Source organism: Pempheris klunzingeri, chromosome 2, assembly GCF_042242105.1.
Source record: "Pempheris klunzingeri isolate RE-2024b chromosome 2, fPemKlu1.hap1, whole genome shotgun sequence".
Taxonomy (NCBI): domain Eukaryota; kingdom Metazoa; phylum Chordata; class Actinopteri; order Acropomatiformes; family Pempheridae; genus Pempheris; species Pempheris klunzingeri.
The window spans coordinates 6236732-6300874 of NC_092013.1; the positions used below are offsets into that span (position 1 = coordinate 6236732).

General features: G+C 41.7%; 4 protein-coding genes across 5 annotated transcripts; 1 reads left to right on the top strand and 3 right to left on the bottom strand.

Moving 5' to 3' along the window:
* Nucleotides 1-9376: 9376 nt before the first annotated feature.
* myorg (myogenesis regulating glycosidase) lies at nt 9377-11997 on the bottom strand. Its single transcript, XM_070838784.1, has 2 exons — nt 11699-11997; nt 9377-11190 (listed from the first exon to the last, which is right to left on the bottom strand). Exons 1-2 carry the CDS (start codon nt 11959-11961, stop codon nt 9399-9401), a joined length of 2055 nt encoding a protein of 684 aa, XP_070694885.1. The 5' UTR covers nt 11962-11997; the 3' UTR covers nt 9377-9398.
* A 6219-nt stretch (nt 11998-18216) lies between these two features.
* Nucleotides 18217-22532, bottom strand: LOC139218560 (BOS complex subunit ncln). The gene is made up of 15 exons (XM_070850174.1): nt 22394-22532; nt 21749-21939; nt 21320-21464; nt 21106-21203; nt 20903-20980; nt 20682-20785; nt 20071-20159; nt 19826-19965; nt 19563-19741; nt 19379-19466; nt 19231-19269; nt 18715-18887; nt 18551-18604; nt 18388-18466; nt 18217-18273 (listed from the first exon to the last, which is right to left on the bottom strand). Exons 1-15 carry the CDS (start codon nt 22530-22532, stop codon nt 18217-18219), a joined length of 1653 nt encoding a protein of 550 aa, XP_070706275.1.
* A 3875-nt stretch (nt 22533-26407) lies between these two features.
* On the bottom strand, nt 26408-35552 carry fam219aa (family with sequence similarity 219 member Aa). 2 transcript variants are annotated; one of them, XM_070842757.1, is made up of 6 exons: nt 35344-35552; nt 30657-30753; nt 29671-29764; nt 28921-29001; nt 27078-27132; nt 26408-26585 (listed from the first exon to the last, which is right to left on the bottom strand). In XM_070842757.1, exons 1-6 carry the CDS (start codon nt 35401-35403, stop codon nt 26427-26429), a joined length of 546 nt encoding a protein of 181 aa, XP_070698858.1. In that variant the 5' UTR covers nt 35404-35552; the 3' UTR covers nt 26408-26426. The 2 variants fall into 2 exon arrangements, with proteins under 2 accessions (XP_070698858.1, XP_070698851.1); XM_070842750.1 differs by having other exon boundaries at nt 27057-27132.
* A 1445-nt stretch (nt 35553-36997) lies between these two features.
* On the top strand, nt 36998-60504 carry dnai1.2 (dynein, axonemal, intermediate chain 1, paralog 2). The gene is made up of 19 exons (XM_070849653.1): nt 36998-37039; nt 37234-37293; nt 39563-39661; nt 39878-39958; nt 40257-40386; nt 40687-40739; nt 40872-41018; nt 41417-41545; nt 41841-41925; nt 42051-42168; nt 42345-42388; nt 42491-42738; nt 43619-43708; nt 43962-44049; nt 44242-44321; nt 47939-48087; nt 50585-50684; nt 55154-55339; nt 60294-60504. Exons 1-19 carry the CDS (start codon nt 36998-37000, stop codon nt 60393-60395), a joined length of 2031 nt encoding a protein of 676 aa, XP_070705754.1. The 3' UTR covers nt 60396-60504.
* The last annotated feature ends 3639 nt before the right edge of the window (nt 60505-64143 follow it).

Sequence of the window (64143 nt, forward strand, 5' to 3'; positions counted from 1 at the left end):
TTTGTTAACATCGATGCGATTGGTGGCAGCAGCAGATCCATCTCATCTGCTCCCCACAGAAAAAGAAAAAAAAAACAATTCAACACCGATGTGATGACATGAATTGCAATTTAGAGGTAGCTTTGCCCCCTGACTCAAGAAAGCAGAGGAAAATTAAATCCTGTAACTCAGGGGTTCTTTTTCAGCGCAGAACCCAAATTAGAAATTTAGTCTCTCATCCTAGGATACAGACTCATTAATATTTATTGGTACTTTTACTTTGTGGGACGACACTAAAAGTAGAGCCATGACCCACTTTGGGTCTGATCCATAGTTTAAGAATACACATTATGCTCCATTTCACATGAAAATATCCTCGTAGTAAAAATAAGACGTAAACTGTAAAAAAAAAAAAAAAAATCTCAGTGACATTAAATCCCTGTTACTGGACATGACACACAGAATATGAAAGTCAGGAGAGTGAGAGATGAAGGGAGGCAGAGATAAACAGAGAAGAGAAGATGTGTTATCAAACTTGCCAGAAGGGGAATTAACTCCCCTGTCCCTATCCATATGTTACTAAGGTGATGTTCCATGACATCCATCCTGACTCAGACACCTGCCAGCCGGAGGTTCTAGCACTGTTCCCCTGCATGTCCATCTGGACCTCTACTACCAGTGGCAGCTGGAAAACAGGACAGAAAGAAGAAGTAAAAGTAAAGGATGCCAAACATGAGGAGAAAATAAAGAATAGCGTGCACTCGTTGGATCTTTTTCCCTTTGAGCCTCCAACAGCATTGTTACAGCCGTCATATCGCGAGCTATGTGGTTGTTATGAGGCATGCAAGGTGTTCTTTTTGAAGCGAGGTTTAATGGTGTATTCATTCATCCCAGCCAGAATAGAGTGTGTGGCTCTACTCTAAGCAGCTCCCTGTCTGTTAAAGATAGATCAGCAGGCAAGACAAGGAGAGGAATAACAGAGGAAACGAAGAAGAAAGAGAAAAGCCGTTTTGTCCCTGTCGCCCTATTAATTTAAGGAGAACCAGGAAATGCCAGCAGGATTAAATGTGTTACTCCCACGGCTTTTTTTCCCCCCTTTCTCATTCTTTCTCTCGCCGAGTTCAAATTAAAGGATGGGGTGGAGGGGCAGGGGAGGGCTTGGGTGGGGCAAGGAGGAGGGTGGAAAAAGAGAAGAAAGGTGTTAATTGCTTGCCAATCGATAATTCTATAATTACTTTGTGACAAATGGCTGGCTTGCGGTGCTAGGGTAGGTTCAGAGGAGGGTGGGGAGGAGGGTGGTCAGTGGGTGGGGATGTTAAAAGGGATTGGCCATGATCAGGAACGGAAATATTTGCTTTTGTGCCTACAAGCCTGGCTGCCCCAGGGATTTGTGACAAGGAATTTATGTCTGGTTTAAACGTGAAACCGAGCCTCCCTTGGGGTGGATGGGAGGCTGTGGGGGGGGGGCGTTTCTTATACACACATGCACATAATGACACTCCGACTACACAAAGTAGTTTTTGCCTCAGCATACTTCAGCTGATATTTCTCCTCAGGTTGAACAAGTTACAAAAAAAAAAAAAACCCTTTCTCTGCAGTACATGAGACAATAGCCACACGGAGTCTGAAAGCATATTAAAGGCAGAGTGGCAGATTATCATTTTTGCACCATTAAATTGTCAGACCGATTCCAGAGAAAAGCGGGCTGTAAAAGGAAACCTGGAGCGAGCGGTTTGAATTTGGCTAGAAGACTTTGAGTCTGCAACTGCCTGTCACAGTTCACTATCTTCCAATCACAGTTTCATTATGCCAGCCAAGTGTGAAGTGATGGGAGTCTCTTCTAGCCGTAGGGGGAGCTTTAGGCAGACAGCAGGTGGGCTATCTGGAGACCTGTACAGGTCAGGGCACCATGACACTTGGCGCCCCCTAGCTGCAACGGCTGGGCGGGGGAGGGTCATAGGGGCCAACAGGAGATTGATGGCCCACCTTCACTCATGTCAAATCACCTGTCAGCACGCCCCTGGCACTGAATCCATTTTGTTCCAAGCCACCATTAACCTTGTACCAGTTGGATTCATTCCCCCTCTCCATAGACCAGGCCCCTGCAACCTTTGTCTACTACAGCTGCCAAACTAGTTACTGGGCTCAACTTTTATCATGTTCCCTGAGCTTCCATCAACATGGCCGACTTTTTAACAGTAAACAAGAAAATAGTTGAGCGGACTTGTGCTTTCTCGCCCAAGTCTTTTGCGCAGACCAAAACAAGACAGCATGTGATTATTGGGAAATAATAAGATGGTGAACAGCTTCATGTGCCATCCATTTCACTCTTATTGATCTGAAGTATTTGATGAGCCTTAAAAAGGCCACTGATCCTGTTATTGATGAAATCTGCCTCAGGGCTACTTATACCCCCCGCCCCGGGCAGCAACTGCGCACACGTTTAGATAAATGTTTTCTACTGCCATTGTTACATCCTGTTGTGGAGCACAATAGCATGCAGGCTTTGATATTGTATGTATGATCCATCTATATATGAAGCATGGTTATGAGCAGATGTTTGATCATTTCACAGGCCTATAAAAGGGCGATTGGGCTGCCAGTGGCCGCTGTAATATTGATTGATGGTTTGCAGGTGGGGGCCACAGTGTTGCCCTCAGACAGACTCTGTTTATTTATACAGTCTGCCGTCTGCCCACCTTACCCACCACAGGGCTACATTCGCTGAATTTACAGTCGTCAGGAGAGAAAAAATATGCTAATGATGCTGTGCAGCCCTGAGGAGAAACAAAAACATTTTCAATCCAAACTTTCCACACTCGTATCAGTTATATCAGGCTGGATCTCATGCACGTTCGCCACCAATACTGCGCGTACAGTATCTCGGCTCTCCACAGCACCAATCCATTATTTGCAACTCCATCCCCTGGGGCATACATAAATTGGATCCAATAATGAGAGGCAGTAATGATTGTCTTTGCATATTTGGTCTTGATTTTCAATTATGTATCGCTGATATTATTGTTCTGAATGCTGTGTGTTGTGGTATTAAATTGAACTCCTCCGTAAAAAATGGACTCAGTGTCTTATTGAACATGCAAAGGAAGCATTGTTTTCAGGCAAGGTTTTATTATGGCCAGCCTTCCAACAGGCTTATTCAAATCAGGAATCTGTGTGACCACTGCTCATTCAAATTGTCGCCATAAACTTCTGCTTCTCACCTTGATCAGATACTGAGTGCACTGTAAAATCTTGATAAAAAATCTAAAGTCGCACATTGTGAAAATAAGGATAAGTGTACGTTCTGTTGCTGTGACACACACGGAGACAGGACAAATGAGAGAGGGGAGATAGTCCTCTCCACACCATTAAGGATGCTGAATAGTGAAGTCCTTATTCCATTCCAATTTTCTAAGCTTTGAAGGAGTCACTGGTTGGATGTGGGCTGCCTCACAGAGCATGTCTTCTGTTCCACTGAGCACACAGTAGCTTAGGGATCAGCCTGTGTCCCTGACAGGAATGTGTGCCACTGAGTGTTGGCCTGTCCACTGAACAGAGCTGCGAGCCTCAGATCAGTGGCATTGGCTGGCCTACGGGTTGTTCTTTATGGCTGTGTCGCTGAGTGGCTGGCTCTCCGCTATGCACACGGCAGCCCTCCAGATGGATGCTGGGACAGCGGAGGCCACAGGGCTGAAAATCCCATCAAGCAGCAGTTCCAGGCCCTTGCACTGAGAAGATGAAGCGCACCGGCACGCCAGGGGACACGGGCCAAACCCCTCTGCACCTCCATCACCCCCCAACCTCAATCCCTTCATGCCCCTCTTTCCTTCCTCCCTTCATCCCTCTCTTCCCCTTTTTTCTTCCTTTTACAGGAGAAGACTGCAAACCCAACCAGCCAGAATATGGAGTGTGGCCCTCGGGGTCTGTGGCCCTCGCTTGTTAAATAAAGGAGCTGACTGGTTGATTGATAGACCCTCAGCAGTCCCTGCACCTCACATGTTTCCCGGTTCGCTGCCTTATATACGAATCCTTTGTTGGCCAGGCCTGCGTTAGCGTTTGTTAAATGCAGTGTTTGATGGATGGCACCAATTTTCCTCCAAAACCCAGATGAGCCACCTAAGCACCTTTCCCCCTCCCCTGGTTTCTCCCCAGGTAAACCCCATGAGCATGAGGGGACAGGAGTGTTCTGAAATGGTATCAATCAAAGAACCTTGTGCACGGCTGCAGCAGCAACGCAATGTTTCAATTATGCATCTGTTCCTCAGCGTCTGACATTTCGTTCAACCTCTTACCCCCACCAGGGCACAGAGGAAGTGCCCTACCTGTTGTCCTCACCTAACTCCTTAATTTTACTATTCAAATGTGTCTGCATGTCTGTCGCCATTTTCTTTAATTGTATACAGTAAATACCATCTACACAGACTCAAGATTCAAGCTTCATGGCTATATTACAGTTGTAGTCAGGTGCTACGTCCAGGGTGAAGACTAACTATGGCCGCTACTGATTTTCATCATGAAATCATTTGACACATTTTGTCAATTAATTGATGATTCATTTGGTCTATAAGATGTTGGAATATTGTGAGAAATCCACATAATAATAACTAAAGTTCAAGGTGATGGTCATCGAATTGTTGCTGTCTAAAGTTGGTCGGTTTAGAAATGAAAGACAAAGGAAAAGCAGCAAATCTTCAAATTTCTTTTGCATTTTTGGCTAAAAAAAGGACTTGATGGCTTGAAAGATGACGTGTTGATTCGGTCATCAAAATAAGTTTTTAAAAACTGTTGTACAAAAATACAACAATAAAATAGACACCATACCTTACTCTGACACCCAGTCATGAAATAAATGGTGCTACCAGCCAACACTGACTATCTCTGCCCTGTAATGCCAGAGGCATGCTCTGAAATCCACAAAGACTGCAGAGGAGTGTAAGCCTGATGCAGTGCAGCGAACCGACAGGTGAAAAAGATAAACAGATGCGAGACCAGTCTCTGGGGTGTTGGGTTCATTTGTTACCTAGCGAGGACAGACATATTCCTGTCAGACAAGCCATGACAGCACCAGATGCGAGGTCATTCTAGTTACGGAGTGAAAATCTTGGGTTAAGGACAAAGATTCTCACTTCACACAAGAGACGGCCACGGGGTTTTATTTCCCCTGTGGTCCTCTACAATAAACGCTCATTCCACACTTAGCTCCAAGAAGCCAGAAAGCTTTTTTTAATAAAAGTGAAGCTTATTCATCATAGTTTGTCTCTCGTTCATTTTGGTTTATAATTATGATCGAACAACAGTCTTTTAAGATGGATTCAGTGCATTTAATGTTGATCTTCAGTTATTTTAGTCTTTTTTCTACACATTATCTCTTACTCTATAAGCCACAGAGACATACACTACAATACTGTGCTTAAATAATTATTTTTCTTACTACTTATTGATCATGAGTATTGTCAGATCATTCTTACAACCTAGAACGTTAATCATAGTTCTGATTAGAATATTTTAAATGTATTATTATTAATATTACTGATATTTTTTTTTGTTGTAAGGCAGCAGAATTGTTATGGTTGTTGTTCCAACTACCACTTCTCTCTCTCTCTCTCTCTCTCTCTCTCTCTCTCCCTCTGTCTGTGTGTGTGTGTGTGTGTGTGTGTATAATATATTTGCTTTACTGGGGAGGACAGACAGCAGACAGGCTCATACTGTAGAAGAAGGATATGGGATGGTACTTGAGACACACTGGCTTCTAACCAGAACAACTGGCGTCGCTCCTCTGCAGATGGACACACAGGTGGGCTCACAGGTGGGGAGGGAAGGGGGGGGATCGCTCTGCCAGTTTTGTGTCCTGCTTGGTGTGGTGTGTGTGTGTGTGTGGTGTGTGCATGCACGCAACATCTGGACCATGGTCCACTGACATGTCAGAGAGAGTTTATCAATGAAGCTACACTGCACCCTTCTGGACGTCTGCAGCACCACATGGCCAAAAAAAAAAAAACAGATTTCACATTTCATTTGTTCAGTTTGTCAGCACTCTCATAAATAACCTCTGAATTTCAATCTATTTAAACACTTCTAGCGTTTTTGCCCTTATTTAAAACATACTGTCATTATAGTTTCATCCTGTTGTGTTCAACTCTTAGTGCTATCAACAACAGGTAAACATGCATTTTATCCTTCATTTAAATAGACAAATTATTGACATAGTGAAACCAGTAAAGCATGTGCTTCCACACATGGATCTAGGCACAAATATAATGAATAAAGCCTTTATCGTTTTGGTATAAAATAGTCTTTTTTCTTATATTTTCTTTTACAACCCTCCTCCTCGAAAATCTCCATGTTCCCCCTAAAGCTCCTACATAAATGATTTGTCCAGTGTATGCAGAGATGGGCAGAGCCAAACAATATGATTGCAGAAAGCAAACTGACAAATAATATTGATCCCTGCAACACAGAGACAGCTAATCAATGAATGTATGTCCTCCTCGCACAGGCTGCAAGTCGAGATCAATTTTGAAGAGAGATGAGGCTTTGGCAAATAAAGTGGAGTAGTTCTGAAGCATATCCCGCTGTTGTGAAATTGAATAAATTCCTCAAACATATGAAAGATCGACTATAGCTGTAAGAAGTGGTCCAGCCAGGCTGTTTGTACTCACGAAGACCAATCATGCTTAATATGGTAATTCAAATGAACACTGCTGCTATTGTACTAAGTTTATCTTCTTTTATTCGTGGTGTCTGGTCGCATTCTTTCATACCACTTGCTCCCTGGTCTCACATCATGGACCACCAGATGATTTATTGATCTGAACACAGCCTCCAAATAACCCGAACAATTGTTTCATCACCTTGTCATTACTGCCCCATGATGAGGTGGACGGCAAAAGTTGGAAAGTCCCTCCAGGGTGTCTCTTTCAATATCGGATTGATAGGCACATTAGTTTTCATGCATTGCAGACTCATAAAAGAGGTTACAGGTTGTTAATGGCTCACTGGTCTGCTTACTGACCTGCATTTCATGTTTCAGGTCCATGTGCCTTTTCTTCTTGGATTTTATTTCTAGGTGTGGGTAAAAAAAAATAAAAATCAGGCATACATTGAACACTTTTGAGGATTTAGAATCAGTCATGATAGCAAAATGTCGCATTGGGCTTCATGCTGGATGAGATGTTTATTTTTTTAAACACAGATTATTGTGTTCCATGCAAATCAAGCACGACAAAAACGCTCAGACAATGAAACGTCATACTTCATTTTTTTTAATACATTCATCCAAAATGACTTCAAACGTACACTCTTGCTGAAATCAGTGCTGGCTTTTAGTCACATGCAAATGTTGGCAATGTTCGGTAGCAATAACTCGAGGCAAGCAGCACAGACTGGGTCAAAAGAGCCAAAGGCAAAGAAGCATTCGGTCCAAGATACAGCCTCTCAGTCTTGTCATAAAGCAAGACAGTCTGAGACAGAAATAGCCTCAGAGGTTGGCCTGGCCCAGATGCTGAGTGAGAAATGCTATAAATAGGTGGTGTTGTTATGAAGGCACATATAAAATCCACTGAGGTCAACATAGACGCCACATGTCAGAGCACAGAGAGTCAACACGGGGCTGCGTGACGGGGGAAAGGGTTACACAGCATTTTCAAAGCGGAAACAAATATTACCTAGCTATGATTACAATTTTTAAGACAAGCTAACACAGGTGTCACAGCGAGTTATTTTCATATTGGAATTAAAGGGTCTGGGCTTCAGCACACTTTATTTGTGCAGCTGGACCGTGTTAGCAACATTATTCTTTATTCCTTTTACTTTGTGAAAAGTCACTTGAGGGAATTTGCTTTTCTGCTTTATGATGACACAATCAATACCCTCCCCTCTCTAGATAACAAGATGCATGATTTTACATCATGTACTTCGATCTAGAACCAGTAAAAAAAAAAACATAAGAAATGAAGCTACAAGATGGAAAATGTAGTCGTGTTACACACTCTGTTAAAGGGTTAACTCACCCAATAAAGGGTTAAATCAACAAAAACATTACACAATAAATGCAGAATATGTAACAGTGTAATAGTAAGAAATGTATGGCATGACAAAGCACATATGTGGCAGTAATTATTAACATGTGGCACTTAGAGATATAACTGCAGTTATAAAATATTCACATTAACAAAACACAAGGTAACAAAATAAATTGTACCATTTCATTAGATAGCTAAATGTTGTGTTGCATCTAAAGACTTCCACACTCCATAACAAGTAAGTATACAGTAACCAGACCATTATTGTTCAGGTTATATTGATTCAGAATTAGAAATATCAAAAAAATCTCCCAAAAGAGAGGTTCATTATTTTGGATGCAGAGGTCAGTGTACGTTATAGCTGTTTGGCTGCATTCTGAGCCAGCAAAAACACAATAAAGACAATTACCTGACACTTTAAAACACAGCCAGAAAAAGCTGTTACCTGAGGAAGAGCATAAAATATTTAATGTCTAATAAAAGGCATCTTCTTCTGGGCTAAAAGTGGTTACATGAGTGTTACACAAAATGAGAGCACATGCAGTTTGTAATGATTAACCTTCAAGCATTCATTCTGGTAAGTGAGGCATAAAACCGACTTGCTGAAACGTATCTCTGAGCAGAGGAGTAGAGGAGTCATTAGTGTCGTAGAAAAGTAGGATATCTCAGTCAAACTGAGATTTTTTTTTATCAATATGGAAGGTTTTATGTAGCCTACCATCTGCTTAACGACGGTAAAGACGCCTCTTCAATTGTCCTCACATGAGCCAATCTGTGTGGCTTAAATTTAAGTCCAAAGTGCGGTGACACAAAACATATAACATTATGGCATGCAATGGCAGTTATGCCTTGCACAGTTCACAGTTTGCATATTCCCTTTTTGACAGATGTTTCATATATGCGACTTTGTATGTCCTTTAAAGCGAGATAACTTCTGAAAAATGAAAAAACAGATTCTCCATTGTACGGATAAAAAAAACTGAATTCATAAACATGAAAACACCCCTTACATGGTCTGGTCTGACCAGTAAGGAACTAATGGCTGCAGTGGGTGCCAGTCAGCAAGATTTACAGTCTCACTTTAAAGGACACAACTTAGCTATTACAGACATCAACAACACAAATGCAAAATAAAATAAAATACTGCATTAATTTGCTTGAGTAAAGTTAAAAAATTAAGATGAGGTTTTGAGCATTTTGAGTGAAGCAGTTTCACATTTGTCCTGTAACGCCGTGTTAAATTGTTAAATTCTTGCCTCATATTTTGTTGCAGAAAAGCTTTTCCTTAACAAACAGCCTTTTCATGCAGCGTCCCTCCAATTAATTCATGAAGCTTGTCTTACAAGCAAATTGGAGCACAGGCTAATCGTGTTTGTTTAGCTTTACATTTCCTTCTTGCTACACCCAAACAAAGTAGGCAATTTCATCCAGATCTACAGGATAGTCTGTGAGGTGCAGCGGCTCCTTGATATCAAATCTCTCCCCCTTGTAGCTTCTCCAATGGCCAGCAGGGAGGTAGATGTCGCGCTCTTGCTTTCCAGGCTCTAATACTGGGGCTACCATGAGGTCATCCCCAATCAGAAACTGGGAGTCGATTTTATAGGCTGTCTCGTCACCTGTGGCAATCCACCACAGGGGCCGTATGATTGGGTCCCCGGTGTCCAGCACCTCGCCAGCCAGCTCCAGGACCCGTGGCGCCACAATGCTCACATGGAGGGCTGTGTATTTCCGAGCAATTTCAACCACCTCGTTGTCGTATTCCCACGGTGGAATAGAAAACTGCATGGAGGGCATGAAGGCTGACAGCTCCAGCCAGCGGATATAGAGTTCTCGATCGGGTAATACACGATTTCCATCTGTGCGGTTCAGATAGGCATTCCCTCCGATCATGTCTGGTAAGATGAACTGATAGCCGAGGATGCTGATGGTGAGCACTGTGGGAATAAGAGATTTGAGACCCAACTCGTAGCCCCACACAGAGTCTCTGTCAATTGGTCTGAAGAAGCAGGATATGTTCTGGGACTGGTAGCCACTGCGCAGCTCAGCTCTATCATTGTAGGGAATGGCCATTTCTGTGTAACGTCTCGTGAAAAAACTTGGGTCCCGAATGGGGGTTCTGGTGCTAAATTTCCATGGTAAGTAGTTGGTCTCCCCTGCATCAAATTTAAAAGATGACACTCCGTACCTGGTGCGCAGCGAACGAAGCTGGGCGGAAAACCAATCACGGGCTTCTGGATTGGTGAAGTCCAAAATGCCGCCAATGCCGTTCCACCAGCGCACCAAGGCCGGCAGCCGGCCCGTGGGCTCCCGGACAAACAGCCCCCTCTCTACACAAGTATGGAAGTTTTCCGAGTCGTAGTTAACAAAAGGGTGAATCCAGAGTGACACCAGAAATCCATCTGATTTTAGCTTTTGGAACATGGCCGAGGCGTTGGGGAACTTTGCTGTGTCAAACTCAAATTCTCCGTAGCGGCGGGTGTAGCGGTCATCGAGTTCCAGGTGGCTACAATTAAACTTATACTTGTGGATGTTGGCGGCATAGGTCAGGAGTTTCTCTTGGTCAATGTCAGTCTTGTGTAGCGCCCAAGTCGACCATATGGGATGGCGAAACATGACTTTGGCAGGCACTTTGTTCGGCTTGTTGAAGTATCTGCGGACCATGTACTTGTGGATGGATGTCACGTCCGAGCCCACGCACACTCGGTAGCTAAGCTCGGCACACGGTACCTCTCCTGGGTTTGGCTTGAAGGGGCTGTCATTGTATCTTGCCTGGAAGGACATGGTCTTCTCTGTGTCATTCCAGCCCAGGTGGAAGGGCACAGAATTATTTATCTTAATGGCCGTGGCGTTAGATGAAAGCCAATAACTCTCCAAAATCCCACCGAATTCATTGCGGTTTGAGTAGATATCACTAGTAACAAAGGGTTTGGGAGCTTGTTGGCCACTAATAGAAATAGGCCAGTGCTGAATTGCTGACACTGCACCGCCATACCAGTGAGCAAACTTATATGTCATTGCATGCTCAACAGGAATGTCAGGAACCAGTTCCTCCCAGCGCACACGGTAGCACTGTACCGTGTCTTTGGGTCGCACGGTCTCAATGAAGAAGTTCAGGTTTCTGTCAGTGGTGCGTCCACAACTCAGCAACTCCCCTTCTTTGGAGCATGAATCCAAATCCAGCGTACCGGACCTGCCAAGATTTAAACACAGTTACAGTCTCAAGCAGAGTCTCAGCAGATTCCTCACATATCTGTTAAATAACTCAAATGACATCAATTTAATTATTTTTTTTCTCCTTGTGATTATGTGTGTGTATTGTCTGAACTCTAAGTAAGTGGAGTGTGTACTCCTTGTCTGCTAATGATAGTGTTTCTGTATACTTGGGCTGCATTGTTGTCAAGTGCTGTGCTCTGTTTTTTTTTTTTAACATCTTGTTTTGTTTTTCATCTGAACTTATTCAAAGTTATATTCACATTGTAAAGTTTACACTGCTGTAATTATTTCCTGTAATATGCTGCCAGGAGAACGCCACTCTTCAAGCCCCTGGAGGGTTTTCAGCCAATTATTCTTCACATTCACTTGCAAATTATATATTGTATCTTTTTAAATTTTTTCATATGTGAAAATAAAGGGAGAGAAAAAAAAGAATGTATCCGACATAAAATTATAAAGACAAAAGTAAAGAAAAAAATACTGACCTGAAGTCCATTCTGAAAACAATAGAGCCTCCCTGGTTGCGGATAATGTAGCCATCTTTATTCAGATCCAGCAGCTGAGTCTTAAGCAGCTCAGCTTTGCGCAGAGAGGCTATGTAATAACACCACGCAGTCACTGCTGCAATCACCAGCACCAGGCCGATTACTCCAGCTCCGACTAAGGGTCGAGTGTCTTTGCTGTGTTTCTGCTTGGGGATAACATCTGTAATTGTGCCTCCCGCTCCTCCCGGTACGACTTGGTACATGACTTGTGCTGTTCAGCGGGCAAATCTGAGAGTCGCTGCTCTAAAGATGACAGAAATGTTTTCCAGGGAATCCTGTTTGTTGCACTCTGGCCTCGTCGTTATGTCTGTCTGCCTGCCTGCCTGTCATGAGAGAGAGATAACAGACTTTAATAAAAAAAAAAGTTAGAGCCACATTATTTACTCTTCTCATATCAGCACTGGTTTAAAGGGAATAAGATGTGCTCTGAATAAAATGATGACTACAAAAGGGCTACGTGTACAGTACCTTCCCATTTCTGGTTAGTCACGTAATATAGACCCAAAAATCACTTGACTATCTGAGGAATCCTGGGAAATAGCCCCAACCAGATCAGCAGTTCAAAGCCTCCAGTTCAAAGCCTTCTTTACATTTAAAGCATTGTCTTACATGTGCTGCATTGCTGCACAAAGTGATTTCACAGCACTTAGAGGTATTACGCTGTCAGGATGTAAACTTTAAAGATGTGTCTGAGATTTAACTAAACAAATCTACTGCCAATTATCCGTAAGAGGATAAAGTGGATGTTCCCAGCAGTGATTCTAACATATGAGTTCGATTGCGAGAAGACTCATTTGTATGTGAGGAAGTAGTGGAGCAGAAAAGGGGGATTTTGGCCTCAGAGCTCTGCCAACGCCACGAAGGAGAGGAAAGAATACTAAACTTTGTGCTCCCTTGGGCCAGTCTCACCAAAACTGGAGGTGACCTGGTTCATTTGAGCCAAAAATTGGACATTTTGTCAACTGTGCACAAAACACGTGTGTGTATTCCTATCGCATTTAGACCAAACTGTCCCTCCCAGCAGGGATACAGCAGAAAAACGTACGGGTAATTAACGGGTTGATGTTGGTTATTGTGGCTTTATCTAATCAGAATAGATTAGATTAAGGTGCACAGCAGATCCTCTCCAGATTCCCCGTTTGCTGACTAGTCCAAACTGCAATTGACCCTCGAGGTCTGACTTGACAGCAAGGGTCGATTAAAAAAAATGCTTGCTATTAATTAGCAATCTAATTGACTAATTCTGTGTTCAACCACCCTTGGTATAGATTTCCCCGTACAACAGGAGTGATAACATAAGCCCATCATTAATTAACAGAGAACTAACCGTTGGTTCCTTGGAGATCCACTCCAAGGAAGGCTGCTGAAGGGAAACTGACCCCGAAAGTCAGGAGAGGATTTACTGTACATCAGGCCGGCTCTATAAATATTTATATTTGTCTTTTTTAATGGAAAAATGCAAGGACAGGTGTAAGAACTTAACCTATGACAATCTACGATCACATCAGGCTGCAACAACAACAGTTATTTACATTATTGATCAATCTTGATGATTATTTTCTTGATTCATAGACAGAAAAGTGTAGCGAAAAAGTGAAAAACGCAAATTTCCCACAGCCCAAAGTAATCTGTTTAGATGTTTGGATCTTATCCATCCAACCAAAACCCAAAGATACACAGTTTACTATCACACGTGACAAAAAACATCAAATCCTGACACCTGAGGAGCTGCAGCCTGAGAGTGTTTGACATTTTTGCTTGAAAAATGACTTAAAATGATTAATCTACTATCAAAACAACTGCAAATTAATTTACTGTGGATTGACAAATCAATTAATCATTGCAGCTCTAAGGCAAATATTTACATATTTCTTATCTGGAACCAGAGTGGACATTTTTTCTAAACTCGCTTTAACATAAACTTTTCTAATTCTTACGACTACAACATACACAAACACTTTTTTTTTTACACAAACATGTTTTTCACTCATGTTCTGGCTTTTCTGAGCAACAAACCTTGAGCTCTTTAAATCTTTAAACACGTTTTGTTTGTTTTTTCTCATTGAAACAGCTTGAAAAGACAGAAACTCTTCAGACAGTTGAGTTTCTCAGTGTGTGAGTGATATTGTGACCAGAGGGCTTCACCTCTGCCATTTCAGCCGATTCACTATCTCCTATCTACTGACATGAGGAAAAATAAACACACAAGAGCTGAATCAGCCAGAAATGAAGTGTGAGAAAGACTCACTAACCCCAAAGTGTGTGGGTGTGTGTGTGTGTGTGACAAACTGAACTTCCCAAAACTTAATTAGTTAGTTTAATAGAACTCCCTACATGTACATTTTATTTCATTAAAGATAAACACACGTCTACAGGACAATAATCGTGCAGGAAACACTGTGGTCTTAGCTGACATGCCCTCAGCCTGTACATACAGTAGCCTACAGTCGGAGAGCTGCTGCTGTGAGTGGTGCAAGAAAGTTAACGGAGGGAGAATAACACGGAGGGAAGAAAAACAGCTTGGAATTATCATTTAAAGTGAGTCCTGCTTTATTGTCGGCTGAGGGTTTAAAATAGTTTTTGCCTACCGAGCAGTGGCAGCCCCCTCTGAAGCTCCGGGCGCAACTTGTTTGTCACAGAAGAGGACCGAGAGGCATCAGATCAGGGCATGTTGCTGCGTATCCGCCTTGTCGGCGCGCACTGCACCATGGGAAATGTAGTCCAGTCGGAGGGAGCAGAACTCCTTTTTTTTCTTTTTTTTTATTTACTCAGTTATTTTTCTCACGCTTACACAGTTTTTGATGCACGATTTGACCAAATCACACCGATTGAAAAACTTTACACAGCACACAGGTCGTATTAAGAAAGAGACAAATAAGAAGTAAATACAGGAATCAGCAAAGTTGGGGGAAAAAAATATTAATATTATAAAGGGGAAGTGAGATCTTCCTGAGTTTTGCAATCAGCTAGCATGCTGGTATATTTTTCCATTTTATGGTATCACTAGAAAGCACTTATAATAAGTCTGTAATGGCTCTAATTAAAGTTTTGATTATTTCCTCCAAACATGCAAGAATTCCTGCATCACATGTAGAAAGTGATCTCTCTAATAGCAGGGAATCATTGTGAGGTCTTAGACTGACACAGATGTGGACACATGTTGCCTCGTGCCCTTCCTGTAAGAAGATCTTTGCTCCTGATTTAGTGGTCGTGGTGAGAGTGCAGCCAACAGTTTCATTATTCATTCTTACACCATGTCTCACTGGGTTAATTTGGAGAGAATTAAACAATAGCCAAGTTAACGATCCCTCATTCTGCAGGGGAACCCCCGGGGCGCCCTCGGGGGCCTCTTCTGCTCCCCACTTTGGAAGCCGGCGCTCTGATAGTCCTAACGGAGGCACTCAGACACAAACTCTGGGTGTATGATGTAGTGTCCAGCTTGGTAGGGCTTCACCACATGGAAGCAGCTGTAGCACCTGCTGTTGGGAGACCATCGGAGCAAAAATTAGACCTACTCATTAACAGAAAGACATCTTTTCATCAAGACAATATTTTTACTAAATGAAGCTCAATATGCACCTATAATCCAGGCTGCCGTTGGAGCGAGACCTCCGTGGAAGGTGGTGCTGAGCTGGCAGCAGGTGGCTGGTTTGGGGTCTCGACCGAAGCTGAGCACCTACATGCTGCCTGTCAAAAACAATGTCATTTTCTATTTTTCCCATAAATAAAACAATACATGACCACGCAATAAACTTATCCAGTGTTTTCAGGGTTTAAAGGTCACAAGAAGAGCTCAGAGGTCATCCGCTCACCTGCGTTGCTGCGCTGAGAGCGGATGGTCATTCCCCTGATAATCCGTTCTAGTGCAAAGAAAATCAGTTAGACTCAATGTTTATTCGGAGCTATCTTTGACTATAAGTTAAACTGATCAGCTGCTACCGTGCTGGGTTCTTTAAAGCTGCGTGGGGCTTCAGTCCAGGCCAAGCAGGAGGCCCAGCCAGCTGTAGTTCCTGCAGCCTGTCAGCAGAGAGCAGAGCTGGCACTGCGGATGGGTGGACGGGGGGCATGTGGTCTGGTTTGCCTGCGTCCACTGTGTTTACACGGTTGTCAGGACAAGTCGTAACTGGACTGTGGAATGATAAATGTCTGACAGGGGGGAAGAGGGGGCGGCCGGTGTCCACGGGGGGTGAGGGGTGTGGTGGTGTGCGGCGTGACCTGTAGTTGGTCTGAAGACTCCGTGGAAACAGAAAATCCTGGCGAGGAAAGCAAAAGAGGGACGTGTATAGTTAGAAATAGAAGAAGAAGTAAAAGATAAGGGGAAGAAGAAACTGGATATCACTGACACAGATAATCTTTCCTTCCACCAGCTTAAACGTCCCTCTTTACATGTTCTGCATGAAGCATGTCAAATTTAATATGGCGTACTTTTTATTCTCAGCGTCCAGGATTATTGCTGTCACATTTCTCTCAGTACTCTCAGAATGCAAAGGCTTTAAAATACTACTTGTATTTCTTTCCTCTATCATCAATATCAATGATAATACGCTTAAAACTGTGAATAAGTGAATAAATGAGCAAACTGTACATTTCGTATACATTAACGTCACATCTCTTGTGCCATCATCAGGTTGTTGTTTTTTTCCCTTTACAGTAGAGTGACTGTACTCTCCTCTTAGCTCTGTTTACTCCACGTCTGGATGAATAAATAGGCATGAAGGAAGTACTGAATAATAAATGGGATACAGCTTTCACCAAGCTCAGGGAAATGTAAACAACCAGCCACCAATTAGTGTAAGACACCTTAGTCTGGCTCAATGAAGAACAATAAAGCGAGCGCCAATAATAACCGACACAATTAGTCTTGTATGACCAGAAATGCAACGCCTGGAAATGTAATGTTGTGTAAAATGACTTCAGTAACATTATTTGCTAAATTGCATCAAATGAAGGAGTACCACTTCCATGCATTTATTAGTTCTGGAGACTAATTTTCTCAAGAAATTCTACATCTCTTTGCTCAATCATGGAGAAACACTCTGTGCTTTTAAACCTCTACAGTCCAAGTGGCTGTGCCTCTTACCGGCCGGGGCTGGGGGTTGTTCCTGCGGTGAGCAGAGGTGGGTCGAAGCTGTTCTCGTTTGGCTCTTCCGGGGGAGGCAAACTGCTCTTTGTACATGGTCATGTAGAGCTGGGGAGCCATCTTCTCTCACTGTCTCACTTATTCTCCAGCGCTTACCTTCAGTCCAACTGAAAGTCATGAACATCTTTCTCCTCCCCTGTCACCTGCTGGCTCCTCCCTTTTCCTCATACCTGCCCATCTGCTCTTTTAATTCCATTTTTTTAAGATTTGTTTGAATATGTCTGTTTTTTTTTCTGCTTAGATTGTTGCTGCTCCATTTTGCTGATATATATGACTGTTTTTGTTTATATATCACAACAAAGTGTTTATCTTGTGCATGCATCAGGAGCTATAAATCCTGCTTGGATCCTTGTCGACGAATAAACAGATGGTAAAAACGTGTTGTTTAACTTGTCGCTATTGTGATGAATCTATGCTGGAGGTAAAGGCAGGTTAAGAGCATCCTTGCTGAACCTGAACAACTCTTTGTTGCTACCTGAGCGCTCCGCCACTAATCCTGCTAAGCCCCTGGCCCCCTGCTGAGACACACATACCTGGGGTCACTTACCATGACCTTCCCCCTCGAAAACCCAGCACTGACCTCAAACAGATGCTAAGCTCCCAGCTGTTTAGCTGCCTTGTAGTTAAAACAGAATCAGTCTTATCAGATCTGCAGAATTGGAACAAACCATGGGAGGGATGGGATTTCTACGAATCTTTCACCACCACCCAGGGTCACCTCTATTCACTGTCAGCATACCACATGAGCATCAATAATTCACCAAGCGCTGTAGGGTGCCTTTGTGTCTCCACTGCTCTCTCTCTGAGTTATCTGTGACAGGAACTGGCTGCTCATCTCTCTGCAGTGGCTGGGCCTTGTCTGACAGCCATGTTAAGCCCAGTCAAATCCATGTCAACAGATGCAGAGCGGAGGACATGGGGAATCATAGTAATGATGTGGCAGGAACGTCCTTCACGGGGGCTCCAATCAAATCCAATCTCTAGTTTGAGTTCTCTTTTTCAGTACACTCTGACATGAGGCAAATCCCATCTCTTCCCACTTCTTCCTTTATTTATTTTGTGAACAACAAATGCCCGTCTGTTCATTTAAGAAGCGCTTCACAGAACAATGGATTTATGTAAAATGAAAGGTACAAAAATCTTTATAACAATATACATTTCAAAGCAAATGTAAACTCTGGAAGTTGTGCATACGATCACTTTCAGAAGATCCTCAATGCAATGCTTTAATGTTCTGCACCACCAGTGAAGCCGAAGTCCAGCATCTGCAATGCAGACTTCAAAGCCCATGTCATGGGCTCAATATTCAGAGTCTTATTCACTGGTGCTTGGATTTCACTGCTCCTTTGAGCTTTGCGTAGAGATAACCAAAATTCTGTGGGAGAGAATAGACAGATACAGTAAGAAAACAAGCCAAGTGTGCTGTAAAAGTATGGTGCTATGCTGTTTGCAATATGAACGGATGATCTAAAAGGATATTTTAACAGACCTGAATGGCATAGTAAACAATCCCCAAATAAGCAGCGATGCAGCCGCCAAGGAAGAGATCAAAGGCTGCAGGCTTCACTCTGAAAGACAAAGTGTGTGTCAGTCTACGAGAGTCTCGTTGAAATTACCAAATGCACAAAAAGCAAATGACGTCAGATTTTTACCTGTACATCACTATCGGTTGGTCCATTTGATCAAAAAAGGTGATATCAGGCTCCCTGCACGAAGAAAGATAGATAATCAGCACCGATATTGCTCCCCCTGTTTCCCCCTGCAGTACAACTGAGAGCAATCACAGTATCTGTTTTCTTCTGCCGCCAAATGTTACCTCTTGTCCTGTCGGAAGGTGTGTCTGTAAACTTGCTGCAGGTAACGTCTGAACTCCTGCTCCAGTGAGTTCACCAGCAGGATGTGACTGGGCTCCTTATCCAGAAGCTGGGTGGCCCGAGGCACAGACGCCAGGACTGACATCAGGCTGGATATACGACCGTCCTGAAAGTCCTGCAGCCAGAATTTACATGTGGATTCACGGAGAGAAAAATGCATTAAGCTAAAAGTTATTGTATGCTGAGGAGTCCTAATTTCAATTTCAATCACCAGTTGAAATAAATCTTTTAATAACTTTGACATCAAGCTGTTCCTAATTGCTTTCTGCATATTATCTGTTTCAACTCAAAATATATTCAAATAAATGGTTTTATTCAAATGCTCTCAATCTTCAAAATGAATCAAATGAACAAGCTGAGGTTTATTGTGCAGACAGGCCTATGACACAAATACTGCAGTGCTTATAAACTAACACCAGAGGTCAGCACTTGTCTTTGCACATTAACCAGCAACTCACCAAATGGCCCTTGAAAACCTGCACTTCTTTAGGAGAACCCTTGTGGAAGAAATCAAAGATTGATCATGCATTAAACTTCTGGTGAAAGGAAATAGAACGAATGATCACAGTTTCTGTATCTGGATGCTGTTTTTATGCGTTTAATCACCTTGTCAGAGAGATTGTACATGTAACGTGCCAGTGCTTCTGCTATGATGACGCCATTACGCTTCAGTTTCCTGAAGTCCACTTGTGATCTGTGAGAGGATACAAAGACATCTTTTCATATCATCTCATAGTAATAAAGACCTTCAAGCAGCTCGTGATGATCATAAACAGAATTAAGAGCCTACATTGTGTCCAGCATGGAGCCACGGAGCTCAGATCTGGAGTCTTCCAGGTGAGACAGAGTGAAACTTGGTATCCTGCGCAGGCTGTAGCGCTCATGCTCCCAGGCTACTGTGGACTCCCCAAGGTTGATCTTCTTATGGACCAATCCCACCTTCACCCAGGGAAATCTGGAAGAAGCCACCTGGAGGAGGGATCACAAATTTAAGGCCACGAGGACTGTGATAGACCCTCTCTATATTGTGGACCAAGCAGTAAAGTCTGTTACCTCCTCCAGCTGTTGAATGAAAGAGTGCATGGGAGTGTCGGGTTTAGGAGGGCGGGACACGTGCATGTACAGTTCATCACTGTTGGCCATCGTGTCCAAACACAGAACAAATGCCACATTGTCGTGGAGAAGGCTGGACTCTGGAGAGGAAACGTTTGGATGATATAAATCAAACTGGGCCGCTCACGTTCAGATGTGTTAGCACTTTAACGACACAGCGTTGGTCCTGAAGCCCAAACACTCACCAGCATGATCCAGGTTCTCTTCAATCCATCTCTTTGTGCCAAGGAAGTTGTATTTTCCTCCTCCGGTTAAGGAGAACATTAAATGATATCTAAAAAACAAAAAAAGAGAACAGTCACAGCATTTCATCTGTAATACACACATACAGCTGTATGTTTTTTACCTGTAAACACAAAAGTAGCCAGTTGCTCAGATAATGACTGTACATCAGATAATAACTTGTATTCCCAGCAGTATCCACCAAAACAGATGGTGACGGTGTTAAAGCTGTCTCGAGAAAAGACAACAGCCAAGTTTGGGATTTTACTTTTCTGACCATTATTCACCCATAATAACGAAGCATATTCTCATACTGTGGCTTTTTGAGCTGACAATATTAGCAATTCTGGACACATGGATATATACAGATCATACAGATTTGGATCCTCTGTTTTTAATACCTGTCATCATAATCTCTGTGCTATTGATTTTATTTTTTTACGTATTTTTTTGTGAAAAAAAAACTATTCTTATTCGTATTCTATTTAATAATGAATTAATTATAATTATTATTGTTGTTGTTAAATTGTAAAATAGCATCTGTATGATACATAATATACATAACAGTCCTCACGGTGGTCTGGTGCTTGGGCTGCTGAAAAGCTTCTGGAAGAGACGAGCCAACTCTAGCAGGATGGTGACCCCACTGCCGTTAGAGTCCGCTCCATATGACAGCCACTGTGTTACACACAAATACAAACACATGCAGGAGCAGTATTATACTGCGAGCACTGACATTTTAATCGACATGAGGGGAAAGGATTAAACTATTCAACAGGGTTTTATGTGACTCACCGGTGCCAGCCCATAGGAATCATAGTGGGCAGTGATGACGATAGTGGGAATGTCCTCCCCTGTCCCAGGAAGCACTCCCTGGAATAAACAGCAGAAGTTAATACAGTGAAGAGCTGAGGACCAATCACAAGTAAAACTAAGCAGGTTTGACTGAAATAATAGCATCAATCAAGTGTGCGTTGAGTTTTGAGCTCCATACTTACCTCCAGTGTGACTATGGTGGTGTCAGTGCCGGCCTTAATAGGGACATTGTTGCTCACTAAGATCTGAAAGGCCGTAGCTGTGACCATACTTCGGAGGACTGCCAAAAATGGAAACACGCAAACCTCAGAGATCTCTTCATATTTTTCAACAGACGCAGCTCTGCCTTACTGTATAATGCAATTCTACACCCATATATCCTCTTGCTTCTCTCACCTCTGATGAATATAGATGAGGTCCGGGTGGCTGCAGCTTGCTTGACCTCCTCATACATGAAAAGCAGCTGCTCATCCTCAGGTACCACATACACAGGCATGAGGGTCTCCTTCTGCAAGGCCTCACTCTCACTCACCATGAAGGACTGAGAGGGAAAAAGGGGACTGCTGAAACAATTGTTTCTGATAAAACATACAGACATCTGCTTTGTGTTCTGTGGTGAGGTAAAACTGTTTCACACGGCACAAATCATTCATGTTTTTCCATCATAATACTTCAGCAAGCTGTTACCTGAGGCACTAAGATATCATTTTCAGAAACTGCATCCTTGATAATGTCTGATGGATCAGAAAAGGTGCTGTAATCTGTTTTGCTTGTTGCCTTACAGCATGTCCTGGAGCACAAAGGTGTGTCTGGCTCACTTGTTACCTGTACGGCGTCGTGTGGGATGCTGGAGATGTTTTTGGGCAGCAGGATCAGGATGGCAGCAGCGTTCTGCCTCTGGGCCTGGAGGTATTTCTCCGTGGTGAAGTCCTGAACCTTCATGATGACACAGCGGCGGGTCAGCACCGGCTCGTCTGCTGAGCGGGCCTCCGCCACCACAATGGCTCCACGACAACCTCAGCAGACAAAAGAAAAACGGGGGAAACATGAACACAGATATCTACTCAAATTCATAATGAAAGCTTTATTTACATTTTGATTATAACATGTTATTCTGCTCAGAAATAGAAAGTATATTTACTCAAGTACTGTACTTCTAATTTTGAGATGCTACAGAAGACTTTTACTTTTACCTGACAGCTGTAGTTTAAAATGTGGGTGTTGACATTTTGCATGCAGACATAATCACTTTATGAGACAGGATATATTGCTATAAATGAGACACCAGTTAGCTACAATGTTAAAATCCAACCAAATAATACTGTATCTATAATATTTTACTCTAAAAGGGTGAGCTGTGTGTTGTACTCAGATCCTTTATTTAGGTAAAAGTACCAATGCAACAATGTAAAAATATTCAAAATAGGTAACATAGGTAAAAGTACAGGAGGTGTAGCTCTCTGAATTTACCATGCTTCTCTTGCACCAAGTTGTACTGTTGCATCCTGTAGGCTGTGAACTCATAGGAGGACACAGCAGGAAGAGCCGAGCCGTGCAGACGCTGCACACACAGCAGCAGCAGCAGAGCAGCAGCTGCACTCAGCAACATGATGACGTGTCCTGCCTCGGTTCTGTTACGGCCTCAATCTATGAGCGAAAGCTGACGACACCACAAGCTTCAGATCAGACATTCAAACATACGTGTGCATCTACAATGTTAAAGGGGGAAAAAAGTTCATTTTAAAGGAAAACATATTTTGTTTCACTTTGGTTATTCTGACACTTTCAGAAGTAAATTTAAAAAAAGTGACATTTGGTTATTTCCAAACAGCTGTTTAAGTGTACCTTTATTTTGTTGCAGTAGGTTAGTTGCTTAAAGATTGTTTACAGTATAGTTTTAATCTAATAATAGTGGTGTTACAGTGCATTAAAGGTGAATAAAGACACTTAAGGCAATTAAAAGTATGTAAAGGTAAAAAAGAAACAGGACGTGACCCTAAATATGCTTTTGTGAGTCAAGTCAATTAATTTAAAGAACTCAGAGACACTCCCAGACTAAAATAGGAATAAATGGGCTGCACATGCTTATATTATTTCAGTACTAATATTTGTTTCCTAATTAGAGATATCTTTGACATCTTCATCAGGAAAAGGTGGCTGAAGATGGGCCACCCATTGTCTTGTACCAGAGCACCATAGTCTCAGATAAGCTGGACGTCTATAAGGAGGCTCCCGTAGTTTACAATCATATCAGTAACCATGAAGTCGACTATGTTCTACCAGCATCATTCTGGGAGTGGGACTGTTCCTCACCTGTCTCCCAGCAGTCCTGTCTCATGAGCCTTCTCGCTGCGTCTTCCTCAACTCCAGTGCTACTCCTCGCAGCGTGGACTCAAACTAGCTCCTGGGTCTCGAGGCGTCTCCTGTAGGTAAGCTGCCATTCACCATCTGCTCCCAAGGGATCAACTCAAGGCTAATCGCAAATACCCAACCCCCCACCTCTCACACACTCACTACTCCTCCATCTATGTATCTATCCATCCATCCATCCCCATACTCTCCCTCCTGGCTGCAATGTTGCACTCATTCATTTCATCACCAGCAGAGAGCCTGTGTGGGAGGCAGGCAAACGGTTTCTTACAGCAGTTATTTGTTTCATCTCCTGCAGGGAGAACAGCTTGATGCCGTCTGAAGAGCTGGTGGATTGGAGCTATTGAGAACTGGCTTCACTCCCTCCCCAGTCGCTCTTTCAATCTATAGGTGAAACATAACATTGAGAAGAAAAAAAAAGAAACACATGGCACTATCAGACTTCAGATATCTAATATTTATTTTTTTGATATGTTGCACTATACACAGAACTTTAACACTGTTAAAATCTAAATGGAACCAGTTCACAATCATCATAATATGCACCTGACAAAATAAAAAGCATCCGTCTGCATACGAATTATTTCCCATTCTTGATAAATAAATTAAAGACGCACAACTGCAAATAAATAGCTTCTGTTACGACGCATTACTTTAGTCCCCAAGTGAGGCGACATTGGCCAGAAGTAGTGCACTCAATAGAAGACGACTCTGACGACTTGTTTGTGAATCTATTCAGTTGATGTTAATGATAGAACCAAAAAAAATAAAAAAAATAAGCACCATAGTCAATCAGTCAGTCCTTCAGTGTTAATGGTAACTGTACACAGCTACTGCTCCGACACACACACATCAGCTAATAGCCGCATTAGTGACATATTACCTGACCTACTGCACTGTTCATCTTTTTTTCTACTTAATGCAAATCATTTAAGTATCTACACACATGGCACCTTAGTTGCAAATGAAATGTAATCTTTTTATATGCTTCTTTACTTTTATAACTTAAATTCTGCACCAGGTATATCAATGATAAGACAAAGGAGATACAGGTTACAGGTTAACAGAGTTAACATTTTGTCTTCTGTTTCCCTGTAGGTTTCAGTTCTGTTTACTCTCCACACACGGTATTATTCTTGCAGATCTGGCAACGCTCCAAACAACAACAAAAAATCTCTGCCGTCATTCGGAGTTATACATTACACGCAGTATCTCCATTCAGTGAATCACATAGAATGAATTTTTCTGTTTGGACTTTCAGAAAAATGTACAGCCTCAGAGTTGTAAATGTGCGAACAAAATCCACAGAGTATCAGTTATGAAAGATTAATGCAAGGTTTCCCCCAAAAACACCGCAATGCACTGTATCTCCACAGATAATCAAAGTGAGCTTGTTCGTAGTCGATGAAGAAATTTAAAAAAGTAACTTTGCCTCCTGATTTTAAATCCCCAGTGTGCATGAGCAAACAGAATCTGATGGTACCATAACTTACACCACAGTGTAGAGTCCACACAGCGTATCTAGGTCTAATTCATTTTAAAGATTACATGTTTTTTTTAGTTGTCATACTAGCCAAAATGTGAAAAATATGTGTGTCATACTTGGAAGTCATTGTTTCTGTATTTTTGGGAATCCCAGATTGATCCGCCACCTCCATTTGTTTCAGAGCAGATTTACGTGCAAGTGATTTCTCATCGACTAGAAAGTGGCTGAAGTCTGTAGAACTCTAGAGATGTCTGTGGATGATGTAAACATGAAAACTAAACAGTATGCATTCAGTACTTCCTAACAGCAAAGACTACTTTTTCGTTTCAACATCATGGAAAACATCCATTGGCATAAAGCATTGACAATACACAGCTGTGTCCGGTGCTACATATACAGTTCTTGTCCCCAAATTAGATAAATTGGTTATATTAAAACTCAAAGGGAGGGGGGGGGAGATGCGCAAAGGTACAACCATACAAAACAAATACACTGAAAATGAAACTTTAAGGAAAGGAAAGCATTTTATACTCCCCTTGATTTGCAAAATACGGAGTAAGATCCCTCTTCGTTTCCATTCGGGCAATATGGAATCACTTTATAGACATTCTTCAGACCCAAATTGCACAGCTTTCTATGTATTTGCACATATTCTAAGACTTATCAACCGATTTATTCATTCGAGAATATTAACTGGTGGTGATCCTCTTTAACATCCACTCATGTCGGGGCTGTTTCACACAACTTTTCTCTGATTTTACAGTGGGTGAACCTCAATATTACTAATGTCATGTTTTTAAAAACACACCTCACAAAATGTCTCATCAGCACAACCTCGTGTTTAGGTTTCAACTGGTAAATTATCTGCACAGTCTGGTCAATAGGACTCAGCGTTAACAGGCAACATGCAAAACTATTTGTTGTCAGCTTCTTTGAGTATGAAACAATTAAGCAGTACAACCTTTGTGTAACAGACAAACTTAAAAGAAAAAAAAAAACAAATCTGGCATTACTATCTTAGTGTTGTGTTAGTGTTTTATCAGCAGCTTGATGGTTTAGCACTAACCTCCCGGACATATTTAGACACAAACATCATTTTCATGTTTGACACGTATACACAGGAAGACAGAGCAGACTGGCTGAGAGAAATGAGAAAGAGAAAAAAAAAAAAAAAAAGACAATGGCCACTACAGAACGTCCGATCCCTTCCTGTCCATCGATGATGACCATCGATGACACATCAGTAGAAGAAGCAAATGTCATCAGATTTTGTTTCTGTTCCTCCTCAGCGCTGCACAATCCGTCATGGTCCTTGTAAACCAAAAATATCCACAAGCAGGAGATGGAAGTCAAACAAAGGAGAAGCCAAAGTAACATGTTTTCCTTAGAGGTAAAGTTTCTGCCATCAGTCGAGTCCTCGCCAAACCAAACCAATGCAGAAGTAAGATGCACAGATCCTGCCATAGGAGGAACATGCGCAGATACTGTACATATTGACTCTTTTCTCAAGACTTAACCCTTGTTTTCCCTTTGTGCCATTGCCAGCCGAGTTTTTTTCCTCCTCGCTGCCACTCTGGTCAGTAGTTGGTGTAGTTAGTGGCAGGTAGGGGACATTTTTTTGGGGAGGGGGGGGGGGGGAGGGGGGTGCTACTGGATTTGACAGGCTGTGGAGGGAGAAGCCTGGCAGCACATGCAGGTGGGGTTGACTGCTTTCGGGGGGATCAGATCCAGGTCCTCGTCATCAGGGATCTCGTCGAGCCGGTACCCATCCTTCAGGAGCTGGATGTTCAGGTCCTGGTTGATCTGCTGTAGAGGCAAAAGGGTGGAGATACAGCATCAGCAGGGCTTCAAGACAATTCTGAGAAAAGCCTTAAACTAGGAAAGACTTTGTTAGTTACATCAGTTACTAAGTTGATTCTATAGATATCATTACAGATGTTCAAAAATATGGTGATCTAACTTTACTAAAACAGGCAGCAACATACAGAGTACAGACACGACGAAACTGGGGTTAGACGTGAAGCGAAACCAAACAAAATACATTCACTTTAAGCAGAAGAAATGAACAGGAATTTGAAGGAGAACCATGGATAAATCATTACAGACGACTGTGAGTATGAATGCTCGGAAGAGGCAGTATACATTCTTTCAGTGGGTGCACAAATACCTTTTGTGAGAGGTGGGACAAAGGAAATGGGTGAGCAGGGGGGGATGATGTTTGTGGATTCACCAAAGAACGCTGTGAAACAGTATAATGTATAATGTGTGTATAGATACCTGGTCCCTCAGACATCTCACCTCGGCTGAGGAGTATCCTGATGAGGAGTATCTGGACATGTCGAAGTCATCATCACTGAAAGACAGGAGGCAGCGGCAGTAAGACAAAAGCATCTAGGGTCTAAATGATAGTAAGAGATGGTCAAATGTAAATAAAAGATGTTTAAATAAGTGGTGTGGCTATTTAATACTAAAATAATGATTAAAACCAAATATACTGATTATTAGATTTAAAACATTTTGATTCAGTGAAGACTTGGTTGGTCTATGGTTCCAGTTTGTAATGAAAGATTTTTTGTCTTTCTTACTTTCTTATTCAGTCCCTCATGACATCTGATGACAGCATTTAAATGAGTAGTCTGGATTAATTGAAGTAGGGTTGTATGAAGTAGCTAGTTAGTGTATCCCACCTAGTTTGGCAGGAGTCCCAGCACAGATGCTAAGCAATGCACTGCTGTGATGTTGATGGGGACCTCAGAAAAATATATTTTCACCACCTAAAAAAGGGCCTACCAAAAAAAAAAAATCAATAGCAGCTTAACTGTAAGCTATATTTAGAATATTTTCACCGCTTTACTTTGCTTTCAGGCAGCCTTTTCAACAGGGAAGCTCTTCTCTTTCTTTTCACACTCTTTAAAGTTAACCATTTGAACTAACCATTTAAAAACACCAAAGTCAGCAACTCCTGTGTTCTGTGAGATAAAATCTATTGTTTTTGTGAATGGAGCAAACAAAGAGGAAGAGAAGAAAAGCTTCAGTTCCCCATTAAACAGGGCTGTCTGATGTAAAGTGGCGGGAATATTCTCACTATAGCGTACACTTACACTGATGCTGATTTTGTTAGGTGGGTTTTTTTAAATTTGTTTTTCTGTCCTTCCCATCCATAGAAGTACGTTACTTGCTGGGACTCCTGTCTGCGTCTCCAAACTGGGGGCATCCTGACTGCCATCTACACTGCCTAGGGATAAGCATCTCATACGGCTCCACTCCAAAAAAATTCCTTTACAATTTTCCAATATTCATGAGCAGCTGAGTCTCTTATTTGAACTGGCAGATTGGCTGACTAGTAAACATAAGCGTTTTTACTCCCCAGAGACAACCTACTGCTGCTGTCTCCATTCCTATGGAAATGATTGGCTTTAATATTGAGACTGAATGAACAGAAAAACACAACATACATGTTCCACGACATACAGGAAACTAACAAAGCATTTTCTACATCACATTTGATCTATGTATGACATTGTCATGCTAATGCAGCCCTTTTTTTTCCCCCCACCAAGTGAGTAATCTGCCTTTCATACACTGTGAATAAACAGCGACATTGTGCAAAGGCTGTGCACGTGAATCTCAAACGAGGACAATAAACAAACGGGTGTCCAGTGCGGCTGCGAGTAGAGAAAGGGTGTCAGAAGGGTGTGTGTGATGCAACACATGATATAAGCTTGGCTGGCCTCCAGAGCGCTCATTTCACAGGAGACGGTTTCCCTCGCGTCGCAGCGCACGTAGAGCACAAAGGGTGGGAGTCATCTGTGTCAAATACAGACCTGCTGGTTCAGGGTGGAAGAGAGCACTTCCTCTGAGCTGCTTTTCCCTGTCCAAATCCTCACCCCACTATCCTCTAATCCTGCGCCCTGGGAGAGGCTTTGCCCCTTTTTAGGATGCCTTCTGTTGGGAACCCTCACAAGTTGCTCTATGGATTAATGTGCCATCATGACAGAGTGAGACCAACAAAACTACAACTTAGCCACTTTCTTCTTTCCCTTCCTTTTAGGTCATCCTGAAAAGTTTGCTCTTCTAACTGTGTCATATTTCAGAGGAACTCAACAGAACTCAATATGGACAAACTGCGTGATGTACATACCTGTCAGTGTCCAGTGCTACCAGCGGCTTCTCATCCGGGCTCTGGTCTAAAGAGGAGTAGCCCTTGTTTGGCACCACCAACCTGAAGTTGAGCGCAGAAAACAGGACAGAACGCAAAGAAGACACACAGAGGACATTTTAAATAGCATTCAACACTCAGTAGAAGTCACAAAAATAGTTTTGAAATCATGGAAAACGTAATAGAGAAATGTGAGACAGCTTCACGCAAAATAGGATAATATTGCGCTCTGCTTACAGGCCACAAAGAAACAAAAATTGGGGCCAATCTGTAGCCTTCAGACTGCAGGCGTTCCCAGATTATCTTTCCCCCACGGAGACTCGTGGTCCAGACCAGTCGGTAGCCTTTCTTACATTTCCACTAATCCACCAGGGTGTGGGATTAGACAGATGAGCCAGTTGTCGATACTGTGGGTTGTACTGGGTTTATGCTCAGTGCTCTGACTCTTTTATCAGCATTCACACTCCAAACATCCAGTTCCCCTTCTCTAATAAAAAGCTTTTGTGTGTTTGGTTGTAACATTAGGAAGTCTGACTGCGTCCCTGGCAGCCTGGCACCAAATACCGCCCTCAGTAGCAGGCCATGCTTTTCGGTAGGTTATGGTATTTTGCATTGAATGTTGCACAGACGATACAAAAATATATAACTTGAGATGCTGATTGATGGAAAGTGTAATATTTGTGCATGTTGGTTAACATAACTGAGAATCCAACAGGCAGTGGCGGCTCTTACCTTGTCCTGGCATTCTTCTTGGGTTGTTGATTGACAGGACTTCCCACGGTGCCATTCTTCACTGATCCCTTCCTGGCGAGGTCCCTCTGTTTCTCTGTGCAACCACAGGATGTGAGCTCATCAGTAAATCCACCAATAAACTTCAACTTCATGACCATCAGTGGTAGATTCAGAAGGTTTTATTTCTCGGAAAAAGTAACCAAGCAGGCTCATAGTTCTCTGCTATACAGTGCAGCCAGCACAGAAACCAATCAGGTGTGAAAGAGATCATGTCTTTAATATGGATGCCATTTTTCCGTTGCTGCAGCACTTAGTCAGCGAGTCTTCATCAGCACATAAGTGTATGGATAGATATCATGAAAATATGTAATTTTCTTACTATAGGAAGTGTGGAATTATGTGTCAGTCTGTTGGAGATACTACGTGTTGCATGAGCGTTAAAAACATCTGGAGCAGCTGATGAAATCCAACTTCAACGTGGGACCTATATTTTCAATATAAATATGTTTTAGAGGATGGGATCCTTTGGCAAAGCTGAACTTTTTTGAGATATTGACATGTGACTTCCTGCTGGCAATATTTTTAGCATGTTTTTTGGAGCAGAGCTCTCAGGACTAAACAAAAATGAGGAAACCTGAGTGCGATAAAGGCTTTGACGGCGTTGAGGCGGCGCAATAACAGAGGCAGCACTGAAATGTTGTGACACCTCTGACGGTAGAGATAAATCGCCATGCTGGGGAATATAATTCACTGGCGTACAATGCTCCTAGTGAATGTCATGTGATACTGGATATGAACTGGTGCTGAACAGAATGGTGGAGTTTAATAAACCTGCTGCAGGTGTGCAGACAAACTTCAAATCTAAAATCTAAATCTAAAAGCAATCTACATGGGCTTCCCATTATTTTCTACTTCTTAGACCTTAATCACAGAGTGTGAGGTCATGGGGTGTCATGTATTGATTTGCAGCGTGTTGGTTGTGATACCTATTTGGACTTGCAGTGGGGAGGGCTTGTAGTTCATGGCCACAGTCTCCCCCTTGGCGTCGGGGTCTGCCTCTGAGGTGGAGGATGCTGCTGGGTCCTATAAAAAAAAAAAAAAAAAAGGCACAATACAGAGCATGTTATATAACAACTCACATGATATCTTTCGTTGGTACAATCTTAAATATGTCTCTTCACAGACCTTCATAATCCTAGTTGTGTCACTGCTGCAATATTTACTAATTCAGTAGCTGACAGAGATTAAGCTCAGACCCAAGCTGTTTTCTAGTAATATGCTTCCAATCAAGTTGGGCTATACTACCATGGGGCACCTGAAATTGAACGCAGTCCTGAGGACACAATCAGCTCAGTACTGAGAGCAGCCCCCTGATTTATCACCAGAATAGCACAGCCGAGAAAATCAACCATTTTTTCCCCAAACCTGCTTGTGTCCAATACCCTGGCGAGATTTCCCCAAGCCTATTTGCTACTATAGCTGCCTGGTTGGCGGCATCAATAGGCTTGAGTGTTCTGCCTATGTCGCTGGCTGTGTCTCTTTTATGTGAGAGCGGTGACGGCATGGGGAGGAGGCCGTGGGAGAACAGAGGGGGTTGCTGTTGGAGCCTCGGTTTCCCCAGATTGAGAGTGGGGAGCAGGGCCGCGCTTGGCCTGCTCTGCTGACAGAGCTCCACATTATGTTGATCCTACAGGCCTCCCCTTGTTGCACTCTGAGGGACTCCACTGGCCACATGGGCGAAGGTTTACAGGCATTTGGCCTGCAGTAACTGTGTCAGGGTTCTCACAGCTTTTTGAGAGTAAAATTCGAGTGCCTTTCAAACACTTTCAAGGTACTTTAATCAAAAATGTCCAGTCTCTCAAGGCCAAAGTTGACACAATTCCTTAATTGTTACAATAAATGCAACTGCATAAAATAAAGTTTATAGATCTCCTGTATGTCCACAACGATGAATATATATTGTTCATATGTTTATTTTTACCAGTTGTTCATATTGACTTTGATTTTTGTTTTGATCAGGATTATTTAATACTTGAATGCATGTAAAATGGGTAGCTAGCTACCTTTAATGTACATGCAAGCATAATATCAAAGACCAGAGGGCGTTAAAATTGAGCATTTTCCAAACTTTCAAGACTCCCTCTCCTGAGAAATGGCTGCTTTAGTTAAAGGATCCTCCAAGCAATGAAATAACTGAATCTGAAGCTTTACAGTTAAAGTCGAGCATTCATGAGCAGATAGAGTAGATAAAAGCCTACTGCTCGTATAAACACCTCTTCATAATGTAAAATGAAATATATAATCTCATGATGGAAAATAAGTGCTGAATGTTTAAAAGAAGAATAACAGGCATAAACGTATTTATACTTAATAAAACCTTTGCAAAAAAGAAAACATCAGCGACGTCTTGGGGGGTTTACAAACAGGTCTAGACACACATATGCATGAATCTATTTCATTAAAGCCCTTTTCATGGTATTATTGTGACAGACCATCAGGAATTTAGGCCAATTCCATGAGACCAATAGAGCTTATCCAATCTCACCGGGCCTTATGAAAAATTCATGAGTATTTAGCAGGGACAGTGACAGACTTATTTTGCATATCGATTTTCATGTAACACAAGCTGCCAACAACACAATCTGGTAAACAGCATAGCAAAGCACAACATACTTATAGATACATGCGATGTCTAGTTCATAACGTGGCTTCATTGCCATTGGAGCAAAAGACAAATACTGAATGGTTGAAATGTTTCTCAGCAGTGGACTGCAGCTTTCCACCTCTTGAACTCTTCCGTTTCCCCACTTCTCAACAAAAACTCATGATACATGACAGGCTGGTGATTTATCTTTTTTTTCCCCTTTAAACCGTGGTCCGATACGGCCAAATACGCCTTCCCTTCGATTGATACAACAGCCTCATCCTCATCTGGTGATGAAGCATTGTTCACTTAGCTGGAATAATTAATGAGCGCTGCAACAGTGAATACATTATGCACACTAGTAGGAGCAGTGAAAGCACGGTGCACAGATGAGGTATTCCCTTTGTCACAAGCACAAACATGAGCTCTCTCTGTGCTGTGACAGGCCCTTTCCTTGGATCATTAGGCTTACCCACAGGATTTCTTTTTTTATTATTATTATTATTATTATTATTCTTGTTCTTCACACTTCGCTTCCACCACGGAAAGATACTGTGATGCGGGTAGGGTCATGTCGCCTGTCGGATAAATCCCTTTGAAATTTTTCAGCAGTGAATAATGAAAGGGATTCAGCACTTAGCTGTCTGTAACAGAATTCACAGCCACTTCTTGAACATAAGACAGCACAATTACTGACAGCAGCTGAAGCGGGCAGCCCACAATATACAAGCTAAAACTCCTCTTAAAATATAACAGCTTACACTTTATCAGTGTAAAGTTTGGCCTGTAGAAATGCTACCTAAAGTTCCCAAACCTAAATACTCTGCATAATAAATCCTTATATGCATCTGATGTATTGTTATTACCTTAATTTGCTGAACAGTCAGTGAAAGCAGTGAGCTGAGGTGGGCCAAAGTCAGCTAGACACTTTAAAATAAACATTAAGGGCATATAATTCTCTGTAGAACCGTATGTGAGAGCTGACAGTCACTAACAAATGATCAGAACCTGACCTGTAACATATGGGGCGACATACTGATTTTGATGTACTGCAAGTGAAACATGGCAGGAGGCCCTGACCTTCACATGCACCCACACTCACTCACAGTCGCGCAAACGTGTGTTCACTCACACACACACACACACACACACACACAAACACCTAAATGAAATGACCCCTTAGTCTCATGAGCCTGTCCTCCTGTTAGCGACTCCTTTACTGCCTCTGATGATGAAGAGCCACGAGGCTGCTGACACAGCACAGACACCAGGCCGTTGGTAGGATTATACATCACGGGCTGCCACTGACCAATAGCAGTGGAGACTGATACATCAGGTGACCAACAGCAGAGCTACAGTAATCACTATCAAATGTCCTTGTGCTTAATAATGGTCCTGTTTGTAAAGTGTTACTGAGATATTATGTTTTATTCAAAAACTACTTTTACTTAAGAGTAAACTAAAGTTAATGTACATTTGTATAGTGAAACAATGGAACATGTAACAGATAATATACAATAGCTCAGTCATTCACGTGACTAATAATCTTGTATAAAGCTGTTTTATCTGCGTGAAATTCATTCTCAACAAGGAGGCAGGTGCCAAGTGTCTGCTTACGGTTTAGGAATCACAATTAAGTTATTAGCATTAAAATGCACAGCCATGTGTGCCACAGCAACTGTGATCCTGACACAATCAGGTACGGTATAAACATAAAGTGAGGGGCTGTTTCAGAGGCTGGAGGTGCCAAAGAGGGGAATAAAACATTTAAGAGCCCCACAGTGCTGTTTTGAATCTGTCATAATAATTACATGAGTTTCAGGAAAACGCTGCTGCCACGATCCATGAATCTCTGATAATGGATTCAATTCCACTTAAATCTCGCTGGGTGAAACATGAGAGCAAACTCATCAAATCTTCATAGGGAGAGCCTGCTGCATAAAAAAAAAAGAGGAGACTTTCTGTAGTGGCGAAAGTGTGTTCTTCTGTGATTTCTGATGGAGTTTAGCCTCAGGGGTGGAAGGGCTGGGGAAGCACGAGTGTGATAATGAACAGTAGAACTTGGAGCTCTGCTTTTTGCCTAAACCCCTGAGGCAAAAACTTAAAAAAAAAAAAAAAAAAAAAAAAAAATGGACAGCTGTTTGAGACTGCTTTGTTTGAAGTGTGGGGAATAAAGCCTGCACATTAGAATTATCCACAGTAATAAAAAGCTGAGTCGAAGCTGAAACACAAGATCAAGTGAAAATGAAATGTAGGGAATAAGAGCAGAGGATTAGTTAATCAGTGGTGACCATTATTATGATCTTGTGCAGTTTGTAATGGCCAACACAGAGAAACACACCCTCATGCTTTAGGCTATGTATCTGAAAGTTGTCATATGATAAATCATGGGAGGAGAGGCTCCTCTCTGTCCACGGGCCTGCTCCTGCTCCTGCTCCTGCTCCTGCTCCTGCTCCTGCTCGTCATCATCACGGCTGCAGGCTGCAGCACCGGGTTTGGAGACACTGCTCCAACTCACGCCATCATTTTGTCTTTTTTTTTTTCTTCCCCTCCTCTATTCACGCGATCATTTGGTCTCATCACGACCTAAATAACACGTCACCCGCTGACGAAATGTAAAAACAGTGAACTATGGCAAGCTATTGGTGTAAACAAGCGCATACTGACAAAATCACCATTTAAGCCAAGTGCGCAGTTTAATCACTATGGCACAATAAAGTGAAGCCTTGTTTGTGATCTAACTATCACATGCATTGTATTTATGTGTTTCTATGTGGAATGATGCAGCCGTTATTCTCTCATGTATAAAATAATATCTAAAAAAAAAAAAATCAAATCAAAATCAACCTACACCCATCCCACAGCTCCAGTTTGTGTCACAGCTGTAGGTTCATATCAGCTGGCTCTCACGCACACATTATGTGACACAGCTGTCACACTAAACCGCACAAACGACACAAAAACGTTGCGGTTTTGTCCTCAATAGAATAAAATTAGCATACGATGTGTTTTTGTGTGTCCTCTCTTACCAAAGGCTGAGTCTCGCCGTTAACTGGAGGTACTTGAAACCTGTCGATTTCTTCCATCATTTTGGCGAAGCGTTGACAATAAACGACACTGCAGCCGAGATAAACGGTGACTTTTGTCTAACTGTACCGGTTTGTGGCGCTCGGTTGTCGGGATGTTTCGTTTTTCAGCATGATAGCAGCTCGTTTTCCTCCATCCTGACAGAGGTGACTCGACAGCAAAACAGCAGTACCGCCCCACTTCCGGGTTCATTGAATATTCATGAGCGGGCTGTCCAATCACAGAGGAGATCATATTGAAGTGCGTAGTGAAGCAAATTAATAGTGAATTTAAATATCTAATCGAAATGTTTATACGAGCCCAACGCTTGGATTTGAGATTTGAATATTAGTTTACACATATTTAGCGTTATTCCACATGTGTTTACTTAATGATAGTAAAATAAGGATGGAGGTAATTTGAGAAATACAACCAGATCTTCAGCATAATACATCCTAACATAACAACATTTTCCATCCCAGTTTACTGTTCACCTTACTCAAAAACATACCATTACATAATTTGTGGCTTTCAATGCATATTTAAAATCCCAATTCAATTAATTGATAACATTTGCACTCTCTCTATACACAATATAAATCCATACTATCGTCCATACTATATAAATATATGTACTATATATTATATAAATAATATACTATATAAATACTATATAAATATATGTATATCTATACCTACTATATAAATATATGTGTATCTCCCCTACAGTGTATTCATATTTATACTGCTGTCTATACTGTACATATCTTATCTAAAGTGTAGTCGCCATATTCATATCCAGTATCAGCTGATTATTCTGATTATAACATAAACTGGTATTAGTTGCACTTACACCTGCACTCCATGTTTATACTTATACTGATCTATCTTCTACTGTGGGCCATATATTTGAGTTCTTCCTATCAGACAGCATTCGTCTTATCTATTCATATATCACCACCTGTCACTGTGGCAGGTCACTGAACATTTCTACAGGACATTCAGTTTTTGGTTTGCCTCCTTTGAAATTGAATACAGGCTTTAGATGTGTAAACACTGAGTCAGAGGTAGTGGCAGCACAAATATGGAATATATCATGTAACCTTAATCCCTGACTATTCTTTCCTTTTAAGTAATATTTCTTAATATAAGAAAATCCTATCTGCCATGGTGGCAGATGACCTGATTTCATAGCCAACATTTACTCTGTATTTGGCAGGTTGCAGGTGCTAATTTCATTTCCTGATTACCACTATACATAGGAACAAACTGTGCACTATGCTGCTTTTTTGCACCTCTGGTTAGACGCTAAAATGCATTTCGTTATCTCATACTTTTACTCCCTGCACAGTAAAACTGAATTGAATCTAATACCATTAAAGTGGCTTCGTGTGATGGGAACTGAACTATCTTGACTTTATCAGTGGCTTTACCCTCTTTGGTGACCGGCCAGTTGTCTTGGCAACCTATATACAGCAACAGGCAGCAGCTGAGGAGCGAGTCCTCTTTAGCTAACATTAACTATTTAAAAGTTTCCTTTTTCTGCTTAGTGTCGTCGTGTTATATTTTGACAAGCCTAAATTGTTGGTCAAGTCAGTTTGCTGGACATTTTCCGCCATGCCAGTGCCTAACAGTAACGCTGCAGCATCTGTGAGAAAGGTAAACATCAGCTCAGTTTAGCTAGCGTCAAAGCTAGCTAGCTAGCTAGCAAAGTGATATCGCTGCGTCGCAACAAGTGAATAAAGTAACAGCAGCACAGTTAAAGTAAAACTAAAGTTGAGTAAATTGACTGGGTGTTTATCAAAGTGCTAACTAGTGTCGCTGCTGACCATTTTTATTTGTTTTCACAAAAGGGCTCAACTGCTCAGAAGGTACCTGGTGCGAAGTCAAGCAAAACTGCAAGTAAGAAGAAGGTAGGTGCACATGCAAATGACAAACCTGCGGGGACAAAAGTGTATAAACCGATAACAGCTCTGGGTTTTGGCATCTGGCTTCAATCATTTTTTGATTTAACCAACATATTCATCTCTACCACATGGGCTGACCGTGTGATTTGTTGATATGGTGATTTGTGGTGCAAAAGTGCGGTTGGCTGTGTACAGAAATTTGAAGACTGTTACATCATCTCCTACAATGTGAAAATTGTGAAAACTTGCTTTACCTACATTTGTTAGGGCCCGAGGACCCTATTGAAATGCAAGAAATTCTTCTTCTTCTTCTTCTCCCAGATAAATTGTAGTTATGAGGGCCTAAACTCGTGAAAGTTTGCACACACATCAGTCGTGGTAAAAAATTACGTATTTTATGGGTCTTGCAAATGGGCGTGGCAAAATGGCTCCATAGCCCCGGAACTGCGTTTAATGTACATGTATGAAATTTGGCAGGTACATGTATCTCTTCAAGATGTACAAAAAAGCCTCTTGAAGCGATGACTTAAACCCAACAGGAAGTCGGCCATATTGGATTTTATGGCGATTTATAGGGGTTATAAATGAACGAACTAGTCCGAGGGGGTTGAAGCGATCGACTTCAAACTTGGTCAGCTGGTAGAAAAGACATTAATGATGAAAGGTTTTAAAAGCTTGAGTTTTCACCAAACGGTGTGGGCGTGGCGAGTTGTTCATAATTAGACTCTACATGATCCAATCAGCATGACGTGTCAAGACCAGCCACTTGACCAGATCCACTTCGAATTTGGACAGGAAATCCTCAAGACGTTGATGTTGGCACGTGGCAGCGTGGCGAATATCGATCCTTCGCCATGAACATTAAAAGTGCTGTAACTCCACTCTACAAGGTCCTATCTTCACCAAATGTATACTGTTTGACGACAGTCCAGGTCTGAAGACATGTACACGCCAATTTTGAACCATAGTCATAGCGCCACCTAGTGGCGGGAGGAAGTGCATGTTCTATTCTCGGACATCTCTCAGCAGGTTAACCACAGCCACCTCAAATTTGGGTCCAAATGTTCCCAAGACGTGGATGATGCAAACTTGAGGTTTCGTCAAATGCTGTCATCATGGCGACGCCTCGTTCGCCATGAAACAGGAAGTTAGTTTTGAAGGGCTAAGCATAGTTGTAAAATCACCAAATTTGGCACACCTGTCAAGAGGCCTGAAATGAGTAATCTGATTTGGTTCATGGGTTTGGGTGGAGCAAAATGGCTCTATGGCGCTCCCTACAAAACTACTTCATGTTGTAAACCCAACAGGAAATTTGTTATTTTTAAAAAAAAGTGTCAGAATTTGATGGATTTGTGGCCATAAACGGTTAGTAAATTGTCAAACTAGTAACAGGGGGTTTATCAGATCCACCTCAAACTTGGTCAGTGTGTGACAAAAATGTTAATGATGAAAAGTTATCAAAGGTCTGTACAAAACTTTTAGGGCGTGGCGTTCCATTTTCAAAGCAAAAAGTTGCTGTAAAATGTTTATAGGTTTACCTATAGGATAGGATACCTTGTTTATAGGTTTGGGTTTGTTAAAACGGCTCAACGGCGCCCCCTACAAAAATTTCAACAAGATTTTAATGAAGCAGCCCCTGAGCAATGTTTCACCTAGATGTGTAAAATTCACTGTGTATATGGCCAATGCCAAGACCTAAAAAAAAGTCTCTTGGAGCCATGTCCTAAACCCAACAGGAAAAGCGCTATTTTTATTTTAATTATGTGTCTAAAAATAGGCTCCATGCCTGTCAAAGCAGACAAACTATACCGACGTGAATTGTGGTAATTTTAACCTTTAAATCCTTCAAGATGCTTCTTTGAGAATTATTTTTTGTTTCTGTGAAAATATATGCATGGTAAAGGACAAATTATGGCTGAAGATCACAAGAATTAGGCTCCAATTAGGCTCGCTGCAGCAATCGCGAAAATTCAGGCCATGTTGGCCAAACTGCGGCTGCATGTCCGCGGCTGTAGACATTCCCCGACGCGTGCAGAAGTGTGAGGGCCCTTTAATGCTGCTTGCAGCTTTAATTCTTGTTGTGTCCATACACCCATTTTATTTAAAATTTTCTATGTATCTTTTTTTCATTTTTTCTGTTTTGAATATGAATATATTGAACTGATAAATGCAAAATCAATATTCCTTCATGAAACTGTAATGTGTGGAATTGTTCTCGATAACGTAAAAAAATAAATAAATTAGTAAAACTCCTTTTGTATATGTGACCTTACAGGATGATGAGGAAGGCGTCGATACAGGTGATGGATGGGATGAGTGGTCCCATGGGAAAGCACTTATTAAACCTCCAGATCAACTGGAGCTCACTGAGAGTGTGAGTGGATGGGGATCTTCATTGTTCAAGCTTAAGTACATGCACATGGAATATGTTCAGGGAATTGGCTTAGACGTTTGCTTAATTTCTTTTCCAACTAGAGTACTTCATCATCTTATGGTCACTGTTTTTTTTAAATCAGTCCCTCTGCCAAATAAGTCCATGCAAGTGTAGCCTCTGCTTTAATGTGTTCTGTTTTATCTATAATGATATCAGGAGCTGAAAGAAGAAATAACAAGGATCCTGACTGCAAACAACCCACATGCCCCCCAAAATATTGTCCGCTACAGCTTCAAGGTAAGAAAGTTGTATTGTATTACTTCTCTCATCACTCACTGTATATGCAGGAATTACTGTAATACTGAAGCCACCTCATGTTGAAGACTGTTTAATGAGAAAGACTGACGTTTTTGACAGTAAACTATTCAGAACCAATAATCCTCTACCTTTTTGTTTGCGAATTATTTGTTTGTTATTTATTTTATGCCGTATAAGTGGTTCATTTACATGCATTTCCTTCTCTCCTTACCAGCATATCCAACTACAGGTTTCTCATATTATTATTCCTCACTTCATTGCTTCTTGTGTTTCCCAGGAACGTTCCTACAAGCCTACCAGTGTTGTGGATCAGATGGCTGTTCACTTTGTGTTGGAGGGCAGCCTTCTGCATCAAGACTCTGATGAGGCTCGTAGACTGAGAGCCAAGGAGGGTCTCGTTGAGGGTAGTTCCTGTCACTGCAATAATATTCTGTGTTTACAGATCACAGCAGCACTTTGTTTAATACTGACGGCAAATCAAGCTTTCTTTTCCATAACAACTGCAAGGCTGTTCCTTGGAGTGTTTTTGTAACATGTAGTGTTATAATGTTTTCCTCTCTGGTGTAGTGCATACTTGGCACCAGAAGGGGTCACTTTCTACATTGCCATAAAATTCAAGACATGTCCAGAGCTTACACACAAAGAAATTCTATGGTTATTTTCTATACAGTCAAATTATGATTTGATATCTGTAATGTCTCCAAAAGCTGCAACAGTCGACACTGAAACTGAACCCGATGAGGAGAAACCAGAAACCCCGGTAAATATGTTTTGCTGAGCTAAAATCAGAACACTGTTTTGTGTTGGACAGCGTGTTCTATTTTGAGCAATGCATGAGAGAGTCCTGTTAATCTTCAGTTCTTCAGAAGGCTAATAAGTTGGTTTTCCACAGGCAACACCTTTAGAGGAAGTGGATGAAGCTGGAGAAGAGGACAGACCAGACAGTGTTGCCTCCAAAACTGACAAGAAGGAGCCAAAAGTCACAAACCAGTTCAACTTCAGTGAGAGGGCCTCCCAGACCCTCAACAACCCTCTGAGGGTAGGAAGGACAACCAGAGCCCTGCTAGAGCAGCAGCTCATGTCCCATCATAACACACATCTTTTGACGTAGGAGCTGAGATACCTCACATTTAAAAGGGAACACTTTAATAGTGGAGAGCATGAAAAGCATAATATTGATGTGTGTGTAATAAAATATTCATAGCCGAGTGCCTCAGGAGTTTCAGTGGAGTCATTTATATTTTCCTGTAGGAAAGAAGCTGCCAGACTGAACCTCCTCCACGCAGCATCTTCGCTGCCACAGCTAATCAGGTACCGGATTACCTGACGTGTTTAAAAGAGATGTTTAAGCCAGGCTTGTGTTCATACAGTTAAGCATCACTGAATATGTGCGCGCACATGGGCTGACCTGATGGAATAACCCTGTTCTCGTTGCAGTGGGAGATCTATGATGCGTACATAGAGGAGCTGCAGAAACAAGAGAAAAATAAAGAGAAGCAGAAAGCTGCACCATCAAAGAAAGAGAGCGACAAAAGCAAGAAGAAGATGATGTTGATGGAGACTCAAGTAAGTTGAGTCCCCATCAGCTTTCCTGTCTACACCAGATAATATAATATTTGCATCTTAGAACAGTTACATTTCATATTCATGTTGCTGCATTACATTCCACACATACAGTACATGTCCATACAATACATTCTTAATGGCTGTCAGATCAGTGTTGTATGTTTAGAGCTGATGACATGACTACCCAGGACTCCCCATGGTACTATACCATTAAACTCATGTTCTAATGTTAGTTTATGATAATTTAATGAGGACGGGGGCTTAATCAAAAATCCCAAATGTTTCTGAATGATAGAATGACGACATCAGTAAAGTGGGCAAGGCGTCCAAGACCTTTGAACGAATGGCCAACCAGAATACATTTGATGACATAGCACAAGGTATGTTCTCATGAATGTATCAAGTAACACAATTGTAAAATATAATACTAGCTGATATTCAGGTTGCTACTCATCCCCCTCTCTTTTTTTCTCTCTTCTTTGCCCTTCTTTTCACGGCCTTTCAGATTTCAAATACTTTGAGGATGCGTCCGATGAGTTCAGGGACCAGGAGGGCACCCTTCTCCCTCTGTGGAAGTTCCAGTATGACAAAGCCAAAAGACTGTCCGTCACTGCCCTCTGCTGGTGGGCCTGCTCATCAACCATATTCCCTGAGATGGATGTTCATTATTATTCAATATGTAGCTGCGACTGCCACACTATCTATTATTGTAGAGATAATGTCATTGAGTGTATACCTCAACTATCAGTGTTTGTATATCAATGTTTGAGTGACTGATTAATGCACCTGTCCTCACCAGGAATAAGAAATATCAGGACCTTTTTGCTGTGGGAATGGGATCATGTAAGTACACAAGGTAGATTATCTCTAATTTCTGAGATTATTTTAATATTTTAATTTTACCTCATTTAATCAGTATCCCTCCTTTATCCCTCTACCGGCCAGACGACTTCACTAAACAAGGGCATGGCACGCTTGTCTTCTACTCATTGAAGAACTCTGCCTTCCCAGAGTACATCTACCCTACCAGTTCTGGTGTCCTGTGCCTTGACATCCATGCGCAGCATTCCCATCTGGTGGCGGTCGGCTTCTATGACGGCTGTGTGGCTGTCTACAACTTGAAGGAGGAGGGTACGGAGCCTGTGTATAAGAGCACAGCCAAGACTGGCAAGCACACTGATCCAGTCTGGCAGGTGAGAGTAAGGGACAAGGTGGAGGTAATGGGAACTCAGGGTGTGTGTCTAGTTCCAGTCACTCCACACTTGTATTATCGCTTTGCCTGTATTCATGCTGTATATAGACATGCTGTAGAACCAGTTAGTTAGGAGTGGAAGTGGACTAATAAACTCTGTCATGCAGCGGTTTTGAGTTCAAGGTGATTGTAGCTAAATAAAACTAAACTCAAAACTAGGTGTGACAAAACATTATAGTTAACTGAAATAAAGATATAAACTAGACACAAAACTAATTGAAAAGATATTGTGTTACTAAAATACTACTGTACTAAAATAATTGAAATGTACAAGAAATGTCTTTAGTTTTAGTTTTTGTCAGTTGGTTAAATGTGTCAACACAACCAGAATGAGGAGGCTTTGGTGCAGATGTTTATTGAGACTGGGATGTCTAACATGACTGGAAGTCAGCTGCCTTCACTAAGTGTTGTGTTTGTATTGTAATACCAACTCTGAACTTTGTAGGTTTGCCCCTGACAAATATCTCCCCCATTATATAATTAAAAAAAACAAAACTAAAACAAGGCTGAAACTAATGAAAATGAAATTAAATTAAACTAAACATTTTGAAACATAAAGGTAACTGAAACGAGCAAACCCACTCTGGAAAATAACTGAAACTAAACTGGATTAATTAAGAAGGTAAGAAAAACACAAAACTATAATAAGTGGTTGCTCATCCAACCGAGAGAGTTTCATCTGCTGGGTTAAAGGCAATGTCACACAAACATCTTTTGTGTCAGGTATTATTTTGATCATGCACTTTAAACTTATTCACTTTCATTGAAACCAATCATTTTCCCCTGTTCTCAGTAGATTTGATTTTATTCTTTTTATTCAGGTACACTGGCAAAACGATGACATGGACAATAACCACAATTTCTACTCTGTGTCATCTGATGGCCGAGTTGTGTCCTGGACACTCGTCAAGGTTAGCCAAGGAATTACATTGATTTTCTCTCTGTAACCTCTACTCTTATGGTCATAAGATTTTTTTCTATATCTCAGCAAAATGCAAATATAAGCCTTCAAGATGCTAATTACATGCTTTCTGTGTGCACTCTGGATAAGTGTGTCTGAGTGTTTGTTCACATTTGCAATTGTGTGTGCTTACAATAGCTTAGCTTATAATTTGCATGTGCATATATCTGTTACTGCATCAAAGTGTGTTTGTATGCTTGCAGAATGAGCTGGTGTTCACAGACATTATCAGACTGTCGCTGAATGGTGCTGTCTCTGAGGGGCCAGAAGGTGCACAGCAGCCCAGCATCGGTAAAGGCACCATTACTCAGCACGTCATCTTGTTCATGTATATCAGAATGTGTACAATTAAAACTGATATTACGCTCGCAAAGAACTACTGTTTTAATATTATCTGACATCATGTCAGATTTGCCTCAGCACGGTACATCAGTCTGTAACAGTGCGTGTCTAATTTAAGTGCTTGGTGCCTCTTTTCCACAGCCTGTGGTACATCATTTGATTTCCATAAACAGATCGACTATCTCTTCCTAGTTGGCACAGAGGAAGGGAAAATACACAAGGTATGTATCAAGGATATCGTTATGCTGGTTTTAGCTGGATAGCACACTGTAGGTCACCTCTAAAGTTACATTAAGCATGGTGTTGACGTGACTCACTTAGGCTGTCAAATGTCCAGTGGGGAAGGGAATCACAGTATAACATGTGATGCAGTAACGTCAAGATACGGCTCATTGGCCACAGTCCTGATTATGTGATGCAGACAAATCAGAAATCAGTTCAAAACAGAGCTAGCGTCAAATAAACAGAAATACTTGATGTCAGTGTATCAATAATGCACCATAGCAGTGGTGCCACACAGAATGCATATAAATATCTGCTGCAGTCAGGGAGGTGTTATTGCTGCCTGAAGACCAAAACAAAGGGGATGAGGAAGAGCTTCTTCCTTCAGGCCATTCGGGTCCTGACTCAGTGAGTCGTGCATGATTTTGAACTGATCAATCACAGCTAATCACTGGAGTATCATTAAGAATTTCACTAAACGTCATGTAGTGTATGATTGTGTACATGAGAATAAACTAGATTAGATTTTCTGTAGTCTAGCTCCAGGACTTGCAAAGGAGCTAGCCTAAAGAAGACAGACAAAACGAGTCTGGAAAGTTTAGCATAATGCCAGTTTTCAATACGCAGTCAAATGTGCCCAAAGTTAAGTAACATTCCGATGGAAGCCCACTATTCATGTAAAATGATCATTAATCATTAGGCCCTGCAGTGGGTGTCAGGCCGTGCTGTCATAAATCTACTAGGCCCCTCTGACAGGCAACACCGTTCTCCAGCCCTGACTTGACTTAACTTTAAGATGCCTCTAAATCCTCCTCTCACCCAAGCAGAGAGCACATTCTCTGCTTTATAGCTACACTGCATCTGCTTACGGTACAATACACCAGCTACTACTGGACTGAATGACAGCTTCATGTGAATGCCATACACGATCACTTGTCCAACCACCATTACTGTATACCTGGGTCCACTAGACAAATGGTTCCCAATGCTTTTGTCTGATGTAACTCACCATCTGTCATCTTCCACGTGCGGTCATTTGAATTGATTTTAAACTGAATGCTATTTCACACTATTGTTAGATTCATTTCTTAATTTCTATTAAATGTTAAGGTTAGTCTGGTCAAGCCTGGATTTGAGCAAATACCACCTGGACGTTTCGAGCATTTATCCATTAACTGTTTCAGTCATTTGTCCATTACTTTTGCTATTTCAACCATTCATCTTACTTGTTAACTAGTTCCATACAACATAGTTCAGCAGGCACAGCAGACTCAGTATGCAGATATATATCTTTTTTCATTAGATCATAAAGTCTGTGTTGTCAGATTAGTTAAGTTTTTGCACACAGTGGCAACTGCTGAAGTGTCCCAGAGGGTCCAAGTACACCTGGTTGGGAATCACTGCACTAGAATAACCAACCACTAGTTAGGAACCCAGCTGGTATGAGAAACCTTTCCCTGGTTATGTCCCTCAACTTGTCCCACCGAAGAAAAGAACATGGTTTCACCATAAAACATTTTGACTTTAAGGCACTGCACATGCAGGACCAAAACAAAAGTTTTGCAAAGATAGTTGTTAGGATGACTTTAGAAAATTCTGCTGATGTAGTTCGGCAAAGCCCTTTCCCTAAAATGAGTTTTCCTTCTGTACCAGCCCTAATGACATTAGGATCATCCTGAGGCTGTATACTCTCTCCCAGTGTCTGCCCTCAAAAACGGAAGCTCATTTTGTTTGTGGTGCACTCACAGATATCCTGCTGGGCTTGCACTCCAGAGGATACACAAGCTCCAAAGTTTCCATTAATAGTGTGTGTGTGTGTGTGTGTGTGTGTGTGTGTGTGTGTGTGTGTGTGTGTGTGTGTGTGTGTGTGTGTGTGTGTGGTTGTAGGATTGTTCACGTGCACTTGTGTCTGTGCATGTGGCCCGTTGGGAGCCCCTCAAACTTGACATTAAGGGTTTAATGAGTCTCCTAAGCAGAGGCTCTCTCTGTCCACATCAGACAGCTGGTGGTTTTTGGCTGGCCTCCCACCTGCTCTTCGCTTTTCTTCCTCATGTTTTTGTAACCGTTGGCAGAAAGACACTCATAAAAGTCTCATTTGGTTGCAGTTAACATGCCCTCATTCTATTGATTTAATGACTTAATAAAAATGTTGAAACTGCTCACTGAATAATCCACACATCACTGAAATTGGCGGATTTTTATAAATTTGAAAGTTTTGCTTAAGGGACATCCATCTCACATGACCATAAAAAGAATTCAGTGTTTGGTTGTGAGATTATGGGAGTTGAGGTTAAATCGCATTTGCAATTAAAACACATGCAAGAGCACACAAAATGCACCAATTTAAGTACACACACAGGCAGGTGCACCTGAAAAGACTAAACCTGTTAGCAAATGTCATCAGTGTTACCCCAGCCCAACATAACCTAAGCTCATCACCTACAGAACTTCACTGTCATCCAAAAACAATTTAAATGATCTAGATATAAATTATAAATATAAATTATCTGTTGCATTGGGCTGATGCTTTACTTCATTTAAAAAGATGAAATAACCATGTTTATTGTGGTGCATAAGCAAGACATTAGTAACTTATTCACGGGTTTTAATTGTGATCAGACACTGTTGAAACATTTCTGATTGCACCTTTGTGGCTTTGTGCCTGGCAAAATGATTTAGGTCACAAGTGAGCAACAAACTGATTTGATTAGATGCACTCCTGTGAAATCAAACTCTCATATAGGCAGACACACCCAGTATGTGTGATGAAATATGTTCTGCCTGTCGCCTCTAGATTCTGTGGCACAGAATCCCCAGGAGAGGACAGATTATGAATCTTTCACCTTCCTGCAACAATCAAACTGTCAGCGCTTGGAAGTGCAACAGCTGTCCCCACCAGCCATGCTGTTTTATCCTGGATTGTCCAGTTAATTTATCCCTGTAATCTAACTGTACTGCTGTTTTGATGCCTTTGTAAACCCAATTCTGTCAATTGCAAACAAACTGTAGAAATGTATAGGGTAATCCAGCATTGAACTCTTTTGGTCAAACTGTCAAGAATATTAGACTTCTAGCGTCCAATCAGAAATGTCACAGTGAGACTTTGCCAAGATACATTCAGACTTCCTTAGAAAACAGAATTAGCTTATAAATTTAACTCAAGTCACATCCTTATCACTTTAAGATCTTATCTGTTTACTGGTCACGAAGACTACTGAGCTTGTGAAAATGGCTGAATAATGTCTTCTGAGGTGCTGGAGGGACCTTTGTTATGACACAGTGTTGTCTGGTTAGACTTCTCTGATTTCTGCACAACATTCTGGCTAATCATACTTCATAAAAAACATCAACAATAACAGCTTGGATTACAGTCAAGATGTGATAGTAGACGAGGAATCTATTTGACATTATGTTAACTGCCTTGAGTTTACTATTTGACTCAGGAAATATTATGCAACTACTTGCTGTATCCCTGCTGTTTTATAGTTTGGTAAAAGCACATAGTTCCTATTCCAGTTCCTAGACAGTCCTCCAGCAGGTAATGAATGGGCTCAGTCTTAATATTGTTTATACCATTACTTTTGCTCCAAATCGAGACTTTGCCTTTATTCCCTAGTGCTCCAAGACTTACTCAAGCCAGTTCCTGGAGACATACGATGCCCACAGCATGGCAGTGGATGCTGTAAAGTGGAACCACTTCCACCAAAAGGTTTTCATCTCATGCAGTTCAGACTGGACCGTCAAGATCTGGGACCATACCATCAGGTGAGACAACAAAGAGTGAATACTTGCAGCTACTGTAGATATGACAACAGACACTTAATGCTGTATCACTGCCAGTAGTGGGAACATCGTCCCTGGAGGAAAAGACGGGAGGCATCTTCCAGCTCAGATTTTAAAAATCGATTTAGTGTTTTTTATTGCATTTAACTGTCTTATACTCATTCTAATGCATGTTGATGATATGTATATAATTGATCACGCTTGAACGCACCACAAATCCAGATACAGCCCATACAAACAATGGGCATGACACCTCAGGGTCCCTAGCACAGTCCCCAAAGTAGTGTTTCTGTGTCACCGTTATCACGGCTAGCAGCTGCTGATGTGCTGGAAGCTGTCGAGAAACTTAGAGCCACTTACTGTAGCTTGTAAGTTAAGGACAGAAGGTTTTGTTGAAAGTTGTGTTGAAGAGCAGCCTTGACAATCTGAGGCACCATACCGCTCATATTTTAGCCCCCCACCTCTCCCCCAAGTATGGTTCCCCCAGTAAAGCATGGCCATTTCCACCACTGATCGCTACTATAAAAAATATCACTGTATTTTGTCTCTTGATCTAGTTTTGATTAGAAGCTTGTCATCTACAGTACAGTACAGTACAGTTTTGAGCAGAAGCAAAACCTAGAACCAAGTGTCACAGTCTCGCTGTGAAGGTCTTCAGTGTCGGGTGAAAAGGGCTGGCTCTGTACTCCCTGAGCCGACAGTGGGAGTAAAGCAGTGACAAGAACGACAGTGCAGGAATTGTGAATGCATTGGCCGTGTCAAACTGGAAGAAAAAGAAGATGTGTGCTTTTTTTGTGTGAGCTCGCCAAACCAAGATCCTTTCATCTATGTTGAAATGGCAAAAAAGTATTGAAAGTTAAAAAAATGTCACTTGGCTGTTGTTGATTCCAGGATTTCCAAACAACTGCAGCTTTTAGCATCATTTAGTTTAGTGGACTGTTTATTTAAGTGTGGTTTCTGTTTTAGTTTAAACTTTATAAAAGTACCTGGACGGAAGAGGATGAAAGCTGTATTTGCATTGATCCTGCATTGGAATAAAATACTGTGGTTAGCATACAGAATAACAACTGCAATTTGATGTAGTATTTATATTTTCATGTTAACAACATTACTAATGCTCTGTGTTATCTGTGTACATTCATTGAAGAAGGGACAAAGTAATCATCATTCCAGTAATCTTCCCATGATATTAAAGTCTGTCTTTATTCTTTATTACAGTCTTATACTAATCATGGACCCAACATTATGTGCCTCCCACTTCTTGTCAGTGCAGGCAGCTTGACTGAATAATGATAGTAATCATCCGCCCATTATGAGAGACAGAGTTTTCAAGAATGATCCATAACATCCCATAAATACAAGACATATTGTTTCCAGGAGAGGATCTGACGCAGCCATACAACTTTCACAAACTTTACCACACCATTCAGAGGTGTTTCAAAGCTGAAAGCTTCTTTTGTCGGAGGCTAATATGCTTTGTAAAACTATTAGTTAGTCGGTCCTGAATGAGCTGAAGGGATTTGGAGTTACAGAGGATACTTACATCAAGTCTAGTAATCACAAAGAAGTTTAGCTTGATAGATTTGCCTCAGCCCAGTAATAAAACTGGACATCATTTCTGAAATTTAATAGCTCTGATTTTGGATTTTCAGTATGTGGAGTGTCATTCTGCTGTGAAAGCACTTTTATGGAGACACTGGGCCGTCAGACATATTCAATTCATAAACAATAAATAACAAAGGAATGTCATCAATGAACACAGGTGTTCAGTTCAAACAAAGAGGGGCTATAGAGTTGAGACTGTGTGTGTGTGTGTGTGTGTGTGTGTGTGTGTGACATTCACTTGATAGCACATTTCACCATTACCACACTCTGATTTATTTCTCTGAGCTTGCTGATGGTAGGCATATTCTACCACTGAGCAGAGCCTGTTGTGCTCTACTTGCAGAATGTCTCGAAGGCTGTCTCAGGTGTTGGTTGTGTAATCAATTCAATAAGTGAAACACCAACAGACTCCTAGTACAAATTGCTTTTAATTAACCTATGTAAGTCTGTTCTTCTGTGTTGCCCAAATTGCAAACTACTGAAATAGAAAATTTTGCTCGCTCTCTCTCTCCCACACACACACACACACACACACACTCTCCTTAATATTTGAAGGAAGCCTGTATGTGCCTGGTTTCAGCTCTTAGAAATATTTCATTTCTTCATCTTGCTTCCAGTGGTGTTTCACAAGTTAATAATGTGAGGAAACAGTGTGCAGGAGCCCTCTGTTTGATCTCACCAGGCTCTGGTGACTGTATGTATCTGTGTATGGACAGATTGTAACTGATCACCATGGAAGACCTGAAGATGGTTTCCACCACAGTAGCAGAACTTGTTCATTTTGGTTGAAATTGTATTTCAGAGGCTCATAAAATGAAAAGTTGCAGATTTCCTGTCTGAGTCTGTCTCTGTGGATGTTTGTGTGTTTTCCCAGCACTCCGATGTTCACCTTTGACCTGAATGCAGCTGTTGGTGATGTTGCCTGGTCTCCGTACTCCTCCACAGTATTTGCTGCTGTCACAACAGACGGAACAGTGAGTGTCCCTCCAAACATTTTGCAACCCATAACTCATTCTGCTTGTTTTGACCTTCAGAATACGCTTACTTAGATTCATTAAACCCTTTAACCTTCCGCTCAACCATATGGTAGAGCACATTTTGACTCACTATATCTTATTGAAAACATGTTTTACTTACAACATCTCAACCGTTTGGTAGAGGCCAATATTTCAAAAAATGTCTGTTCATAAAAAAACACTGATTTTTGTAATTAGTGCCCCAAGGAAATAAAATATATAATATATATATATAATTTCTTTTTTCTTGGTGAGGGGGTTAAAGGGTTGAAGGGAAATTTTGCCATGTTTTATGTGGGTGTGCAATCAATGTTGATGGTATATCTAGGGTTAAACTGAAGCAATAAATGCCTCACTGCATGCTATATTGACCAAGAAAGTAGAGTCCTCCTGCTGTAAATCTGTTGTTCATTCGCCACCATTCAACATATTTGGTGACCCGGAAGAACTACAGCACATTTTTAGCTTGGATTTCTGGTCTGGGTAGCCAGGGGGCCACTCACAAACAGAACATCTTTGTCCTCTTTGCTTGTATTCCAAACTAACTATGTTTCTAACAGTGAAAACTGCATCCCAAAGTGTAAGTGCAGAAAATGTTATGGACGAGGATGCACTTTACTGGGTTTTTGCTGACCCAGATAAAAACATATTCACTGGTGCTGCTCACATTGCCGTCCTCTGATGCCAAGTCCAAGAGAGTGTCAGAGGTTTGCAAGCAATGCATCCTGGTACAAGTAGCCACTGCTGTCACGGCTCTGCAAGCAGGACAACTCAGCTTTCTCTGTCAATTTAGCAAACACTGCTACATTTACCATCAATACTGACTGGGCATTCATATAAAACTTGGTGAAACTTCCTTTTAAGAATCTCACAATTCATTATTAATCCAACAGTTTTACATTTTTAGTTGAAGAAAGCACTTTTTAAAATGTCAACATCAATACAGAATGTAGATTTGGACATTATAATAGATATAACAGGTGTAATAGAAACACCTGTTGTCATAGCACAGCACAGTTCAACAGCAGCACAGACTGCAGCCACCGAAATGAGCATACAGCTGAATCAACACCTCTTTAGGACAGTCTCAACAAAAACTGAACATTATAACCATCATGAAGGATTTATTGCAGGACTGTTGTATCCAGTGCTTTACTGTAAGCACACATTACTAACGATCTGTATCATATTTAATCCATCCATCCATTCATTATCTATACCACTTATCCTTAAGGGTTGCAGGGGGGATGGAGCCAATCCCAGCTGACTTGTCATAAGTCAATCACAGGGCCGACTCATAGAGGCAGACAACCACTCTCACTCATGGTCACACCTACAGCAATTTAGAGTCACTAATTAACCTGCATGTCTTTCGACTGTGGGAGGAAGCCGGAGTCCCCAGAGAAAACCCACGCAAACAGGCAAGGTTCATGGTTCAAACCGCAAACCTGCCGGCCAGCGAATTCGAACCTGGAACCTTCTTGCTGTGAGGCAACAGTGCTAACGTCTGCACCACCATTATAATATAAGATGTTTTCCAGGTGATATAGGCTGACTGTACGAGCAGTCCCAGACATGTGTGTGGGCTTATAGGATGCCTTGTGTGAAGGCTGTGATTATCCCCACCATACATCTGCTGTGTACCCAAGATAACACCAGCTTGACACTTACCTGACAGAACATGTGAAATCACAAACAGCTGCACCATTGACCTCCTGCCACCCACTTCATTATTATCTTTATAATATAGTTATAGACTCCACTGACTAAAACCTCCCTCTATTCATAAGGCTAAGCCTTAGATTAATCCGGAATAGCCTCAGGCAATTGTGTTTGTTCAAACATGGTTTCTTGTAACAAAGGCGGCTTCCTGCCCAGCCAGTGGTTATTGATTCCAGCCCAAAGTAATTTCAGTGGATGCCGTGTTGCTTATCTCCACATATTTTCTTAGTATGCCTGCAAGCCGTCCCCATCTGTTTGTCTTCGCATCAGTCTGTGGCAAGCTATAAAAGTCCAGAGTGTTGTGTCTGACACATTTCCTGTCCAGTGTGCCAAGTGAAGTCAAGTGAGAGTGACAAAGAGGAAATGAGAGCTGAGCAATTTGAGAGACACCTTATGTGATAGTGTGTGTGTATGTGTGTCCCGTCGTCCTCAGTGCCAGGATTCAGTCACCACAGCCACAGTTCATACTGGAGCACATTTGTGCATATAAATCATTTCACAAGCAAAATTCAATCTTGATGAGATACGGAAGACTCAGATTTCACAGCAAATTATAAATGAAATGTCCATTTTATAGTTCACAAGTTAGTCAAAGCCAGAATAAAACCAGTAGTTTGTTTAATTGTACATATTTCTACAGGAAATTAAATGACTAATTAAATGACTTTGCTAGCATTAAGTTTCAGTCCTTTTTGTAACGATGGTTATTTATTTATTCTCTAAAACTGGATCAAAAGCAGTTTTCAGCAGCTATTAAAAAAAACTCATTAAAAGCTCATCAGTTGGCATACATTTTACAAGCACAATGTCCTCTCCTTTCTAAGCAGCAGGCAGGACAAGAATATTAAATTGGAGTCGATCAAGGTCAGTGCGCTTGGTTCATTTATTCTCAGTGTGCTGAACTCAAAACTGAACTATCAGTCCAGTCTGATTTTAAGGATGAGCTTGGACAAAAATAGCTTGGACTTAGTCGACATGGGCTAGTGGTTATATATATGTATACTAGTATTTACTGTGAAGGCAAATTTTGAGATGGAGTAAATGTCACTTGTAAAGTACGGTGCAGAATTAACTGGATCCACTTAGTAGCTGTTCTTCATTCATTCTGAGGCAAGAATAAACCATAACAGTTGGTCGCTGTCAGACTTTGAAGAATGACAGAATATTGTCAGAATTCCCACATTCACTGGTGCGGTCGCAGTGCATGATGATGATCAGCATAATCTTCCCCAGGATAGCAGAGTCTTTGCAGGACATTTGTCGTTTTTTGGTGACAAGCGTCTGGTAGAGCTTGAGTGACTCAGCATGAGTTGTGCGCTGCATGACGTGTATTTACTGTTGATGACAACCTGGCCTGCTGCTGCTGCTGCCACAGTGCAAAATGTCAGAGACACAATGGCGTACGTGTTTGTGTGTGCGTGCGAGTGTGTGTGCGAGTGTACGTGCGTGTGTACATGTGTTCGTAGGGATAATGAGTTGCCTGGCAGGCTGAGGTGTAAGAATGACACTGAGTTGTGCGGAGCAAACAAATATCTCCTCGTTCTCTCTGTCCTTGTCTCTCCATCTGAGCTGACTGCCGAGGAAATAAAGTGTCAGGATGAAATAATGAGAAGTCCAGGCGTATCCCCAAGTGATTAGTCTCCAAATCCATATTTGCTTTCTGTGCAGCTCCTCTTAACCCTCTGCAAATGGACTGCCACATATTTCAGTTAGTATACCTATGTCAGCTCATGGCAAATGTTTAGATCTGATACTTGGACAGCATCAGCCTAAAGCAATAAAAACTGCCTAAATAATTGAATATGTTGAAATGAATGAAATCACAATATGTATTACAATTTGCTGTAAGTTTGATAAATTATTGACAATACTTTCAATCCAGTAAAATGTCTCTCTGCTCCAAGTTCTTGCGAGAAGTACAAATGTAGTCAGTGTGTACTGCAAAATCATTCATGACTAATGTCACAATAGTGTTCATATATCAAAAGCGAAAAAACACTGCAGATAAGGGCTGCAGTGGTGGAGGTTACAGAAAGTCATTCCCTGGCAGAGTATGATGATTGGTTGCAAGTGACGACTGTAATGCTCTGTGTGGTGCTGGTACACATAGACAGTGTGAGCCCTAGTGGCCTGGGCACAGTCATCTTCCTGGTAAAAGGAGTGGGCTGTGCTTTGAAGTGGGCTCATTTGTGGTGGACAGATTGTCTAAATGCACTTCGGTTGGAGAAGAATATCTGTGATCTGGTTCCCTCTGGATAACGATGCCTATGATGTTGTATTAAGGCTGCCAGCACACAAACACACATGCCATACACACATAAGGACAGAAGTGCACACCCGTTGAATTACTGGGAACACCCTTCCTTGCACCAGATGGTCAGGCTTGCATCCCTGCAGAGGCTTGTGCTCCGCAGCTCTCCTTCTAACATAAAAGACAACACAAACACAAGATATGAAAAGGCAGCCTTCAACAACAGATTTAGCCTTTACTAACTTACTCTGAGGGCAAAATCTTCAAATTCATCTTCAACATCCTCCAGCCAAGATATCATGGTCAATAAGATAGGTCAGTTTTTACTGGATTTCTATTTAAACTCAGAAATGTCATTTCAATTAGAGGGTTAGAACTGTAAAGAAAAAGAGAGAGACAGAGAGAAAAATGATTCATAAACAACACATTAATTCTCGTCACTCATCTTTTACAGGTTCATGTTTTTGACCTCAACATCAACAAATATGAGGCCATCTGCCAGCAGCAAGTGGTGGCCAAAAAGAAGACCAAGCTGACTCACATCGAGTTTAATCCCATCTATCCTATCGTCATAGTGGGCGATGACAGAGGCTATATCACCAGCCTCAAACTCTCCCCTAACCTGCGCAAGAAACCCAAGGTAAGACTTTTTCGAGTTTTGATTCCATCACAACAATATGAGCTGATTTACTCAATATTAAGTCATTTTAAGCCTGACTGTGCCCTTACTTAAAGTGGTAAGTAACCTGCCTTTTTAATAAGGCTCTAATGACACATACGAATCCATCTTGTCCAAGTTATAAATTAGGTACCAAACCTTTTACCACTTTCAGCACTATGGATAAGTGCGCTCATGGCCTACTGTGTTCTTTCACCTTATCTACCATCTTATCCGTAAACAATCTGGATGCGTGTCTGCCCCTTTGCATCATTTATGCCTGCCACTTGTTCCACATCAGTGAAAGCGGATCAGATGATTCATTCTTCGCAGAGTCTTGACCTCGTGCTAATTTTACCAAATAACAGTTGAATGGAGGCCACGGTCCCCCACCCCTCCCCAGCAGCTCATTATCAGCATCACTAATTGTATTTCTCTCTTACTCATTTAGGCCAGTTAACAATTAGCCACACAGAAGTCGAGTGTTGTTTGTAATTGAATGAGCTTGTTAGAAAAGACCACTAGAAGAAACAGCAGAACCTACATTGCTATGTACTGGAATTTTTACTTAAAGTCAACATGAAAAGGAAGATAAAAGAGAGTCTTCTGGTGGCCCAGTGGTTTTTAAAAGCCGACCACATAACCTGCCAAGGGTTCAGGGGTACCAATTGTATGGACGTGGATCTTTTTCATCCACCTGTCTGTCTCCCCATATTCCCTGACATTCATTCTGTCAAACAGGCAATACATGCCAAGGCATAAAGGGGAAAATAAACTTAAAGAGAATAAAGATAAAATAAATTTCATATTCAAAGGTGTAGCTACACAGTTCACAATTGATGAGTCACTGAAGGCTCTGTTGCTACTCATGACAATGGTTAATGAGCTGTGGAGTAATCACAGCGGTCCTACTAAACACAGGAGGAAACCAAATGGCACACTGAGTCACAACACTTTAATCAGGGCCCATTTACAGTCAGCTCTGCAGCCTCTCCACTCTTCCTTTGTGTTGTTCACATTGGTGCATGTAAACTAGACAAAATTCTAATGACTGGAGTAATACATCTTTATTTCTGGGTGCAGCACACATAAACATAGTTTGAATGGTTACAGTATAACAACACATACACACACATCCAGTGCTACCTCATTAGCGACCTCAGACTGTAGCCCTACAGCGTACAATTGGGAAATAATTGCACAGTTCAGCACCACTGACAGCGCTCAGAGCATATTGGAAGCCAGTGGTGCAGCTAAGCATCAGGCACAAATACCCACAGCAAATATTACCAATAATATGTCTTATAAAATTGGCACAGCAGTCCACTACAACTAGCACAATGAGCATGGGGGCTCATGAATATACCCAAAATTGGCACGGTGGCCCAGCAATCCAGACTGTAACAACACAATACAAGCATGCGGCACTCACCTATTTTAAGGGCAGTCAACGAGGCTGGCGAGGCAGTCCAACTTCTTGGCTCCTCTCCTCTCATTAAACCAGCCCACTCGTTCTCTCTTCTCCTGTGATGCTCCTCAGATAGTCTTTAATTGATAGTTATTGATCGTTTTGAGCCTCCAAAATGAGATGTCAAATGTTAGGAGCCTGACAAGTGTCATAAAACAGAAATTTACTACAGGATGTGCCTCACCAAAGTGCATTCTAAAATCTCTGAGTGCTCTCTGCTGTGCTGGACTGAGCAGTTGTTACTCGCTTGTAAGCCTGAGGGCTACAGGCACTAATGAGGTAATGTCAGGTATACGTGCTGCTGTGCTGTACTCAGAGAACTGTAAAGGCCTGTGGGTATCTGCTGTTATCGTTGACGGTCTGTGTGCCGTACTTTAAAAGTCTGAGAAACAAGAGTCTACTGTGATTGATAGGATTTGTGCAGTCATCACGTTTTAGCTGAATCTGGTCTGAGAGATTGTGAAATGCCATCTCCGGGTCGGTGGAGAGTCCTTGCCTCAAGTGGAGGAGTTCAAGTATCTCGGGGTCTTGTTCACGAGTGGGGGAAGGATGGGGCGTGAGATCGACAGGCGGATCGGTGCAGCGTCTGCAGTGATGCGGTCGCTGTATCGGTCCGTCGTGGTGAAGAGGGAGCTGAGCCAAAAGGCAAAGCTCTGGATTTACCGGTCGATCTACGTTCCTACCCTCACCTATGGTCATGAGCTTTGGGTCATGACCGAAAGAACGAGATCACGGATACAAGCGGCCGAAATGAGTTTTCTCTGCAGGGTGGCTGGACTCACCCTTATAGATAGGGTGAGGAGCTCGGCCATCCGGGAGGAGCTCGGAGTAGAACCGCTGCTCCTCCACATCGAGAGGAGCCAGCTGAGGTGGCTCGGGCATCTGTTTCGGATGCCTCCTGGACGCCTCCCTGGGGAGGTTTGGGGAGGCATGTCCCACCGGAAGGAGGCCCCGGGGAAGACCCAGGACACGCTGGAGGGACTACGTCTCTCGGCGTCGCGACCCGACCCCGGATAAGCGGTTGAAAATGGATGGATGGATGGATGGATGGTCTGAAAGAGTAATTCATAGAATCCATATTGAATGTCAAAGTGCACATAACAGTGTTAGTTGTAGTTTAGACATTGGCTCCAAATGTTCTTTAGATGACCACTAACATCAAATCATCCCTGGCTGTGTGCACCTCATATGTTCTCTTTTCATTGGCCTCAGTCTTTGTTGCCCCGCAAAATCACAAGCTGCATTTTCAACATAAAAGCAGCATTATGCAACATTTTGTGATTGTCTATCTGCCAAAACATTTATGTTTATATTAATTTTAAGTGCCAGAAAATGAGCAGATGCAAAATTCTGGGTCTTCCAGCACAGTTGGGGTTTATCATTTGTATGCATTACTTTCACACAAACAGATCAAGTCAGCTGCAGTAAACAAGCAAGGAAAAAATAGGAATTTAGAAAATAAATCAGAACACAGGTTGATATGTTGAGAAAAAATACATTTTGAGGTTTTGATTCATTTTTTGAAGTTTTATTAATTTTAAGAGCTGGTTTGTGCCCATTCGGTCTTTCTCTCCACTGTGGAGGAGGCTTTATTGAGCCATTCATCATGGCAGAGATATTATGTTGCATGGAGATTTGATGCTCATTCGTTTAGGGAACGCAGCTGTCTGTCTGGATGAGCCCCCTCTCTGTATCCATTTCAAACTTCAAAATAGCTGCACCAAGATACAGATATAAATCTCCCAAGCTTCAAAGGAGGAGTCAGCTAGTCACCCTTCATTTGTTCAACTGTGCTGAAGGAAGAAATCTCCTTTTGTCGTGTACCAATGTTTAAGTGTACTATTTTAGTTTTTGTGGCTGTGTATTTCCATTATTTGATGCATTATGGGATGACAGTGTCCATCAACACCACACAAATATTTTAGTATGCATACTAGAATCTTTATCCTTTATGTTGTTATTTTTCCAGTGTGAACCATAGAGTCATAACGTCACCCATTGGTTTGTCGACTGCCATTTTGAAGCCCCAAGTTTGGCATTTTGGTTTTGGACCACTGAGTCTGATTGTTTACTTTTATGCATGACTCCTGATTGGTTACTCACAACATAGTCCCGCCCTGAAGCCTACTCTGCTTTATTGTCTATTTTCCTCCAAATGTGACCAAAATGTACAAAACAAACATCATGCTGTGCTGAAGAAGACTTAAAACTAGCGACTGAGACCATTAACTTTTTATGAAAATGTTTACTGAGGTAATGAATAAAGTGAGGAGTAGAGTCATTATCCCATAGACTTCCATGCATTCTGACGTCTTATTGGAGTCCCCCCCTGCTGGCCACTTGAAAGAATGCAGCTTTATGGCACTTCCGCATTGAGGCTTTACTTGTCAGACTCAGAAGCAACGTCCATTTATTTTATACAGTCTGCGGTGTGAACATAAAGGACAAAACAAATGAAACATTATGTGAGGTCATAACAGGGAAAGCAGGGTCTATCTAATAATCGTTGACAGTAATGAGCCGTCATCAATGTTATTAGTTACACCTGTGCTTTTCCTGCTCCCAAAGTCTGCTGGGAAAAAGGTTTTAGGACACAGGAAGCATCTTGATTCATCCCTTCAGTATTGTCAACCCAAGTAAATCATGAACTGTTTCCTTTTTTCATTCTTGAGCCAGTTTTTTCAATGTAGTAGTCTTTATTAGTAAAAACAATAATATCTTACCATGCTAATCATTATCTGTAACCTACCTCTCTGGGTTAATATGAATTGCCTCTTTGTTCCTTGAAAATGAAAGTCAATCGTATTTGTGCGGTATATCCTGTTCATTGTAATATCATTTATAAATGTCAACACATGCATTGATTCAGTGGTACGAGCTGTAATACACGTTGCTTTTGAAATTCCCATCACTCATATGTGTTATTCCCTGATTAAGATGATTAAAATCAGGTGAATGTTTACTGAACTATAAGATTGCACCAGGTTTAATCACAGTTAAGAAAAGCCTCTAACAATAGTAAATGAGCCTTGATTACAATAGGCCTTCTAAATGGGCTTTAATGAACTCCCTCAGCATGACAGGTCACATGTTTAGCTGTTTTTAGCTCTTAAGTGGCTCTAAAGTTACACTCAAGTTTCTACAAACAGGAGTATTTTATGCAAATAATAAAATCTCAACACAAAGTTTGGAAGACCTCTTTGATTTTTCCCTCTAAAAAGGTTCCCTTTAGGCAGTAGCTCCTCATGTCTTCAAAGCACATTTCAAAATACGGTGGAAGGAAATTATTAGACAAAGGAGTAAAATAAGCACTCTACAACGACTGACCTCACATCCATTTCAGCTTCTGTCTGACTGTGTTGTGTTCTCTTCTTGTTAGCTGCTGGGTTTGTGGTCTCCCTCAGTGCTTAGCAAGCACAAGGTCAAGTCATTTCTGATTTCTCTCTACGTGTTTGTGTGTGTGTGTAGGGCAAGAAGGGTCAGGAGCTGCCTAAGGGTCCAGAAGTGGAAGTAGCCAAGATGGAGAAGCTCCTCAGTCTGCTGAGGGAACCAGATCAAAGCACAGTTTAACACGGCCACCGTGGCTCCACAGCAGCATGGTACAATCTTTTTTTCTCATTCATGAAAAAAAAAAAAAAACACTTCTTTTGCTCAGTTTGTGCAACATCGACATTGGCAAGAAAACAATTTGTAACTGTTTATCAAAACAGTTTTCTTCTGATCTCTCTTAAATTGTTAATAAATTATTCATATTCATTAATAATGTATTTATTTATACAGCGGTACTTGATACATATTAAACAGGCAACATTTGAATTCCACTGACTTGACTGACCCCCTCTGCTGGGATTTATTAAACCCATTCCATATGTATTGTACAAGTTGATTAAACTGGAAAGTGAAGGGGGAGAGTTACTGCAAGTGAACGAGGAGATAAATTAGCTTAATAGATGTGCATTTATGGACCCCATCCAGACATCTTATCTTGGCTGGCACACGCCGTCCTGGGCACGCGTCCAGGAAAGAGTTCTGAGCCTTTTAATATCCCATCTACAGGGAGAACTTTACTATGAGGCATGTCGTGTCCATCTTTATTTTGCCTTTTTCTCCACCCCTCTCTGTCTTCTGCCTTAATGATCTTGTCCTTCAGTGAAGCACCATCCAGTGATCTGGTGCTCAGTGTCCCGGGCTGTCTCTCTTTCTCTCTCTGCTACAGAGAGCTCCTCTGCCCCTCACATCTCCCTGCAAACACATGCAGCACTCTCTCCCTTAAGTGTGATTCATTACTTCATCTCCACAAGTTCAGTTGGTGGGGCGCGCTCAATCACCTCATTTTTACAGACAATGCGTAACAAACGATCGTGGCCATGGAGTAGTATTGAGAATATTGCTGCAGCCTCATTACTGCAGTAATAGAAAGTACACTGCAGGGTTGGTCAAAGAACTCTTTGTACTACTGTTTGTCAGATTTGTCGAAATTTGCATCTGTTGGAAAAGTGGCTTAGCCGTACAAAAGAGCAAGACAAAGGACATCATTTCACTACAACTGTTGTTTTTCCAGGGGAAAATTAAACCCTTGTGTACTGTCACTGTTATGTATGATCCAGTTGCTTTTTCTGTATCCACTGTTTCTTGTTTTGCTGACATCTATTTCAACATCTGTTTTACTAAAATGACTCCCAGAGGGACATGAACTTCTTCTTTCCACGGTCTCCTCTTGAGACAGAAAGTCACATTTTCAAATTATAACATTTCCCATTGCATTCTGGTCTTCTGAGGCTATTGTCAGTGGATGATGGATTTATCTTTGACTCCAATATTCATTAAGTGTTTTTTGGATAGTTTCTTTACTTTGTATTCTGTAGCCTGGGAGCCAGATTTAAGTCAGAGCTCATGTTTTATTTGCTCTGGCAGATACGTTGCGCCACCCTCCTATTCAGAATGACAGGAGGAGCACTGTTGAGGCATTTTCGTAAACAGATGTAAAAAGGTGGCTGCTGCTAATGTGGAATATTTTATTGAATCCCATACTGCATATAAAGATAACTTTTAGAAATAAATAGCAGTCTGAGCGTACGCTGTACTTGCTGTCAAACAGCCCTTTCCACCAGAGAACTGAAGCAGCGACAGACAAGCAACTCTCATGTTCTGTGAGGTACAGTTACTTTTTTTGTCAACTGAGTCTGGTGGCTCTGAAGGGCGATATAACGACTTCAGTTCTCTGTTGGAGAGGGCTTTCAGACAGCAATGTAAAGTGATAACGTAAACATGAATATAGTTTTAAACATTTAAACTGATTACTTTTTCAGGTGGCCAAAATTCACTTTACTACTGCCCACATCTACAACAGTACATTGCTAAGCGTCCATGCAGCGACTCGATGGATGCATACATCCTGCTTTTGTTGATATGAAAGATGTGTTTGCTGTAACTCTGACAGGATTTGGTACGTTTTGTTTTAGTCGTGTTTTGTTGCTCTGATTGGTTGTAATTCTGTTCAGTTGCGTTTAAAAGTATTTTTGTCTGCACCCACTGATAACGCCCATTGGAAATCAAAATAGGTCTGGAAATGTCAGTTATTGTGATTACAGAAGCATTAGTTACTTTAGTTTTAGCGACCCCAGTGTAAACAGCTGCAGGGTATGACCTGCATGTATTATTTTTATTGTATGTATTAGCCTGTTCTCCTCAGTTTTCTTGAATCAGATGCATGGTTGTGGTAGTTTGGACGAGGATGTTGCAGTGTGTATTGCTACATTTTTGGTACAACCACTGGGGTGCCCCGAAGTTGGAAATGCTACACATAGTAGCTTTAACATATATATAGCTCACATATTTTCATGTGAACAACATCAAAATATTCTGAAACTCCTTTCTTAAATACTCCCATTGAAAGTTTAAAATACACATCATACAATCACTGAAATCTGCAACATGCCTGTTTCTTTTTTTCTTTCAATTCAAAAATGTGTCGAGTCTGAATTTTGAGCACAAGCGATGCAGGTTAATTGCTTAAGTATTGATCATTTGTGGTGGGATGTCGGGGCAATGTGGACAGTTTGTGTCTGCGATTCCATATGATAAATTCCTCTGGATGCGAGCGTCCTGTGATTCAGTCCAGAGTGAGTGGGCCATCACACACAGCCACAAGCAGATGTCAGTGTGAGGGCCGTATTGAAGAGGACACAAATCTCAACTAAGCCTCTCTAGTCCTTATGTAACACCCTCAGCAAGACGCTATGCCTCACAGTTCACTGTTGTTTTTGAGTGACAATGACATACACACTCCACACAGGCTCAAGTCCCTGTTCTCAGCAATGGACTGATTTTCTCTTTTTTCAGACCAGAGTATGAAATAAGAGGATATATTTAGAAACCTCCAACAGCCAGCCAGCCGCTCTTTGTGTACTGAACGCTCCATTCTCTTGGTGTCTGTATAACCTGCATCCATCTTTGTGGCTATTTTCTTCAGGCTGTGTGTGTATCAACCATCAGCATTCCTTTATGCTCTTTGTCAAGCCAAGGACTAAATCTGACAAGTGGCTGAGATGGCTGCTTAAAAATAGTTCCCTCGCTCCGAATACAATTTGTCCTTGCTATCTTTATGAGGCGCAGCCGTTTCTGCCATCAGATCAGCAGCTGGCTTTAAAAACTCTGAAAGACAAGCCTGATTATCGCTCGCAGTCAGTCCCATCACTCCCTCAGTCCCTTCTCCTGTGGAGGACTGCACCAAGGCCACGGCTCGTTGCTACATTTGACTCCTCCTTCTGCAGTCAGGAGGTCAACAGGTACTTGTGCTCGTTCATCTGCTGTGTTTCTCCTACACTTGGGGCCAGCACTGGCAGCCTCTCCGGGCTGGAGGGGACCCTGCAGGCTCGGTAGAGGATCAGGCAGAGAAGGAGGAGGAGGATGGCAACAAATGTGTTGCAGGCGATGGCCACCAATGCAGCTGTGGACAGTCCCGTCATGCTGTCCTCAGATTCCATAATGAGGACTATACTGCAGTGTCCAGTGTCGGTGAACTTGAATATTAAGCTTTAAGCTGGTTCCATGACGTCCTTTTTAGATCAGGGAAGAGTGAGAATAAACATCACCAGTGTCTTCATTTAAGACTAGAAGCTTGAATCCATAGGATTATCATTAGTCACGTCCACAGTCAGACTTGACTTACTACATTGCCAACATATAGTTAAATGCTTTTAGTATTGTGAGGTAAAAAAGATCAATATGTATTGTGACTTTAGAAGCGGAGTGTTCCTTGGCACGATGCACATTGTGTTTTGCTGAATATTTAGATTAGAGAACAGCATGAAAGCGC

Excerpts from the sequence above, each read along its gene's own strand:
- myorg (XM_070838784.1), bottom strand. The coding sequence starts at position 11,961 with ATGTACCAAGTCGTACCGGGAGGAGCGGGAGGCACAATTACAGATGTT. Across the intron at positions 11,191-11,698 it reads GTTTTCAGAATGGACTTCAG|GTCCGGTACGCTGGATTTGG; the intron begins GTCAGTATTTTT and ends AAATCTTGGCAG.
- dnai1.2 (XM_070849653.1), top strand. The coding sequence starts at position 36,998 with ATGCCAGTGCCTAACAGTAACGCTGCAGCATCTGTGAGAAAG. Across the intron at positions 41,926-42,050 it reads ATTTGATGACATAGCACAAG|ATTTCAAATACTTTGAGGAT; the intron begins GTATGTTCTCAT and ends ACGGCCTTTCAG. Across the intron at positions 42,739-43,618 it reads ACACTGATCCAGTCTGGCAG|GTACACTGGCAAAACGATGA; the intron begins GTGAGAGTAAGG and ends CTTTTTATTCAG.
- fam219aa (XM_070842750.1), bottom strand. The coding sequence starts at position 35,403 with ATGATGGAAGAAATCGACAGGTTTCAAGTACCTCCAGTTAACGGCGAG. Across the intron at positions 29,765-30,656 it reads CCCACTGCAAGTCCAAATAG|AGAAACAGAGGGACCTCGCC; the intron begins GTATCACAACCA and ends GTGGTTGCACAG. Across the intron at positions 27,133-28,920 it reads GTAGCACTGGACACTGACAG|TGATGATGACTTCGACATGT; the intron begins GTATGTACATCA and ends CCTGTCTTTCAG.
- LOC139218560 (XM_070850174.1), bottom strand. The coding sequence starts at position 22,532 with ATGTTGCTGAGTGCAGCTGCTGCTCTGCTGCTGCTGCTGTGTGTGCAG. Across the intron at positions 21,465-21,748 it reads TCCCACACGACGCCGTACAG|TCCTTCATGGTGAGTGAGAG; the intron begins GTAACAAGTGAG and ends TTTCCCTCTCAG. Across the intron at positions 20,160-20,681 it reads AGCCCAAGCACCAGACCACC|ATATCATTTAATGTTCTCCT; the intron begins GTGAGGACTGTT and ends TTTGTTTTTTAG.